Genomic DNA, 72,089 nt, shown 5'->3' on the forward strand with positions numbered 1-72,089 from the left:
TCTCCATTAAACTTCTCCCTTTCGATTTCATCCTTCGGGGCTTTGTGTAATTCTTCACCTACCGCGCTGCATTCGTGCTGCACTACCACCATTTCATTTCTTTCGTGTATACGCCCTGTCTCGGGCACGATCATAGGCTGCCATCTTGGACTGATTATGATGCCGTCTTGCATCCATATGAATATTCGAATAGTGCTACAGTGAACTCGCACGCATCAACACGCTGGGCCAGTACATTCAACGTTGTATGACCAAAATTATTGCTAATTACGACATAGAAAACCAGAAAAAATTGATTTTAAGCCTAATATGGCAGCTTCTATGCATTACTGTAACTGTTACATTTAAATTTTGTGAATTTGTCCATTATGTCATTCCATGTGCGGCCGCCGAACTTGTGCCGCTGCTCATAGTGGTACTCTCGGTCTCTGAAGCTGGATAAAGATAACTAAGAAGCCTGTTTTTTACTGGCTACATAAATGTGAAACGAAGCTATGAATCGAGATGAAAAGAAAAAGACCAATCTGTGAACATTCGGTACTGGTGCATAAATTGCGCGCCGATTGCGCCGATGAAAAACGTCGGCGCCGGCACGCCGATCAGTTCGCGTCGGCGGCGGCGGCGCGGCGAAAACTCTCGGCGGTGGCGCGCCGACCAGTCGGCGCACACCTCTAGCTGGTACCGCCCACTGCCGTGATAATGAATGGATGGATGAATAGATATGGCTGTACCCTTTAAATTGGGCGGTGGCTGGCGCCACCAAGTCGTAAAACTTAATGAACCAAAAACTAGAATTTTTTTAAAGTGAGTTCGAGGATTCGTACTTTGCAAGAAGACTTTAATTTTCACTCATGCCTTGACTTTAGCCACCAATCAGATAACCTCCTTCTAGTTAAGTCTACCTGCTTAAAGTCTATTTTGCCCTCCCGGTCCCTAAACCCTAGTGCTTTGAAAAACTCTGCGCCATCATTCTGAACTATAGGGTGAAGCCCTTTACAGAACATTATCAAGTGTTCGTCAGTTTCTTCTTCCTCTCCACACGCACTGCATACTGTGTCTACCCCTTCGTATTTGGCCCGATTTGTCTTGGTTCGCAGTACTCCCGTCCTGGCCTCAAACAGTAGAGAACTACCCCGAGTATTATCATAGATCCTTTCCTTGGCAATTTCCTGCTTAAAAGTTCCATAGATCTCTAGTGCGGACTTCTTAATCATGCCCATTCTCCACAAGTCAGTCTCCGTTTCCTTCACTTTCTTCTTAAGCGATAGTTCTTTTGGTTTGGCCACCTGCTGTTTTCTAAGGCTCGGTCGCGAGTAGAGGTGTGCGCCGAGGCGATTTCGACCAGCGTCGGCGTAGGGATCGTCCAGAGTCGGCGGCGGCGGCGTTTTCGGCGCACGCCGGTTTTTTCATCGGCGGCGGCGTGCGGCCAATTTTCGTCGTCGGCGGCGGTGTCGGCAGCGCAGAAACTGAAACTAAAAATTCGAAAGGCTCTTCTGCCACAGGTTACTGAATTCGTTAAATTCAGGAATTTTCATCCAAATAGCATAAATGACACTACACAGATGTGTCGACATCCCGATGAATGCAAAGCGTTTTGTAAAGTAGTTTTTATTTTGCCTTCATAAAAAATAACGCGTATATCAATCTATGTCCATGTTCTACCGCAAAGTGCAGCACTTTGCTTTTTTTTTAATTTAAGATGCAGCAGTTTGTTGCTGTCGTTGACTACGTCATACTTTATGAAACCTTCTTTCATTGAACAATGAGCAAGCAGTGACGCACGTCACTCATTTCGCTTTTTCCGAATCCGATCTTACTTTTACACTGTACGCTGCACAAAAAAGAAGCACCTCTGCTTCAAGTTTTCTTGTTGCGATTGCATGAAACCGCTTTTCTGAGTATCTGTCATGCTTTGAATGTAACTTTCCTTCAAACGAATCAAAATACCTTCTTTTCACAATGTGAGAATCTTTTACGCAGTGGTATTGAATGCGGAAGGAAACAAATCTGCGCATTTATTCAACTAGTTCTCAGCACGGTGTTCAATGAATAAAGTGTAGACATGGGCGTGGGCAAAGCGGGTGGTGCAACACGGACACTTGAACCCTTCAAGCTCCCACAGCACTTGCTAGCCACTCGAGCGACACCAACACGACCCGCTCCCTCAGTCGTGATGCAAGTTGAAAGAAGAGTTCGCGTCTCCCCAAGACAAAAACCTGTCGATGGTCATATGTGCAGATGAGAGCAAATGCAATATTTGCTCAGATACACAGCCCATACCGGTCACGAGCTGGGCGTCCGTTGACCACGCCTGCAGAGAACGTTGACTCCTAGACCCCTTTATGCTCGGTCAGGGGAGGGGGACACCCCTTGCAAGTGGGCCCCATTAAAATTTCTCTTAAAAACGTCACAAATAAGAATGCTTGATAAGTATGTATCAAACATTCAACTTTCCGATGCTTTTTTTTATAGCGTGTACACGTGTTCGATACCCATCAGATGTGTGAGACAATCGAAATAGCAACTGCAACTCTCGACTTGTTCCGGAAAAGACTCAATAGAAGAATGCAATTACGAGTGCTGAGAACCTAAGTTCGTTTGTATATTTCATTTCTAGGCATGATATAAATTCTTGTGTAAACGAAAATAACACCTGCAACATATTAAAAAAAGCCTGCTATTGCAAGATGTGTGTTGCAAGACGTGATTTTTCTAGACTTACATCACTGCAAGGCACATCTGGTGTCACAAACTTGCAAGTGTCGTCCGCCCTTTTCCCCACTACATTTCCCGATCCCCCCCCCCCCCCCACCTCTCAATAAAAAGGCAATGTAGGCCTCCGTAGGCCTCCGTGATTGCCTACTGGTGCGTGGCGGGCCATTCCGGTGGCTAGGACCAACAGTGCCGATTTCGACTTGCTTTATTGCAGGTGCTGAAAGATCAAGAAAAGACCGATATTTTTAAATTTCTTGAGAGTTCAGTGATAGTTTTTTTTTAATACCGTGGACTATTGAACCTCACTTTGAGTGTAATCCTCTAATGAAAAAAAAATGGTTTCATCCTGTGTCCCTGCAGAGTCAGAAGCCATCATATGTGCAGGCATCATTAATCTTATATATAACATTGCTAAGATTCACTACATTTGTACAAGTAATTCTCCTTAATTGAACATGTATAGTATAATGCTTGCTTGGGTTAGTATGTGTGAAACATAAAGTTGAGTTTTAAAAATTATCCTTGTGGGTTTCTGCAGCAAAGACACATTGATTAAAACTGATGACTTTGGAGCTACGTCAGAGGTAACATTTGTTATGTTTTTTTCGGTTACGGTAACGGTAATGCGTTACCTTTTTTATGTATTTATATAACGTGGAGCCGTGAAACGTTCCCCTTTTTCTTATTAGAGTAACGAGTGAGGCATTTAGTTACTTTTTACTGTAACGGATACATCACTAAATAGACTTACAGGAGTGATGTCGGCCCACACCGTTAGTTGTTGTTGTGGTCTTTAGGCTGGCTGTAAACATTACATTAATATATTCTTTTCACCCAGCACGTGATAGGGAAGGGTTGCTTGACCATTGAGGATCTCGACCTTTGAGGAATACACAACAGCTTCTTAATAATATGCATATCATCCAACCGAACCATGCACTTCGTTTCGCTAAAATTTACAGTCAACGTGAGTGCTGTCGTCACGCCGTATGTTTTAGGTAGAAATTTAGCCTACTCAAAATACTCAAAGACGTCGATCCACCTTGCAACGCGTGGCTATCCGCTGACGGTTCTGTATGAAAATGGCATCCACAGTGAAACATGTTGCATCTGCTGAAATTTTATCGCAACATTATTATACTGCCACGCTCGCTTGTATTTTTATGTCACTGTCTTGCGCAAAGTCACTGCCGTAGTGGTTCAGTAGCTAAGGTACTCGGCTGCTGACCCACAGGTCGCGGGATCAAGTCCCACCTGTGGCTGCTTTATTTTCGATAGAGGCGAAAATGCTGTAGGTTCAATTGCGGCGATTTGGGTGCATGTTAAAGAACCCCAGGTTGCCAAAATTTCTGGAGTCCTTCACTATACGGCATCTCTCATAATCATGTGGTGGTGTTGAAACGTTAAACACCACATATTAACCAATTGCCTTGCGCAAAAGACGCTTGGCTGTCTGTGAAAACTCTAGATTATTTTAGAATCTTCTGATAAGCTTGAGACACCTACGATATGAATGCTACGTGTATAAATGGCGACGTACCTCCACGCAGATAATATTACCAACGACCAATGCTCTGATTACCGCTATCTGTGTAAAGCACGAATTTTCAGTACTTTGCACTTTCCTATGCACATGTTCACTCAATAAAAAGTGTTGTCTTGAGCAACCCACGTACCATCTTCTTTGACGTCGCAACCACGTGGCAATACCGTAAGTGAAATGAAAACGCTGAAATGTTCGATACAAAACAGTGAGACGCGGCGTAAGTGCACGCCCAAGTTTGATTTGAGATGCGTATACCACAAGCTATTTTCTTCTATATGATGCGGATTTGTTAAAGTACTGTGAAGTTCAATGTCAAGAAAGGAAGAACATGAACTTGGAAAGAGACAGTGGAGACGAAAAGTGATAGGTATTGACGTAAAGTTTGATCGGTCATTCCACGCCAAACGTCCAAGGCGTTTTCGCGACTATCTCAGGTGTATTCGAAAAATGTCGGGCTGATTTACTCAATTGCAAGCAGTCTACTGCGAAAATGTTTTGCAGAGAAAAGTGTTTTCGGTCACCTATATGTGACCGAAATTCCGGCAATAGGCTGGGCCCTATAACGAGTCCTAAGATAAAAGAACATTTACTGAGTGAGTCTATGTGAGCTCCATTTATTTTGCTGACCTATGGTTCCGAATATTTAAAACCTCCCACGATGGCGTGCCTTGTCGTATTGACTTTCCGGCTTCTAAAGCCGAAAATTTTATTTTTCAAATTATAAAACTGTTCATATCTCCCCCCTCCCCGGAACTCGTTCTAGGGTTGGTCCTTTGATAAAAAACCAGTTTTATATCTTAAAAAAATGTTTGGATATCAACTATTCATAACTCTCATTAAAGATGTGGAAATGAAATGGCCCTCACTAAATAACTGATGAGGTGAAATATTAATATTAAAAAGCATAGTAAACGTGACTAAAAAGCTAATTCTACAAAAACAATGTAACCTGAACTAATGATGTCACCACACATCTAAAACATCATGCAATGTATATTGCATACCTGCAAGGTGCAGTTATTCGAGCGCTTTTTGCAGTGAAATTTGGTCATGGAGTTAGTCCCGTTCATGGTGGTGCTATTTTTAAATTTAATGGTTGAATATCTAACGGAGCATAAGGAAATTCTTTGCGTGAAACCCGTATTTTTTTTACGTAATTGAGGATTGTATAAATTGTGCTGGCACGAGGATTAATGCAGGTGATGTGTTTATAGAGTACACCGTTCGGTGACTGTGGTAAAATAGAAACAGCAATTTATGTTAATTCATCCTACAAAACTCACGTGACCTGCTCCCAAAGAACAGAAGAATGCATAACGAAGGGCGTTACTAACGAAAGGAAGAAATAAATAATTCTCGGTCTTTAATGTTGTTTCTGTAGTCCAATCTACAAACGTTCGTATTAAACGAGCATGACGGTACGAAGACATGGAATTGGGTTCTGCAGCATGTGTTGAAGCATAGTGCCACTTCAGGTCACCTTTATTACGTGACATAGGAATCCACACTGAGCTTGATCTATGATTATGTACCTAATCAACGGAGAATGAGTGCTAAACTCCGGTTTCATTATTATTGTGGCTTCAAAGACGAGAAAGCAGCATGATTCACAAGCAATCGAGCACCCGTTCTCTCTCTCTATTGCGTTGAACTGCTTGTGCCCTCAGAAGCCACTTTAGTTTTTTCTTGAATAAACGTGGCAATTGGGAAAGTTGTGAGCGCCAAACAAGACGTTAATAAGAACGAGAGAGACAGGACGGATGCTTGTGAAAGTCGTGTGGAACCATTAGTTTGCTCTTAAAATTTCCCGATAGCAGTGCGCCATCTGGCTGGATTTCCAGTTTTGTTAAAATGTGGCGATGGCACAGACCATGGCCTTTTGTCATGTCATTTACTACCATTTAAACAGCGGTGGCGTAATTTAGGGTACCATGAAAATTGTCACGGTCACATTTCAAGAAGGAAGGAGGCAGAAACGCACCATTCATGCCATACATGATCCTTCATCACACGCGGAAGTAAATTTACTCAAGCTGTAACATGGTTGAAGAATTCTGTTACTTTTCGGCAATCAGAGAGGCTTTTAATTCTCGAGTCTCTTTATGAAATATTGCTGCCAGCTTTTTCCAACAGGCCTGCAGTTTTGTTGTACCGACATAGCAACGCCCAAGTTTTTGAAGATTTTTTTTTTTCATTCCAATTCAAAAACGATTCCATTAATAGTCATTTTAGAACCACGTAAGAACTTCCTGTCGTTCGTCACCCGTCGTTGCGTTTGTCCAGTACACACTGCAAAAGGCTTGATGGCAAAGTCGTGTTCTATGTTGAAGTTCCTCGTACCCATCCTTTCGCGCTCTTTGTGCACTTCAAGGAATGCAGAAAGACTAAAAAACAGCGCAACGAGCTCTACACCGTGCCGTCGGGACTGGTATGCATGGCGCAAACATGTTGCGAGTGGTCTAGTGTTCTGCCATTGCACTCCGTTCGCTGTTCCCAGAGCTCAAGTTGGGTCGGCACGCGGCGTCGTTGCGGCGCCGTTGGTGTCGTGTTTCCCGTGTCTTTTCTTATACACAGTGTTCTGCGAATAAATGCCTCTGTTTAGCCGCTGGTGCCAAGGTCACGGATTACGTTTTTCCTTCTTTCTTTCCGCAGCTGTGGGTACTCAGATTTGGGTGCACGTTAAAGAACCCCAGGTGGTCGAAATTTCCGGAGCCCTCCCCTACGGCGTCTCTCATAATCATATGGTGGTTTTGGGACGTTAAACCCCACAAATCAAATCAATTCCGCAGCTGTGGTGGCAATTGGTGGCTAGATTATCAGTTATGTCTTTGTTTATTTTAGTTTTCTCGTTTAGCTAGTTTTCTGTATTCTTGCCCAAGAAAGGTGATTCAGAACATTTTTTTCTCGTGGGAATGACCATAGGTATGTGCATATTTGGTTGCAGCTCCACATTTCCAAGTCGTACGACTCGGACTGCCCTGCCGACGGCCCCTATTCTCTTTCTGCTCTAGCAGCAATGGCCGTCACGTTCTTCAAAACCTTCTCCTCCTACCTACTTCTAAACTCTTTTCTCCACTCTCCCATTTGTCTTCAAGCGACTGAGCCGTGGTCTCGCAAGGAAAAATAGTGTCTTTTTTTTTCTTTTCTTCAACCACACATTCATCCATTCAGGGGAAGCTTGCATGCAGTAACTGGTTCGGAAAGAAGGGAAGGTTCGTGAAAAGTCACCTCACCCTGAGCTGCCGAGCACAAAACAAAGCTTAGCCGAGAGTCATGAGAAGGCAAGGAGATTACACAGCAAGATGAAAAGAGAAGATACTTTGCCTAATGGATTATTGCGAAAGCCAGTAGGGAAACCCTTTTCTTTAAAACCATCCCCACTTCTAGTCGCACATTGAAGTAACGAGAAAACTCCAAACAAAACATATTTAAAAGAAGCGACGGTTTTAAGCCAATATCTCACCCCTGAGGAAGAAGCCGAACCAGCTTCGAAACATCGGGTTTTTTTCCCTTAAATATATATTGGTTCGAGTTCTCATTCCTTCAGTTTCTATCCAAAACAGGCAGACTTATATCGAATGTTCACCTTTGATTCCAGTCGTACATTATATCCTCACTGCTCCGACAAACCCCCTCACACCGAGACATTTAGAGAAGGCGTGACAGGCGCAACCGTAACCAGCTTTCTTCCTTCTTGGACGCTTATAGCTCTCGTGTGCGTGTGTGTGCGGGGGGGGGGGGGGGGGTAGAGAGAGGAGTACTAACGAAAAAATGTTGCATCTTGGTTTGTTTGTTTGTTTTTTTTTGCACCAGGTAGCTAACGACCTAGTCATTATTTTATTTTTGAGGAAGCAGCATACAATACAACACAATCATGCCCACCTAAAAAGACGCAAACACAGGCGTTGTATTGCAACTGATGAGCTATTGTCGAAAGACTCAGCTTATGTAGGATAACACATACATGTGCACTAACACCAGAGCATACAATGAAGACAAGTTTTTCTTGCAGTGTTTTGCAGGAAGACTTGATGAATGATGAACTATGAATGCACCTTACCTGATTTGAAACTTGGGACAGGTAACAGACTTTTTAAAGAACGCGACCCTGTCAAGTCATGGTTCTCAGATTTTATGCTGCAAAAATTTTATATTACACCATTCCGCACAACGACCAAATTACAAGCGTAGGCGAATGTATTGACCAGCATAGTATCACCAAATATCAAAATAGCACAGGTATTTACAGCAGCCAACTCATGTGGTACTCAATGTATATAGTGCTATCAGCGCGCATGTGCCTGTCGCGGAAATTGCATGTTAGGTTAGGTTTCTCTTTAATAATAATATGTAGAGGCACGGAAATAACTTGTTTTTGTATGTTGAAAAATTATATATATATATATATATATATATATATATATATATATATATATATATATATATATATATATATATATATATATATGTTGCTTGGCAATTGCAATTCTTTCATATGTGTTTTTTAATGGTGCTCCTTCAACGTTTATTGTATGAGCCGGACCACGTCGAACATCGCTCATTTTTAGTCCGAGTGAGTCCAAAGCAAAATATTTTTATATATTGTTATTGAGTTAGTCTGGGTGAGTTCCATTTATTTTGCCAACCTATGCCGTACATGGGATCTTTCCGTAATCCGCAAGGTGTAGTTTGAGTGTTGTTTGCGAAATTTACTATAACCTTGCTCGTTTGAATGGCGAATTTAGTTTTCATGTTAAGCAAAATCGTTTGTTCCAGGTGTTAAAAGCTTAACAATATTGCTGCTATTTTTCTGCCATACAAGCATCCAGAAATCTTGCCGAAATGCTCTGTTTGCGTCCTTTTTTGCAAAATCGCGTGATGCTGCTCTGAGCAACCCGGAAAATGACGATGTTTCAATTTTTCCACAACGAATTGCACACAAGCTGTTTGCGATAGACAAGAAATCACTCTGATGTGCGATTGGAGGTGGAAAATATATAGTTTGCTATTTGTATGAAGGCTTGAGATAAATGTAAAGGGACAACTGGAAATGAGGGTGAAAGAGTTTGCTGGCGTAACCTCTAATTTAGGTAGGTACCTCATCTTCCAGTATAACGAGGTGGCGCAGACATTTTGATATTTTGGCGTTTCGGTAGTTAGGTGTTTTGATTTTTTTACTTGGTGCAGAAGACTGAGGCGCAAAAAACCTATCGTGAAGCAGGAAGAGCCGAAGAGAAGAAAGAACAGCGCCGTTGACATTTTACACTTTCGGTATCTTGTTGAATCGGCTTGTTGATTTTTCGGTGTACTAACACTCAGCATTCCAAGAGTTCGTCATTTCGATTTTCGGCGTTTCGAGTGCCACATTATTATAGCTTTAGTCAACAAAAAATGCGAACTCTACTCAGGTACATTTAAACCACGTGCAGCGCTCCGCTTACCGGGAAGTGATACCAACCTGCGCGACAAAAGCAAATAACCCATGAAAAAAAAATATTGCATAGCAAAGTCACAGTTATGAACTAACTGAATAGTATTTGAGGGACCATATTTAATTAACCACTAATCATGCGTTGATTTATAATTGCAACTCATCCGCCGCGAGACATATCTTTTTTTTTATTTTTGCGGATTCTTTGCTCGTTGTTCTCTATCAATTTATTATTCTTCAGATGTAATTAACCAGGTGCTTTACACGTCAGTATTCCTTCACAGTGTCACAAGAGATCCACGTGGTGCACTCTAAAAGTATTCGAATTCCTCGATGACCAAAGCTAATACTCGCGCGGAAATAATTTGAATAAGTACTTAGAGAGCTCTATATACTGTCTAGATGTTTCTCGCGTCCACTCAGCTTGTACTTAATGCTAGGATTGCACTTAATGCTAGGAACCACTAAAACGAACCACATTAATATAAAGACATGCGAGGACTGAGATCAGTAGGACGCCAATTTAAAATTGTCTAGCTGACTAAAAAAAGCCTTTTTGAAAAAAAAACTTACAGTCGGTACACAGGGCAGGCTGCTAGCAAATATGCTCTGGACACATCAATGTTAAATTTAGAACCTAATGCGGCGCGTCATTGGCTCAACATCTTTCTGCAGAACACCACAGTCTAGATGCTGATGGTCTACAAGTTTTTCAATTAGCAGAAGTGGTCTCTTACAACGTGCTTTATTTTTCCAACTGCGTCATGCGTATAGTCTTCTATGGAGCCCCCTATAATAGGTTTAGTTGAAGGACTTATTGAAGAAGAGATACAAGCTAGCTAGTTTTCTTTTTGTACCAGCACCAGAAAGCACATCGGCACTACTGCCGCCTGCTCCACATAGCACCACTCAGTGAATAGACAAACGCCATGATGAAAAATAGCAATGAGCAAAGTGCATGGTTTAACCCACCAACCTCAAGACTAGAGGGTTTCATTACACCGGCCATACAGACAATAGCATAAAGGCTTTTACTTGTCATCTTCGTGTTCGCGATGGTCAAGAGTTGTAGTGTGCAACATCTGTGCACCGGGCCCCAGTGTCGAAACCAGGTTTTCAGCAAAAATATGTCGCTGCTTTTAATCAAAATATGCCGGAGGGAAAATGTCTGGTAATCGAATGCTTGGTAGTCTGTAGGAAGTCCTGTCACAGCGTTGATACGGCTTATTGTACACCATTCTATATAAGCGGTGGTGTGGCTTAACATTCATGAACCATGGAAAAGCACCGACAGAGAACAAGTACTCCCACGTGCGAGCTTAGTTTAAAAAAATGTTGGAGCGGTTTTCTTTTTCTTGGCGGATCATTCATATCATTTCTAGAAATCATGCGCGGCGAATAAATATTTGTAGTACTTTAACCCAAATATATGCGACTAACAACCGCCTCATACTTCAGCTATATAATGAAAATATACTAGGATTCGAAGACTAAGAAAAGAAGGTACGGGATACACTGTACGCCTTTTTATAGGAGATGCACATTACGTACGTCATTGTGACTCATACCAGTTCCCTCTCGGAGTGAAACTCCGAGAGGGAACTGGTAGTGGTCACACAGCACGTGCGATGCAACGCACGTGCAGTGTCTGCACGTGGTCTGCACGTGCGATGCAACGTTATTGCACTCTGCTGTGACCTACGTTGTGCTTCTCCCTCGCCATGGGACGAACTGAACGTGCACACTCTCCCTTTCCTGGGTTGAAAACAAGGCAGTCTTTGACTTTCTCTCTCTTTCTAACTCTCGTGTTTTTTTTTTTATCCTTATTCGCTGCGCCGTGCTCCCTGCGGGGCTGCAGAAATTAGGCGCCTTCTTCTAACCACTACCCCCATGTGGAGGACGGAGATGAAGACGGCAATTTCTTTGGACTGCCCTGGACTGAATGGACATGCAGTCTGTCCGTTTACAGTGATATGCAAAGCGGATTTCCTATAAGGTTTATTTTCCAACCAAAAACTCTCGTTCACAGACTGCTTTTCTCCGTCATTGTGCCTTTACCTTTTCGAATTCCAGCGAATGCATGCGAGCCCGCGAGTACAACAAAATGTCAACTCTCCAAATTCCAGCGAAGGCACGCGAGCACAACAAGATCTCAAAAAGGAGAATGGCAAAAACAAAATGAGCGAGAAAAGCAGTCTGTGAACGAGAGTTTTTGGTTGGAAAACTAACCTTCAAGAAAAGCTGCCTTGCAGATTATTGCAAACTGTCCATTGTTTTCTCCTGCAGAGAATTGTAGGAAGACCACGGCTTAAAACGCGAGCACCGAGACGCTCTGAACGAGCTCTCGGAAGCTATTGTCAAGCTTCCATGATGCTACCATCAACATACAGTATTACACTACCTTTAGTGTGTAAATAGTGTATATAAACGTTGCTCTTATAAGCACCGGCTACTCTGCTTGACTTCTACCTGAAACTTGGCTAGCTCCTTCGAAATACATCACGAGCAAGCAAAAAGGCACGGAGTCGTTATGATGAAAATGTGCAACATCACATCGCTTTTATTACGTGACCTATTCGTTCTCCGCCGCATTCGCCCGATCGTGTCCACATATAACTTTCCAGTTTTTATAGCGACGACACGCCGTTGATTGCGGTCACGTCATCGTATGTCAATTAAACAGCGGTTGCATTATTTATTTGCAAATTACTTCTTCATAAAGTATGGTGAAGTAATTTATTATTGGCCACCTAAGGAGCTTTCTAACTTGACTTACTTTTTTATCAAGACTTGAATATAATGTTAAGTTTTATTTGGTTGATTTTGAGCATTACTTTCGCAACAGAAGTACATCTGTCAGCGACAATCATTCTTAACCTCTCCCAGTGCCAGTAGGTCCGTTCAAGTTACGTGATGAAAACCAGTTTGCTGGACTATGTCATATAAGACATGTCGCCCAAATTTCGGTCTCTGCATTTTTTATGAATCCAGCCGTCTTTTGTAAAGTCTCTACTGGCAAGTTTTTTTTAAATTTTGTGTTGTTATTTTTAAAACTGGTGGCCTCAGGCAAGCTTATTACGCCGCTTCTCACCACTGGATAGCCATTGTTACGCGCGGCGCCTGGGCCGACGGGGGAGGGCCGCGTTTTTTGTTCATCAAACAAGTCACCGAAGGGCTGCCAGCCAGCTGTCCGCCGTGTATCGTCCATCTTCGCAGGGAACTGAGGTGGCATTCCGACAACATAATGCGTTCGACGAGACGATCACAATGGTTTTTTGGTGTCACCGGTGCAGTGTGGTGGCCACGCCCCAATAAGAGATCTTGACTTGAGCAAGCGTGAGCGGCACTGTCAGAAATGGTGTGTATGTCGCGTGATTCAACAGCACATTCTAAACCCATTCCCTGATTTAGTCAAAACGCACGCTTTATAGTGAGCCACCCAGCTCATTCGCAAGGGATCTCTTGCCCTGTCTGTACAGAATGTAATAAATCCGCTGTTAAGTTTGCTGTCTTACTCCTGAGGGCACATGCGTTTTCCTTTCTGTCTCTCTACACACCATTTCTTGCCCCTATTTCTCCACCCCCAGTGCTGGGCAGCAAACCGGATGCCAAGATATGGTTAATCCCCAGCCTTCCTTTCTCTCTCTTGCCATCTTACTGCCTTGGCATCTTCATCCCGGATATCCAATCTCTTAAAAGGCTGGTACAAATAGGTAAGTTAAAGAATAAAACATATTATGAATATTTTCTGCATCTTCAGACGCTGCATATAAGTGGTCATTCTCGAAAATTATCAACTTTAACACCGTGGACAGGTACTGATGTACCCTGAGTAGCTTCGAGCATGTATTTAGACTCGACGCTTTTAATCTTCATTAAACTGCTTCCTTTCGATTTCATCCTTCGGGGCTTTATGTAGCTCTTCATCTAACGCGCTGCATTTGTTGTGCACTGCTACCACTTCATTTCTTCTGTATATACGAACTGTTTCAGGCACAATTACAGGCTGCCATCTTGGACTGATAATGATGCCGTTTTGCATCCGTATGAATATTCGAATAAAGCTATGGTGAACTCGCACGCATCAAAACGCTGGGCCATTACATTCAACGTCATATGAACATAATCATAGCTAATTACGACAAAAAACATCAAAACTTGCTTTTAGGCTTAAGATGGCAGTGTCTATGCTTTACTGTAACTGTTACACTTATTTTTTGTCAATTTGTCCAATATGTCATTTCATGCAGCGGCCGCCGAACTTGTGCCGCTGTTCATAGTGGTACTCTCAGTTTCTGAAGCTGGATGAAGATAACTAAGAAGCCTGATTTTTACTGGCTACATAAAATGTGAAACGAAGCTATGAATCAAGTTGAAAAAGACGACAAATCTGTGAAAAGTCAGTGCTGGCGCATAAATGGCGCGCCGATTGCGCCGATGAAAAACGTCGGTGGTGGCGACGTGGCGAAAACTCTCGGCGGCGGCACGCCGACCAGTCGGCGCACACCTATAATCGCAAGATTCATAATAGTAGAGGTGTGCGCCGACTGGTCGGCGCGCCGCCGCCAAGAGTTTTTGCCACGCTGTCGCCGCCGACCCGAACTGATCGGCGCGCCGCCGCCGCCGCCGCCGCCGCCGCCGACGTTTTTCATCGGCGCAATCGCCGCGCCATTTATGCGCCAGTGGCGAATTTTCAGATTTGTCTTTTAGATGCGGAGCATCTTATACTCGCGCCTTGTAGTGCGCCGTCCGCGCCGTCCGCACCGCTTCTCGAACATTCGACAGCTGACGCGCGCGCATGCGCCGTCGCGCCGTCGCGCCGTCGCCCACACTTCCACCATCTGTGCATCCCTTCCTCCTCTACACACCGCGCGTGCTTCACTCCTCCACCATCTGTGCACCCTTCCTCCTCTACACACCGCGTTCGACATCTACAATTCTCCTGATTCTCCAGTAGACGCGCATGTGGCGTCGCGCTTCGAGAACATTCAACAGCTGACAGTGCATGCGCCGTCGAGCTGTATATATACTCAAGGTCGGCGCTCGCTCGCTCAGTTGCCGCTCGTCGGTTTGTTTGTACGGCGCGTCGACGTCCAAGGTCGCGGTGAAATGAATTCCAACGAATCCACAAACACAATGATCGACGTCCCTTCGACCAGCGCCGCCCTTTCGCATACGTGTGTACGTGTTCACTCATTTAACACCCCCTCCTACAACCACGTTAACCAATTTAGCCATCGACCCAAGTAAGTCGCAATTTAACACCCCATTTCAAAACCACGTTAACCAATTTAGCCATCGACCCAAGTACGTCGCACTTTAACACCCCGTTAACCAATTATATGCTCCGCATCCTCCTCAGTGTTCCCCCGAGGGAAGCTGCGGGCAATTTTTTCTTTTTCATCTTGATTTATAGCTTCATTTCACATTTATGTCGCCAGTAAAAAACAGGCTTCTTAGTTATCTTCATCCAGCTTCACAGACCGAGAGTACCACTATGAACAGCGGCACAAGTTCGGCGGCCACAGCATGAAATGACATATTGGACAAATTGACAAAAAACAAATGTAGCAGTTACAGTAATGCATAGACGCTGCCATCTTAGGCTTGAAATCAATTTTTGCTGGTTTTCTATGTCGTAATTAGCAATGATTTTGGCCATACAACGTTGAATGTACTAGCCCAGCGTGTTGATGCATGCGAGTTCACTGTAGCACTATTCGAATATTCATAAGGATGCAAAACGGCATCATAATCAGCCCAAGATGGCAGCCTATGATCGTGCCCGAAACAGGGCGTATACACGAAAGAAATGAAATGGTGGTAGTGCAGCACGAATGCAGCGCGTTAGGTGAAGAACTACACAAAGCCCCGAAGGATGAAATCGAAGGGGAGAAGTTTAATGGAGATTAGAAGCGTCGAGGCGTAATACATGCTCGAACCTGCTCAGGGTATATCATCACCTGTCCGTGGTGTTAAAGTTATAATTTTCGAGGATGACCACTCATATGCAGCGTCTCAACATGGTGCAGAAAATATTTGATGCCTTTTAATTCAGGCATCAGATATCCGGGATGAAGATGCCAAGGCAGTAAGATGGCAAGAGGGAGAAAGGAAGGCTGGGGGAATAACCAGATCTTGGCATCCGGTTTGCTGCCCAGTACTGGGGGTGGAGAAATAGGGGCAAGAAAGGGGGTGTAGAGAGACAGAAAAGAAAACGCATGTGCACTCATGAGTAGGATGGCAAACTTAACAGAGGATTTATTACATTCTGTACAGACAGGGCGAGAGAGATCTTGCGAATGAGCTGGGTGGCTTATTATAAAGTGTGCGTTTTGACTTAATCAGGGAATGGTTCCAGAATGCGCTGTTGAATCACGGGGGACACACACAATTTCTGACGGTGCCGCTCACACTAGCTCAAGTCAACGTCTTTGATTGGGGCGTGGCCACCACGCTGGACCTGTCACACCAAGTTACTACTGTGGTCGTAACGTCGAACGTCTAATGGTGTCGGAATGCCACCTCACTTCCCGGCTAAGATGGACAAAACACTGCTGGCAGCCCTTCGGTGACTTGTTTGACGAACAAAGAACGCCACTCTCCCCCGTTGGCCCAGGCGCCGCGTGTAACAACGCTATATAAGTGGTGAGCAGAGGCGTAATAAGCTTGTCTGAGGCCACCAGTTAAAAAAAAACAAATTAAAATTTAAAAAACTTGCCAGCAAAAAGTTTACAAAAGATGGATGGATTCATCAATAATGCGGAGACAGACTCTTGAGCGACATGTCACATATGACGTACTCCAGCAAACATGTTTTCATCACGTACCTTGAACGGACCTACTGGCACTGTGAAAAATGAATAATAATTGTTGCGGACAGTGGTGATGTACTTCTGTTGCGAAAGTAATGCTCAAAATTAACCAAATAAACCTTGACTTTATAATCAGGTCTTGATAAAAAATTTAGTCAAGTTAGAAAGCTCCTCAGGTGGCTAAGTAATAAATTACTCCACGATACTTTATGTTGAAGTAATTAACAAATAAATAATGCAACCTCTGTTTAATTGATATTCAATGACGGGACTGCAATCAACGGTGTGTCGTCGCTATAAAACTGGAACGTTATCTGTGGACACTAGCGGGCGAATGCAGCGGAGAACGAATATGTCACGTAATAAAAGCGATGTGATGTCGCACATATTCGCCTGTACAACTCCGTGCCCTTTTGCTTGCTCGTGATGTATTCGAAGGAGCTAGCCAAGTCTCGGGTAGAAGTCGAGCAGAGTAGCCGGGGCTGATAAGAGGAACGTTTATATACACTATTTACACAATAAGGTAGCTATAAGTTGATGGTAGCATCATGGAAGCGTGATGGGAGCTTCTCAGGGATGGTTCAGAGTGTCTTGGTGCTCACGCTTTACGCCCTGGTCTTCCTAATATTATCTGCAGGAGAAAACAGTGGAACTTTGCAATAATCTGCTTGGCAGCTTTTCTGTAAGGTTAGTTTTTCAACCAAGAACTCGCGTTCACAGGCTGCTTTTCTCGCTCATTTCGTTTTTGCCATTCCTTTTTTTTTTTTTTTTTGAGATCTTGTTGTGATCGCGTGCCTTCGCTGGAATTTGGAGACGTGACATTTTGTTGTACTCGCGTGCTCAAAATGAGAAATAAAAGCAGTCTGTGAACGAGAGTTTTTGGTTGAAAAACAAACCTTACAGGAAAGCCGCCTTGCAGATCACTGTAAACTGACAGACTGCATGTCAATTCAGTTCAGCCTCTGCCACAATACGCGGCACCCCTCCTCCTACGACGAATTGTTTAAGGGACTCTGAGTAGTTAAAGGCTTAGGACTTCCTAAAAAAGAGTAGTCAAAGGCTTAGGACTTCCTAAAAAAGCTCTTTTTTGCCCCACGCTGAACCGCCATTGCCAGGAGGCGCCGTCTGATCGGGAGGAATGCGTTAGTGAAAGGAATTATACACAGACCACTGACATCATAAAGGTGAAGGGGAAAAGGGGGAGAGAGATGAAGGGAGATAGGTGGAGGGGGGAAGTGGAAGGAAGAGTGGAAGGGGGGCACCCGACGGGAGTCCACGGTATATTAATTTTCTCTTCTTCTTCTCTTTCTTCTTCTTTTTCTTTTCTTTTTTTCCCTTTTTTTCTTTTTTTCTTTTCTGTCTTTTTTCCTCTTTCCTTGCCCTCTGATTTGAGATTGTGTAAGGCTGAGCACCCACAAAACAAACTGTATCTTTAATCCTGATGAAGGCCAAACTCTTGGCCGAAACGTCGAAATAAGCCACGTTGTGACGGCTCGGAGGATCTACTGGACTATATATATATATATATATATACTAAATACACTAACACGATAGCACTAAATACAATAAGTACCATATGAATAGGCTGCTGTAAATACCTGTGCTATCTTGAAATTATGTGATACTATGCTGGTATATACATTCGCCCACGCTTGTAATTTGGTCATTGTACGGAATGCTGTAATATAAAATTTTTGTCAGCAGAAAATCTGAGAACCATGACTTCACAGGGTCGCGTTCTTTAAAAAGTCTGTTACCTGCCCCGAGTTTCGTATCAGGTAAGGTGCATTCATGGTTCATTATTCATCAAGTCTTCCTGCAAAACACTGCAAGAAAAACTTGTCATCATTGGAAGGACCTGTGGTTAGTGCACATGTACGTGTTATCCTACATAAGCTGAGTCTTTCGACAATAACTCATCAGTTGCAATACAGCGCCTGTGTTTGCGTCTTTTTAGGTGGGCATGATTGTGTTGTATTGTATGCTGCTTCCTCAAAAGGAAAATAATGACCAGGTGCTTAGCTACCTGCTCCAACAAATAAAAAAAACAAGATGAAACTTTTTGTCTCTTTCAGTACTCCTCTTTCTGCCCCTCCCACCCCCCGCACACACACGCACACCAGAGCTATAAGCGTCCAAGAAGGAAGAGGGGCTGTTAATGGTTGCGCAACTGTCATTGCTTCTCTAAATGTTTCGGTGTGAGGGGGTTTATCAGAGCAGCGAGTATATAATGTACGACAGGAATCAAAGGTGAACATTCGACATAAACCTGTCTCTTTTGGATAGAAACTGAAGGAATGAAAACTCCAACCAAAATATATTTAAGGAAAAAAACATGATGTTTTGAAGCTGGTCCGGCTTCTTCCTCAGGGGTGAGAGATTGGCTTCAAAACGTCATTTTTTCTATATGTTTTGGTTGGACTTTTCTCATTACATCAATGCACGAATAGAAGTGGGGATGGTGGTAAAGGAAAAGATGGCCCCAGTGGCTTTCACAATACTTCATTAGGCAAAATATGTTCTATTTCATCTTGCTGTGTAATCTCCTATAGCCTCCTCATGACTCTCGGCTAAGCTTTGTTTTGTGCTCGGTAGCTCAGGGTGAGGTGAGTTTCTGCGAACCTTAATTACCTGCCTTCCAAACCAGTTACTCCATGCAAGCTTCCCCTGAATGGATGAATCTGTGGTTGGAAAACAGGAAAAAGACGCTATCTTTCCTTGCTGGAGCGGGGCTCAGTGGCTTGAAAGGAGTGGGGGGGGGGGGGGAGTGGAGAAAAGAGTTTAGAAGTAGGAAGGAGGAGAAAGTTTGGAAGAACGTGACGGCCAAGGCTGCCAGACCAGAAAGAGAATAGGGGCCGTTGGCAGGGCAGTCCGAGTCGTAGGACTTGGAAATGTGCAACTGCAACCACGTAGGCACATACCTATAGCCATTTCCACAAGAAAAAAATGTCCTAGATCACCTTTCTTGGGCAGAAAACTAGCTAAACAGAAAAATAGCTACAGAAACTAGCTAAACTACAGAAAACTACAGAAAACTAGCTAAACTAGAAAACTAGAATAAATAAACAACCGATAATCTAACCACGGATTGTCACCACAGCTGCGGAAGGAAGGAAAAACGTAATCCGTGACCTCGGCACCAGCGGCTACACAGAGGCATTTATTCGCAGAAAACTGCGAATAAGCAAAGACACGGGAAACACGACACCAATGGCACTCAAACGACGCCCCATGTCGACCCAACTTGAGCGCAGGGAACAGCGAACGAAGCACAATGGCAGAACACTGCGACACCACTCGCAACATGTTTGCCCCATAATAGTCCCAAAGGCATGGTGTAGAGCTCGTTCAATTTGTAGTCTTTCTGCATTCCTTGAAGAGCTCAAAGAGCGCGAAAGATTTGGTACGAGAAACTTGAGCGTGGAAAACGACCTTGCCATCAAGCCTTTTGCGGTGTGGGCTGGAAAAACGCAATGATAGGTGAGGGATCACAGGAAGTTCTTACGAACTTCAAAGATGACTATGAATGGAGAAGTGTTTAAATGGGAATGAAAAAAATATACAAAAACACGGGCGTTTCTATGTTGTGTCGGTTCAACAGAACTGCAGGCCTGTTGGAAAAAGATGGCAGCAATATCTCATAAAGAGACTCGAGAATTAAAAGCCTCTCTGATTGCCGAGAGGTAAAAGAATTCTTCGACCACGTTTCAGCTTGAATAAATTTATTTCCGCAAGCTATGAAGAGTCAGGTACGGCATGAACGGTGCGTTTCCGCCTCCTTCCTTCTTGAAATATGGCCGCGAGAATTTTCATGGTACCCTAAATTACGCAGCCGCTGTTTAATTGGTAGCAAATGACATGACAAAAGCCCATGGCCTGTATCATCGTACATTTTAACAAAACTTGAAATCCAGCCAGATGGCGCATTGCTATCGGGAAATTTTTAGCGCAAACTAATGCTTCCAGACGACGTTCACAAGCACCCATCCTGTCTCTCTCGTTCTTTTTAGCGTCTTGTTTAGCGCTCATAACTTTCCCAATTGTCACATTTATTCAAGAAAAAACTGAAGTGGCATCTGAGGGCTCAAGCAGTTCAACGCAATAGAGAGAGAGAACGGGTGCTAGATTTTTCACGAATCGTGCTGCTTTCTCGTCTTTGAAGCCACATTAATAATGAATATGGAGCTTAGCACTTCTTCTCCGTTGGATTAGGTACATAATCATAGATCAAGCTCAATGTAGATTCCGATGTCACGTAATAAAGGTGTCCTGGAGGGGCACATGTGTCACAACAAGCTGTAGAACCCAATTCCATCCCTTCGTACCGTCATGCTCGTTTAATACAAACATTTGTAGATTAGATTACAGAAACAACATTAAAAGACCGAAAAATATTTAATTCCTCCGTTCGTTAGTAACGCACTTCGTTATGTATTCTGTTCTCTGGGAGCAGATCACGTGATGAATTAACATAAAGTGCTGTTTCTATTTCACCAGAGTCAGCGAACGGTGCACTCTACAAGCACATCACCTAGATTAAACTTCGTGCCAACACAATGCATACAATCCTAAATTACATCGCCAAAAAAAATACGTGTTTCACGGAAAGAATTTTCTAATGCTTCGTTATATATTCAAACGTCAAATTCAAAAATAGCATCACCATGAACGGGATTGATTCTATGGCCGAATTTCACTGCAAAAAGCGCTTGAATAACTGCACCTTTCAGGTGTGCAATAGACATTGCATGAGGTTTTAGATGTGTGGTGTCATCATTAGTTCAGGTTACTTTGTTTTAGCGTAGAATTAGCTTTTTAGTCACGTTTACGATGCTTTTTAATGTTAATATTTCACCTTATCGGTCATTTAGTGATGGTCATTTCATTTCCACATCCTTAAATTAGAGTTATGAATAGTTGATATCCAAGCATTTTTTAAATATATATGACTGGTGTTTATCAAAGGACCTAGATTGAGTTCCGGGGAGGGAGAGATATGAACAGTTTTATTATTTGAAAAATAAATTTTTCGGCTTTACAAACGGGAACATCAATTCGACAACAAGGCACGCCAAAGTAGGAGGTTTTAAATATTCGGAACCATGGGTCGGCCAAATAAATGGAGCCTACATAGACTCGCTCAGTAAATGTGCTTTTATTTTAGGACTCGATATAGGGCCCAGCCTATAGCCGGTATTTTGGTCACATATAGGTGACCAAAAATATTTTTTCTCGGCAAAACATTTCCGCAATACACTGCTTTCAATAGAGTAAATTATCCCGACATTTTTCTAATACAACAAAGATAGCCGCCAAAACGCCTTGGACATTTTGTGTGGAATGACCAATCAAACTTTACGTCGATACCTATCACTTTTCGTCTCCACTGTCTCTTTCTAAGTTCGTGTTCTTCCTTTATGGACATTCAACTTCACAGTACTTTAACAAATACGCATTATATTGGTTCTATAGAAGAAAACAGCTTGTGGTATACACATCCTAAATAAAACTTGGCCGTGCACTTACGCCCCATTTCACCGTTCTCATCTTACTTACCTTATTGCCCCATGGTTGCTACGGCAAAGAATATGGTACTTGGGTTGCTCAAGATGACACTTTTTATTTCGTGAACATGTGCCTAGAAAAGTACAAATTACTATAAATTCACGCTTTACGCAGATAGCGGTAATCAGAGCATTGGTCGTCGGTTATATGATCTGCGCGAAGGTACGTCGCCATATATACCCGTGGCATCGAACATCATCCATATTGTAGGTGTCTCAAGCTTATCAGAAGATTCTAAAATAATCTAGAATTTTCGCAGACTGCCAAGCCTGCTTTGCGCAAGGCAATTGATTAATATGAGGTGTTTAACGTTTCAAAACCACCATATGAGTATGAGAGATGCCGAAGTGGAGGACTCCAGAAATTATGACAAAACCTGGGGTTATTTAACATGCGCCCAAATCTGAGCACATGGGCTTACAGCATTTTCGCCTCTATCGAAAATGCAGCTGCCACAGGCATGACTCGATCGCGCGACCTGCGGGTCAGCAGCCGAGTACCTTAGCTACTGAACCACAATGGCGGTGTTTTTGCGCAAGACATTGACGTAAAATACAAATACAAATAGCCTCCCTAATTAACGGGACCTGTGACAATTTATCTGGCGTCCGCGACAGGACCTTTTTGGTGCACAGTGTGTCCAAAGTTGTGAGAAAGAGCCTCGAGTTGTTGATAGGGCTATCGGAACAATTTTGTGTGTTGCTCAGTGTTCTCGTTAACGACTGCAAGAGAGTGTTGCGATAGACTGCTTTAGCAGATATTTTTTGCATGCGGCAAGGTTTTATTTGCGAGACACAATGAATCTCGAAATGTTAGTATCTCTTGGTGAAAAGATCGGCCTTTCTGGCGCCGAACTACGGAAGTGGGTCACCCAGAAGGAAAAAAAAGAAAAAGAGAGGGCCAAAGAAGAAAAGGCAGCTGAGCTGGAAAAAGAAAGGTTGGTGGTCGAAAGAGCCAAAGCGGAAAAAGAAGTTGAGTTGGAGAGAGAGAGGTTGGCAGCTGAGAGAGCCAAGGAAGAAAAAGCAGCTGAGTTGGAAAGAGAGAGGTTGGCAGCTGAGAGAGCCAAGGAAGAAAATCAGCTGAGTTGGAAAGAGAGAGGTTGGCAGCTGAGAGAGCGAAAAAAGAAAGAGAGCAGGAATTGAAGTTGGAGCTGGAGGGAGAAAAGTTGGCAGCCGAAAAGGCGAGAGAAGAGAGAGAGCAGCAGTTGAAGTTGGAGCTGGAGAGAGAAAGACTGGCAGCTGAGAGGGCGAAAGAAGAAAGAGAGGAAAGGGAACGGCAGCGACAGCACGAGATGGAACTCGAGCGGCTCCGTTTGCAACAGCGAAGTGAAACTTCAGTCCAAGCTAGAGTTGAAAGCAGCAAACAGGAAGATCGTGGCTTCCGCTTGAACCCAAGCAAGCTCCTCGTAACGTTTGATGAAAGGAAGGACGACCTTGACGCGTACCTTCACAGATTTGAGACGATTGCAAAAAGCCAGAATTGGCCGGAACATCAATGGGTAAGTGCTTTGAGTAATTGCTCGAGTGGTGAAGCGCTCAGTTTGTACGGTAGGCTGACGCCGACCGATGCAGCCAACTATGCAAAGGTGAAAACTGCTTTACTGAAGTGATTTAGATTTACTGTGGAAGGATTCCGGGACATATTTCGGACAGGAAAGCCAGCTTATGGTGAGACGGCTACGCAGTACGCCGCCCGACTTAGCCATTATTTCGACAGATGGATTGAACTTTCAGGGACAGTGCAGGAGTACGATGAGCTTAGAGAGCTCCTAATAAGAGAGCAATTTCTTACCAGTTGTCACCCAAGCCTGTCACTGTACTTGAAAGAGAGGAAGGCTGAGTCACTAGAAGACATGTTTGAATTAGCTGATCAATTCTTGGAAGCGCAAGGTGGCGCAAATTTAGCCAAAGTCAAGAAGGAGTGTCCCGAAGATTCTAAAAATTCGGCACCCGAACAAAAGAAGCGTGCACCGGAGAGTGTTCCGCGATGTTTTCTGTGTAACCGAGTGGGTCATCGCGCGAACAACTGTCGAATGATCTTTACGAGCCCTACGGTTGTAAAATGTTTCAAATGTGGTCAGACTGGGCACAAGGCAGACGCATGTCGTAACGGAGTGAGTCAAACTCACCAGGTATCCTGTGCGCAAGTGGCACCAAAAACCGTTGATGACGTCACCGATAGATTCGTAGAATTGAAAAATGGGGAGAAACTTCCAATTGTGGGTGCTGTAATGACAAAACAGCCAACCGGTGTTACGAAGGGAATGCCAACGCTGCCTGGAAAAGTTGTGGGCAAGAAGGTTACGGTGTTGGAAGATACCGGCAGCTCCACTGTTATCGTGCGGAGAAATTTGGTACGGGAAAGTGAGTTAACAGGCAAATCGAAACCGGTTTGTATAATTGACAGTATGGTTCGGATGCTTCCCGAAGCAGAAATTGAGGTTGAAACCCCGTACTTCAGCGGAAGGTTACTGCTCTATGCATGACGACCCCGCTGTACGACCTCGTCGTCGGAAACATCGACGGAACGCGAGGGCCATGTGATCCAGAACGTTTGGGGAAGACCCTAAGATAGAGCCCTCGCCAATCCAGCGACCGCGAGATACAGTGGAGGAGCATTCCGTGATGGACCTCACTCGAGCCCAAGGTGAAGCCGTGGTGCAAGAGACAGTGAATGAGAAGATGATCGTGTTGAATGAGTTCACGTGCTGGGCAGCTGGACTTACGTCGGCACGACCTCAACCGACCGACAATGTAAAGGTGACGGAGTTGGCCAGCCAGGCCAAGTGTCGGGACATGAACAAGCGGGTGAATGACCGGACAGGATCGGTTGAGCGTCATGACCCGCTAACATCGTCGGAAGTGACAACGATGGCTGAGACGCTGCCTCAGATACCATCGGCGGAAAGGGCTCGCCGGAACAAAACGAGGAAAACAAGAAAAGATCGAGCGAGCACCGCAAGAAAGGGCGCAAGTGCAGTTCGAAGTACTTAGGATAGGTGCTGAGGTCAAATCAGAATACGTTTGGCTGTGTTGTTATTGTTTTATCCTGTGTCACAAGTGTCGAAGTGTTTGTGCTGTGACGTGATGTATAGTATTGTACAATTGTAATGAGAGAACTTTGTACATTTTTATTGTTTGGAATATGTGGTGGAGTGTTGTACTCTTGTACCTGTGGCTATATTTCATGTGTTGTGAGATTGAATTACAATGTACAATTGTATTGAGTGATCTATTGTAAATGTAACGTGTCATGAGCGACGGACTATGCTGCAGTCTCTGAGGGTGTGGGGACTATTCGCGCTCGTTTGTGTGGTTTTGAATATTATGAGATAATATTCTTAAAGTGGGGGCAGTGTCACAAACCGAGCGCTCAAAAAAGGGCGCGCCGCCAAATTCTCGCGACGAAGCGCCGAGAGGTCAACGATAAAAAAAGAAAAGAAGCATCCAAAAACTCCCCGGGCGCGCGTCCTTCTCCCCTCGGAAGCGTCCGTTCGCCGACGAACGTCCTCTCATCGGCGCCCGAGCAAGCCCTGGAATGTTCTAGACGGAAAGGGGCGGGGTGATGCCGGGTTGCGTCATCCGTCGCGGATGGCCTTCGAACCGTCTCGCCCTCTCCCCAGCCTTCGCTGCGTATCGCGCTGACGAAATGATGAGAACTTTCTGGAATCTCGCGCGGAAGGTATTTAACCGAGCAGCGGAGATGGGAGATTAGCCGAAGAAGGAAGTTAACGCCAGAGTGCGTAGGGTGTACCGCCTTGTGGGCGAAGCCTTTTGTCTTCTGTAACAAAGGAGGAGAAATAAGTGGAGAAGAAGAGGATTTCCACCTGAGGGGTGAAGACTCGAGCTACCGGCAAGAGTGTGTGTCTACTGCTATCGAGCGAAGACGCGTGGCAACAGCTGAGTGTGGGAAGCCGACGTGTTTCCGGCGAAGAAGTTTGAAGCTTGGAGAGTGGCCAATTGAAGACGCGAGGTTTCCTGGAAGAGAAACTTTCTGGACTTTGAGTGAGTGATTCTCGGAAGAGTATCATTCCGACTTTTGTTCCAAGAACTTTGGACTGAATAAGTTTTCTAAATCTTTAGTCTTTAAGTGTCTTGGTTGTTCAATTCATGCGACTGCATTGTAGTGCGTACTGTTGTCTGTGTCCGTTGTTTCACGTGTGGCTGACTGTACTGTGTAGAACATTGATTGGTGACACATTGTATTCAACTATTGTCGAGTGTGCATACTTGTGTATCGTTTTGATCTGCCATAACTGAGAATATAATTTTGTTTTGTTTATCAACTCTCGGCTCTGACTTGTTCTTTGGGCCACAGCCGGCGTCCGCTCGCGCGCCAAATAGGACCACTTCTAAATTGTCCACGCTTTCGTGGTGCGGTTCGGGGGGCCGATACTTCGGCCCTTGGAATTAGCCTGGCGATCGCCTCCCTAATTAACGGGACCTGTGACAGCTGGTTATTTCTTCATCCACTTTTCTTTCTTATTTACATTCTATTGGTTCTAATAACTTCCCCTATACATTCCTTGGCATTACTGTCTGTTAGATCTCATTAATATTGTGTCAAAACACAATATTATGTCAAACACAATATTGTGTCAAAACACGGAAAAACGAGGCCTTAGGTATACACTTCTTTCCCTTATATATATATATATATATATATATATATATATATATATATATATATATATATATATATATATATATATATATATATATATATATATATAGTCTAGTAGATCCTCCGTGAGCGGTCACAACGTGGTTTATTTCGACGTTTCGGCCTAGAGTCTGGCCTTCATCAGGAATAAAGATACAGTTTGTCGGTGCTCAGCTTTATACAATCTCAAATCAGAGGGCAAGGTAAGAGGGAAAAAAAGAAAAGGAAAGAAAAAAAACAAAAAAGATAAAAATAATATACGGTGAACGCCCCTCGGGTGCCCCCCTTCCACTTTTCCCTCCACTCCCCCCCATCTCTCTCCCCCCTCTCCCCTTCACCTTTCTGATGTCAGCGGTCTGTGTATGTTTCCGTTCACTAGCGCATTACTCCCGATCAGACGGTCCCTCCTGGCACTGGCGGTTCGGTGTGGGGCAAAAAAGAGCTTTTCAGGAAGTCCTAAGCCTTTAACTGCTCGGGGTCCCGTAAACAATTCGTCGTAGAAGGACGGGGGCCGCGTATTGTGGCAGAGGCTGGTCAGCGGGCATTTTAGGAAGTTCTAAGCCTTTAACTACTCCGCGCCCTGTCAACATTTCGTCGTAAAAATAGGGGTGCCCCGTATTGCGGTAGGCTGTGCAAGCGCGTGCAATGCGAATTCCTGGCCCGCTTCTAAATTACGCGTGTCGTGGGGGCCTCCCGGCTGTGCACATGGTTGCTGTTGGGCATGTCGTGCATGGCACAATTGATTGGGTAGTAAAATAAAACAGAAATAAAACAGAAAACAGACGACAGCTGCACTTAGGAAGAGTAGTTACACTTGGAATTGTTTTAGGTTGTCCAGTGCCCTTCGCAGCTGCAGTGCCGTGAACTCAGTTACTATTTTCATCGTTGCCGTTATTGTTTTCTAATGCTTTAATTGCTGCAAGTGTACCAGGATTCTCATTTATTCCTCTATCGAGGGTGTTAAATCGGTGGATAAGGTATGACTCTCGTTGTTCACGTTCTCGATTTGATTTAAATCCCGTCTCTAAGAGCGTTACTGATAGTTTGTCGAATGCATGGTCGGGAAGATTGAGATGTTTTGATAGAGGTAGACTTGGGGCTGATTTCGCATGGGCTCTGTGATTATTGAAGCGAATCCTAAATGGTGTTTCTGTTTGTCCGATGTACTGCATACCACACACGTTGCATTCGAGTAGGTACACCACATTAGAAGAATCGCATGTTAGGTTTCCTCGTATGTTAATCGAAAACTTGGATTGCGTGCTGGTTGCTTTGTCTGTTTCTCGCATCGCCTTACATACAAGACATCGTGGCTTTAAGCAAGGGCGGCATGAATTATTGGGGGGTGATGTGTTAATTTGGGAGTGGACCAGGGTGTCTTTGAGGTTACGTGGTCGTCGGTAAACGACGCCTGGAGCGGATGGGAATGCGCGTTTCAGACGTTCACTTTGTTCCAGAATGTTGTAATGTCGTTTAAGGATTTTGTTTACATTGGGGAAGTTTGTGCTGTAAGTCAAGCAGAGGTTTGTTCGTTGTGGGTCTTCTCGTGGTGGTCGCTTCATAAGTAAGTCTTCACGCTTTAGTTTTCTCGCTTTTTGAACAGCGTCATTAATTACATGTGGGGGGTATTTTTGTTGCTCGAGCATAAGTTTTAGCCTCTGTGAGCTCGTGTCAAAGTCAGCGTCTCTAGAGCAGATTCGCTTAAACCGGTGAGCCTGGCTGTATGGAATACTGTTTTTACAGTGGCGTGGGTGATCGCTTTGGTAATGAAGGTATTGTTGTCGATCCGTTGGTTTGCGATATAGGGTTGTAGAGAGCTTCTCTTCTTCTATCGTTATGGTAACATCAAGAAAATTTACGGTAACTTGCGAGTATGTGTGTGTGAAGTGTATGTTCGGGTGTACAGCATTGTAAGTGTCTATAAAGCTGAGAAGTTCGTCCTCGCTGTGGGTCCAAATAAGAAAGATGTCGTCTATGTATCTTCTGTATAACATTGGTTTCAAGGAACTTTGTGCAAGAAATTCAGATTCTAGCTTTCCCATAAATATGTTGGCATAATTAGGTGCCATTTTGGTGCCCATAGCGGTCCCGCTGATTTGTCGAAAATACTCTTGGTTAAACTCGAATGAATTTAATTCGAGGACCATCCTCGTCAATGTTGCAATGGCAGAGAAATCTGGGGTGTTAGATTGTCTATGGTTTGTGTCCGCTGACCAGCCTCTGCTGGGGTGTTAGATTGTCTATGGTTTGTGTCCACTGACCAGCCTCTGCCACAATACGCGGCCCCCGTCCTTCTACGACGAATTGTTTACGGGACCCCGAGCAGTTAAAGGCTTAGGACTTCCTGAAAAGCTCTTTTTTGCCCCACACCGAACCGCCAGTGCCAGGAGGGACCGTCTGATCGGGAGTAATGCGCTAGTGAACGGAAACATACACAGACCGCTGACATCAGAAAGGTGAAGGGGAGAGGGGGGAGAGAGATGGGGGGGAGTGGAGGGAAAAGTGGAAGGGGGGCATCCGAGGGGCGTTCACCGTATATTATTTTTATCTTTTTTTGTTTTTTTTTCTTTCCTTTTCTTTTTTTTTTCCCCTCTTACCTTGCCCTCTGATTTGAGATTGTATAAAGCTGAGCACCGACAAACTGTATCTATTCCTGATGAAGGCCAGACTCTAGGCCGAAACGTCGAAATAAACCACGTTGTGACCGCTCACGGAGGATCTACTAGACTATATGCAACGCTACGGCCACTCAACCACCATATATATATATATATATATATATATATATATATATATATATATATATATATATATATATATATATATATATATATATATATATATATATATATATATATATATACATTTATATAGAACTTGAAGGGAAAGCACAACAGTCAGGTCCGGGTATTTTCTATATTGAAATAACTTGCAGATAGCACTAAGAAAACGATAGTGTTTACTAACGTTTCGGCCGTGGCACGGCCTTCTTCAGAGTCATATATATATATATATATATATATATATATATATATATATATATATATATATATATATATATATATATATATATATATAGTAACAAGCGTACTGACCGCTACCGGAGTTCCTTTCTGTGTGAGCGCTGCAGTGGTCGAACGAGTTACGCGCCTTTGTCGCACTGGCACCGATGAAGCGCGCTGTCAACTTTCCGTGTCTTGACAGCTACATCGGTGTCACACTACTGGCATCTACGATCGAGATCAGCCCCGTCCGGGTTTAAGAAGATCCAGCATCTCCGCCAATCTCAGCCAGAATGAGTTTGGACTGCGACGTAGCGAACGTTCGTGATCGTGATGAAAAAAAAAATCTGGATCTGTTCTCTACGCGATTAAAAGTGCTCGTGTGACACTGGTATCAGAAATTACGAAACCGATTGCGCTGTCAGTGCTATCCTATATTGTAAGGGTTGCACTGGTTAGAATTGTGTACACAAGCTTTTGTGCTGTGCAGCTACATATATTTTGCATATTTACTTACACATCTCATGAAAGTGTGCAGTCCCCACTGGAGAGGACATTGTAGCATGGGCATCGGCACGGGGGCGCAAAAGAGGCACGCGGTCATCCCTCCTCTCCTCCCCAGAAGTGACACTAGTACTTGCCCCTCACCCAAGCTACACCAGTGCGCATTGCCCCATACCCCACCGCCATGCAACAAGAGTTTGCAGCCTCCACCACAAAATCCCGCCAAAGCTCATGCATTGTAGCAGGCATTTTGTGGAACAATCGCAAACACCGGATGTGAACACCATTCATCTTACGAGCCACTGATTTTTTCGGTGGCGACCAAGAAAAGGACGCACAACACAGATGGGGCACAGATCTATGATGGTCAGTGGAGCACTGTCTTCAGTACATGTTTCTTAAGTATCTTGCCAAGACTGATGGTTCGACCCTCCATGTTCTGCGTAGACTTGCTTCATGGGCGTACGATTGCTTCGTCATTTGCAGCCTATTTCGTTCGACTCTAGGACAAAGGTATTGCACAGTGATCTCCACTTTAATCCGTCATGTGTGAGTTGATTTCATTGTAATACTGCGAATTCCTTACTTTTTGTCACCCAATCCACTACGCTGCAATCCTCAATCACGTTTCCTGTTTCTTGATCACCATTTCGTTGCTCTAATCGACTGCACCAGTTGTCTCTCCTAAGCATTCATTGCTTGGTCCGTCTCCACTTCTTTTGCTTAAATACTGCATTTCGGATGGAGGCGGAAATGTTGTAGGCCCATGTGCTCAAATTTAGATGCACGTTGAAGAACCCCTGGTGGTCGAAATTTTCGGAGCCCTCCACTACGATGTCTCTCAATCATATGGTGGTTTTGGGACGTTAAGCCCCACATATCAATTTTTTGCTTGAATATCACCCGAAATATTCAGTGACCCCATTTTCCTGACCTGTTTTGCGCCTAATCTCTTAATGTCACTCCTGCCATTTTTCGTTCTGCTGCACGCTGTGTGTTTTTAGCCTTTCTCTAGTTTCTCTCAGTGGCAACATGTAGTGTTTGTACACCTTTCGTTTGAAGGTGCACTGACACAAAAGTTTTGCTCCTTGTTTTTTTTTTGTTGCAATAGGTAGGCTTATGACCCACTGATCACACCTGGAAACCTCGAGTGTGCAACGATTATATTTATTTAGAGTTGTTCTTAGAGCGCCCGGTCGCAGTTTCGGTTTCAAAGAGCACTGGGCTGGACAGGAGCACTTCCCGTAGCAAAGTAAATGTGACCATGCAAAACTGACATGAACGCCGCGTGTAGGAAAGTGCCGCATTGACAATGACTACTGTCTGCAGGTGCAAAGCCACAGACACAGAAAAGGAAGAAGCCCATAGTGCAAGCGTAGGGCATTCGCCATGCAAACAACCAACACAAACTAGTGACGTAGGTTCGTTTGCACTCCCCCCACGTTGATGTTGGCATCGCGAGGGGCTCTGCATCTTGCTCAGTCGGATGGCATGTACTTAAAGATTGCTTTTATATATGTTCTGCGCTATGCTTGCCCCTGATATTTTATAGATGTTCTTTACATCTCTAGATAAATCTATCTCACTCATTATCTTAACATTGAAATATTATGTCGAGGCTCCTTTAAGGACAGCAGCATTGATCCGGAGTGCTTACCATATGCACTCCTGCCCATGCTTATTCTTTAAAGAAATCCTTTTTCATGAGTGGGATCGCCTGTTAGTAATTGACCTAGGTATACATCTTCCACCGGCTGGTTACCAATCGCGAGCTGTTTCTAATTTGCCAGTTATCTTTGTCTTCATAATATTCTTCTGCAATTTGTCACCATCATTTATAAAGAGCACCATGTCATCTGCCATTTGTAGGTTGCTGAGATAATCTCCATTATTTTTTACGCCTGTTTCAGATACAACTTTGGAACTCTGCAGCCTCCTCTAAGGCGAATGAACACAAGCCTGCACAAAGGGGAATGCAGTCATTACTGATTCAGGAGCCGGATGGCTGGTGACTTTGCCTTGGGAAAACATTAGTGCGTTCATAAGTGAGACTGTTTTTTTAGTCGTGGACCCGATCAGCTGCTGTGCTTCAGTTGTCGGGGCAGAGCCCCTCCGGAATTCTTAAGTTATATATTACTATAGTTCAGCTTAGATATTTTCACGCATTCAGGGAACAACATTCGGAAGATTGCATCACCTTTCTGTGTTGTAATTTGACAGCTTTCTTCAGAGGGGAGCAGGGGGAGGGGGGGTTTCAAGCTAACTGTGACGTCTTCGTAGATGTCAACTAAGGTATTCATATACACTTCAAGTACTCCTTGAAGACATGTGAAATTTGTTGACATGGCGTGTCGCTGGAGCCGTTTCCAGAAGAAGACTTGTCTTCTTCAAGGATGCTGTGTCGCTGTAGCTGACATTTCGACAAGCACACTTGTCTTTTTCAAGGCTCAGCCTTGATGAAGACAAGTTTTTTTGTGGGAATGTCACTTTACATTTAAGTGACAAGTCTTTCTGTGGAAAAGTTTATTTAGCGGCACACCGTGTTCACAAATTTTGCATCCCTTCACGCTTCCATCTTTCCCTAAACCTCTGCTTGGTACTCCTTTGTGACTCTGCTTTCAAGACTGCCGGTATTGCCACTGAGTCGAAGGACTTTTCATAGTGTATAGACGCTAATCTAAATAAAGGTGTTGCTGTTGACGAAATGGGAACGCATGAAATATTGTACTTTGACATTAAATTTTCATTGCCTAGCATGTGCAGGTAAGCCCCACTTCAATGGACACTATCATGATGAGTCAGCATAGTTCACTGGGCTTGTGAGCTCTGCATCTTGCATGTTCCCGAAATCATCAGAATCGATCCCGAAGTTGCTGGACAAAAATTCGCTCATAAGTGCTTACGTGGAACTGACGGTAGAGGCCAGAGTCACTTCTAGTACGTCATGACCTGCTTTCTTTTCCCGCGGGATTTATACCTTCATCAGACAATGTTGGCACGTCACCATGACACCAGCCTCTCAATGTCAAAATCGAAAGTTGTTTTTTAAGCTGGTTGCACCAAATATATATTCAGAGCATTCTGAGGTTCTGTGATACTTCTACCGCTATACTCAGAAATGCTCCTTGACTTGAACTTTGTGTTTGCCCCGCCGCGGTGGTCTAGTGGCTAAGGTACTGGGCTGCTGACCCGCAGGTTGCGGGATCAAATCCCAGCTGCGGCGGCTGCATTTTCGATAGAGGCTTAAGTGTTGTAGGCCCTTCTGCTCAGACTTTGGCGCACGTTAAAGAACCCCAGGTGGTCTAAATTTCCAAAGCCCTCCACTACGGCGCCCCTCATAATCATATGGTGGTTTTGGGACGTTAAACCCCACATATCAATCAATCATGACTTGAACTTTGCTTGCCACTGCCTTCAATGCGGCGCGCTTGAAATGTGTTTGCGCATTTGTACTGCATTGGCACAGCCTAAAGAAGCGCGATCGAAATGAGTTTGTGCTGCATTGACAGGGTTTGGAGTGGTCCTTGAAACCCTTGAAAAGCCTTGAATTTTCAAATGGCATTTTCAAGGCCTTGAAAAACCTTAAGTTTCTTTGAGGTCCTTAAAAATCCTTGAATTTCGTCAATCAAAGTCTCATAAGCCTTAATTTAGGGGATTTTTTGCTTGCCTGGCAACAATGTCTTTTCAAGGCAACACACCATCCAGTCCAATCTTTCTCTAGCCATAGTGCAGTGTTCTAATACAGTGTACTGTTCTAGTACACTGTAGTTATGGTAGTGCCTGCGTGGTTACAGCCGCAACGGAGCTAAGCCTGGCTTTTTTGTGGAGACTGTGCCAGTGTGCGTGGATATCCTTAGCCGCGTTGCTTATGATGGAACTATGCCGGACAAGTGCAAATGTCAGCCGTCTTGGTCATGCATTGCTGCTTATAGGGAGTGGATTGCACCAGATACGTTAGGGCAAAGTCTTGCCATGTAGGAACAGCTGCGACGTGTCATCACTAGGAGAGTCTGCCCTTAAAAGTCACATGAAGAGTACGAAACACATTGAGAACACAGAAGCGAATACATTTCATGGTAACTTAAGTGTGTTCGGGGTGCCAATCATACAATTAAAATAAAGTATGAAATTTTATGCTGTAAAAAGTCGTGTTGTCATTTTTTGTGGTTTCAAGCTTTATTTTAGGTCCTTCAAATGCATTTGGTAGGTCCTTAAAAGTCCTTGAAAACCCTTGAATTTTGATTTACTTAAGTGCTATGAATTCTGATTGAAAATCTTGGAAAGTCAAGTTCAAGTCATGGAGCGTTTCTCAATACGGGGGTTAGATTCTCAGAACAAGTGTTTTCATTTAGAGCAACAGTATGAATATATCTGGAAGTATAAATGCAGTGCTGTTCTTTTGCATACTTTTTATTGCAAGTGAATTGATTCCCGCTGCACACCAGGCAAAAAAGTATACTAAATAAATTTTAACATGTCGATGTTGCTGCTCAGTTCTCATGTCTTACTATTTTTGTGTTGTGAGAACCACCAAAAGTTCAATACTTTTTCACATAGCAGGTGGTGTTGGGGTTCGCTTCCGTGCACAGTAATTATTCAGTAATTATTTTATTGTCACGGAGGTAAGTGCGATGCCATGGAAACACCCATAAGGGTAAAACACGTTTGAAGTGCATATACATTTTCTGACTTGAAGATGGCATAATGTCATCCCTGTCTTAGTGCTCAAGAAACACCCAAGAAGCAGGGCTGTGCTACTGTGTAGCCAGAAATTTTAGCCTAGGATAAAATGGTCAGCTTGCACCCTTTGCTTCTCCTTCCCCGTACCCGTGTCTGCGTAGGAATGATTGCAAGGTAGATATGCCAAAAAAAATTGATTACAATGCATTTTTAAATATCAAATTACATAATCTTGATGTAAAACAGCTTGATGTATGTAATCACGGCCCAGCTCTTTGCTTTGGTTTGGTTAGGCGGAAAGAGTATTCTACGAGAGCAGCCAGACCGGTGCAAGATTCCATGGAAGAGGCTGTACTACCAAATATTCACCATGTTGACCGAGCAACCCAAGATCAAGGAAAGCCTGTTTCTCCAGGCTTCTGTGGCACTCTTCAAAGTGATGCAGTATCTGCAAAGGAGGAGCTACCTCTCTGGACCATCAGTCATGATCACCTTGAACCTTTAGCAGGACTCGGTGAAACAATACGACAGGCTGAAGTGGTAAGCGCGTGCTTTTGTGATGTCAAATTTGTTTTTGCATTTATCTGTGATTTCACTCATACATAAAGCATTGTGACGTGTACATTACAGCCTGTTTTAATTGTCCATACCCCTACAGGCATGCCAAACAGAGCCAGAGCTCTTAGGAAATCTAGTCATCCTTCTGTCAACAACAGATGGGTCCGAGGCATCGACTCAAGTTTCTCACATCGTACAATGTGACAAGGTACAGTGATTGTAACACGCTTGCTGTGTTTGTTCCGTGCTTCCAGTGGTCTTGGTTTTCGTCATAATGGTTGTAGCAGTAATTTGCGGTCTGGCCTTGCCTGAGCACATTAAAGCATGCATTCCTAGTGATTGATTGATAATTGATTGATTGATTTGTGGGGTTTAACGTCCCAAAATCACCATATGATTATGAGAGACGCCGTAGTGGAGGGCTCTGGAAATTTTGACCACATGGGGTTCTTTAACGTGCACCCAAATCTGAGCACACGGGCCTCGACATTTCCGCCTCCATCGGAAATGCAGCCGCCGCTGCCGGGATTTGAACCCGCGACCTGCGGGTCAGCAGCCGAGTACCTTAGCCACTAGACCACCGCGGCGGGGCGCATTCCTAGTGATTGAAATATCCAAATCACCGTCATAATGTTTTATGGCCCGACTGCTGTAGCCATCCGTTTAAATCGAGGTGCACGTAAAGCATCACTAGTGGTCAGAAGTCTAGAATTGTCCACTATTGCAAGCCTCACGATTATAATAAAGAGGCTAGGCAATGCTTTTTCTGGTAACCATCAAATGCTTTCACTACCAGAGTTTATGGTTTCGTGGATCGATTGTCGCGAAATGTTTTAGAAATTTGTCTGCTATGAACAGAGTTACCGGGACTTGTTGCATGCTGCAATTGCTTTCACACTTCTCTGGTCCCTACGAGCACGGTAGAAGCTAAGCAGGGACGAGTGGCACAGAGTGAAGATGTTATGACCTGCTAGATGGCACGTTAAAGAACCGCAAGATGCACGACCTGCTCAGTTTAACTATAGGCGAAGTTGGAACCTTTGAACCACTCGCACCATTCCCCACAGTAGGGTCCGGTAGTTCTTTTTTTTATAAATCAAACAGAAACAGACAAGTAGCATTTATTACATCTCTTTATGCATGGAAGATTCTTTTTTTATCGCAGCTACTTTAATTAGTAGTAATTAATTTTAGTGGGATCTTGTCACATCATCAGGATTATTTTCAAAATATCCCACTCATGCGGCGCGCGTGCGGTACATTTAGTTTAATTTTTCGGTAAGTATGGCACTGTTGATGATATTGCTGTTTTAGACATCATACATTGAGCTTTCACACTTTAAGTACTTTCTTTTCTCGTCCTAAGTGCACTGGAGGGTATGCGGGGAGGCAAGGCATGCAAGAAAGACATTATATGAGGGTGCGCCATGACCTTGAGCACGCGTGATGAAATGAGAACTCTTTTTTCTGCTGAAATTCTTACGTGTTAGTGTGGCTTCTTGGGTAACGTTTGCAGACTGTGGAGCATAGCGCCGGCACGTGGCAGCACTGGGTGGCAAGAAGTGCATCTGTTGCAAACGCCACTTTTGATTTATGTCGTGTATTGGCCAATACATGCTGCGTATTGGCCAATACGCAGCATGTTCGACGTCAAAGAGCAGGCGCTGGCCACTTTAAACAGAGTAAAAACGGCCCTTTGTATGAATAAAAGTGTAGAGTTTCCGACAACATTTACTAGGGAGAACTCTGGCGCTGTGGTCGTTCAGTCGCTGTGGGAATGGTGGGTAGTACACAAGTGTGCCCAGTCTTCATGCTTGTGCGCTTTGAATGCACTCGTGGCGTCATTTAGTGCTGTGTTTTGGTTGTTTCGAACTGGAAACAGAACTTCCTAAGTTTTGTAAGCTCATTTGAACCTGTGAGCCTAAAAAGGTCAAGGCAGTAAAGTGATACAACTGAACATTTGCTAAACTTGGTCTTGTGGCAAAGCAGCTCCAGGCCTTGCGGAGGCAAACGGAGCCGAAGGAATGAAGCTTAGACAAATCTTTGTGCTGCCCATCATTTCCTTGCTGGCAGAAGCACCATGTGTTCTAGCTCCCATAGACACTAGGGCTGGGGTTCCTTCCCTCTAGTGTATTTCTGGGAAATTAGACTTGAAAAATGGGGGGGGGGGGGCTAGAATAAATGGCTACCTCGCGCACCGATTCCGAACTCCATCTGCCTTACAAGACTGCAAGATTTGGCTAAGATGGTCGTACGAGTGGTCTGCTATCTTCAGGATGTTTTTTCTGACCAACCCGGTGGAGTGATCCATGACACCTTTAACCGTAAAAGCACTAAATACCTCACCTCAATTTTGATTGTCGTGGTTGGCAGGACAACTAGTTTCCCAGGTGCACAGCTACATGGTGGCCTTGCTGCTTTCATCTTTCTTTCATATTCATTGTAAAGAGAGTGCTTTGAAGTGGCTCCATTTTGATCTGCTGGTATTTGGGTTATCAGACCACTGAGAAAAATCTTTGATCTCATACGTGCAGAGGACCCAGGAGGCAGAGAGTGGCTGCAGCACATCCCAGGATGCAAAGCCCAGCTCAAGTCATGTTGTGAGTGATTCTTTATTGATCATAAAAAACAGGGATGTTGAAGAAAAAGAAAGAAACCCTTTTTACCAATACACTTGCGAGGAATGAGAATGAAACAGAAAGAGGGAAGGGAAAATAGTGCAATACAAAAAGAAGAAAAGAGAAAAAAGACTGATTCTGACTCTTGAAGAGTAGAAGTGCTGGATCATTGTGGCAAGTGGCTTAAAACAGCCGGGCAATCAGGTTTGAATCTTCAAGGAAGGCGAGTTTGGCCGAAAGCGCAATGTAGTGGCAATCCTTGTAGCCATTAAGATGGAGGAAGTCCTGGAGGGTCGCACAGGGGGCGTTCGATATCACGGTATGCCATGACGAGCCACTCCGTGTGTTAAGTAGGAAAGGGCACTGGTAGACTAGATGTAAAACTGTTGAAACTGTGCCGTTGTCAACGCAGTTCAGTGCAGCCATGCTGTGTAGACTATGTTTGTGTTCTGTGGGCCACACAGAACCGGTCCTCAGAGCGAGAAGGAGCACACAATCATGACGGGAGAATCTATAACTAGAAACGGGAGAGAGGGGTGTCCAGCGATGACTTGCACGTTAGGATGATCGCATGCTAGCTGATGACGAAAATTGATGCGTGCAGAGTCACACAACATGGCATAATCCGTCAGCGGGCTCGCAGTAGAGCTCGTCTGCTGCCTTGTTGTGTTCAATGCCAAAATGGGGTGGGAGCTACTGGAATACGTCATAACAACTCTCTCAAAGCGCCAGGAATTTCCGGACGAGCGGTGGGCTGTAGCAGTTTCTCGAGAGCTGGCGCAGAGCTGGTTCAGAGTTGCAGGAAATAGCTGTGCTCGTGACAGTCAGTGAGTCTTGAAGGAGATCAGCAGCCAGCTCCAGACCTACCAGTCCAGTCGCTTAGCTCAGCACACTCACTCATGAGTACACTCACTCACACTCACGTGGGGAGTATGAAGGTGAGTGAGCACCCATGAGTGGACATGTGTGTGAACGTGAGTGAGTACTAATGAGTGTGAATGGGTGTGAGTGTAAACGTGAGTGAGTGCCCATGATATTCAGTAAGCGTGAGTGTGAACGTGAGTAATTATGAGTGAGAATAGTCGTAAGTATGAACGTAAGTGAGCACCTATGTGTGTGAGTAGGCGTCAGTATGAACGTGAGTAAGGGCTTATGCTGTATGACGTGAGTGAGTACTCACGAGTGTGAGAAGTCGTGAGTATAAACGTGAGTGAAGGCCGGTCAGTGTGAGTAGGCGTGAGTATGAACGTGAGTGAGTACCCGTGAGTGTGAGTAGCGTGAGTATGAACGTGAGGGAGGAGCTATGAGTGTGCGTAGACGTGAGTATGAATATGAGTGAGTGCGAAGGCTGAAAAATTTGTGGTGAGTGTGTATTACTTACCGTATTTGTTTTTCAAAGTGCCAACCTATGTTCAGCTTGTGGGGATCTGAGGCGCACCCGCGACCATTTCGCGGGAATTTTGTCGAACGGCCACACCCTTTTGCTTTTTCTGCTCTGGTAACGGCCCGTGGCGATAGATGGCGCCACGTGCGGGCGCGGCACTAGTTACGTGCGCTCCGAGGGAGTTACGTGCGCTCCGTGCGCTCCGAGTCGACGCCTCGGACCCATCTGTTGTTGACAGAAGGATGACTAGACTTCCTAAGGGCTCTGGCTCTGTTTGGCTTGAGCACTAAGACAGGGATGACATTAGGTCCGTTCGATTCGCCTGCACCACGTGAACCAGTTCACGAGGTGCTGCACCTTGCCATTCGTTTCAGCGGTGCAGCAATGACGACCGCTGAACCCTGCCATTCGTTTCGAAAGGCGCAGGATAGGTGCAGCACCGGTTCATGATTTTCCTGCACCTCCTTCGCTGACGGTGCCGGCTTGGTGCAGGCGCGCGTGCAGCTGAGCAGACGACGCAGCACTTAGACGTAGGTGGCTTAGGCGCCGTACCCGCCTCTACAAATGCGGTGTGTTTTGCCAAGATGTTTGCGCCTCATAAACTGTCCGCATGTTCGATTTGCCATCGGTCAGTGTTTGCTGAACGGTGTAAATTAAGCGAAAAGAAATAAGGCCTGCACCTTGTCGGCACATCGTCATTCGTTTCGGGTGTCGTGCTGTGCCTGCACCGCTGAACTCACGCTGCACAATTTCTGAACTTCGCGTGCACAGCCGTGAATTGGTTCCGATTGGTGCAGGTGAATCGAACGGACCTATTATGCCATCTTCAAGTAAGAAAATGTATCTGCACTTCAAACGTGTTTTACCCTTACGGGTGTTTCCCTGGCATCGCCCTTACCTCCGTGATAATAAAATAATTACTGAATAATTACTGTGCACGGAAGCGAACCCCAACACCACTTGCTATGTGAAAAAGTCTTGAACTTTTGGTGGTTCTAACAACACAAAAATATTAACACATGAGAACTGAGCAGCAACATCGACATGTGAAAATTTATTTAGTAAATTTTTTTTGCCTGGTGTGCAGCGGGAATCATTTCACTTGCAATAAAAAGTATGCAAAAGAACAGCACTGCATTTATACTTCCAGATATGTTCATACTGTTGCTCTAAATGAAAACACTTGTTCTGAGAATCTAACCCCCATATTGAGATACGCTCCATGACTTGAACTTAACTTTCCAAGATCTTCAATCAGAATTCATAGCACTTAAGTGAAACGAAATTCAAGGGTTTTCAAGGACTTTTAAGGACCTACCAAATGCATTTGAAGGACCTAAAATAAAGCTTGAAACCACAAAAAATGACAACACGACTTTTTACAGCATAAAATTTCATACTTTATTTTAATTGTATGATTGGCACCCCGAACACACTTAAGTTACCACAAAATGTATTCGCTTCTGTGTTCTCAATGTGTTTCGTACTCTTCATGTGACTTTTAAGGGCAGACTCTCCTAGTGATGACACGTCGCAGCTGTTCCTACATGGCAAGACTTTGCCCTAACGTATCTGGTGCAATCCACTCCCTATAAGCAGCAATGCATGACCAAGACGGCTGACATTTGCACTTGTCCGGCATAGTTCCATCATAAGCAACGCGGCCAAGGATATCCACGCACACTGGCACAGTCTCCACAAAAAAGCCAGGCTTAGCTCCGTTGCGGCTGTAACCACGCAGGCACTACCATAACTACAGTGTACTAGAACAGTACACTGTATTAGAACACTGCACTATGGCTAGAGAAAGATTGGACTGGATGGTTTGCTGCCTTGAAAAGACATTGTTGCCAGGCAAGCAAAAAAATCCCCTAAATTAAGGCTAATGAGACTTTGATTGACGAAATTCAAGGACTTTTAAGGACCTCAAACAAACTTAAGGTTTTTCAAGGCCTTGAAAATGCCATTTGAAAATTCAAGGCTTTTCAAGGGTTTCAAGGACCACTCCAAACCCTGTCAATGCAGCACAAACTCATTTCGATCGCGCTTCTTTAGGCTGTGCCAATGCAGTACAAATGCGCAAACACATTTCAAGCGCGCCGCATTGAAGGCAGTGGCAAGCAAAGTTCAAGTCATGATTGATTGATATGTGGGGTTTAACGTCCCAAAACCACCATATGATTATGAGAGGCACCGTAGTGGATGGCTCCAGAAATTTAGACCACCTGGGGTTCCTTAACGTGCGTTAAAGTCTGAGCAGAAGGGCCTACAACATTTCCGCCTCCATCGGAAATGCAGCCACCGCAGCTGGGATTTGATCCCGCGACCTGCGGCTCAGCAGCCGAGTACCTTAGCTACTAGACCACCACGGCGGGGCAAACACAAAGTTCAAGTCAAGGAGCATTTCTGAGTATGGGGGTAGAAGTATCACAGAACCTCAGAATGCTCTGAATAAATATTTAGTGCAACCAGCTTAAAAAACAACTTTCGATTTTGACATTGAGAGGTTGGTGTCATAGTGACGTGCCAACATTGTCTGATGAAGGTATAAATCCCGCGGGAAAAGAAAGCAGGTCATGACGTACTAGAAGTGACTCTGGCCTCTACCGTCAGTTCCACGTAAGCACTTATGAGCGAATTTTTGTCCAGCAACTTCGGGATCGATTCTGATGATTTCGGGAACATGCAAGATGCAGAGCTCACAAGCCCCGTGAACTATGCTGACTCATCATGATAGTGTCCATTGAAGTGGGGCTTACCTGCACATGCTAGGCAATGAAAATTTAATGTCAAAGTACAATATTTCATGCGTTCCCATTTCGTCAACAGCAACACCTTTATTTAGATTAGCGTCTATACACTATGAAAAGTCCTTCGACTCACTGGCAATACCAGCAGCCTTGAAAGCAGAGTCACAAAGGAGTACCAAGCAGAGGTTTAGGGAAAGATGGATGCGTGAAGGGATGCAGAATTTGTGAACACGGTGTGCCGCTAAATAAACATTTCCACAGAAAGACTTGTCACTTGAGTATAAAGTGACATACCCACAAAAAGACTTGTCTTCTTCAAGGCTGAGCCTTGAAGAAAACAAGTGTGCTTGTCGAAATGTCAGCTACAGCGATACAGCATCCTTGAAGAAGACAAGTCTTCTTCTGGAAACGGCTCCAGCGACACGCCATGTTAACAAATTTCGCATGTCTTCAAGGAGTACTTGAAGTATATATAAATACCTTAGTTGACATCTACGAAGACGGCACAGCTACCTTGAAGCCCCCCCTGCTCCCCTCTAAAAAAAGCTGTCAAATTACAACACAGAAAGGTGATGCAATCTTCCGAATGTTGTTCCCTGAATGCGTGAAAATATCTAAGCTTAACTATAGTAATATACAACTTATGAATTCCGGAGGGGCTCTGCCCCGACAAATGAAGCACAGCAGCTGATCGGGTCTACGACTAAAAAAACAGTCTCACCTATGAAAGCACTAATGTTTTCCGAAGGCAAAATCACCAGCCATCCGGCTCCTGAATCAGTAATGACTGCACTCCCCTTTGTGCAGGCCTGTGTTCATTCGCCTTAGAGGAGGCTGCAGAATTCCAAAGTTGTATCTGAAACAGGCGTAAAAAATTAATGGAAATTATCTCAGCAACATACAAATGGCAGATGACATGGTGCTCTTTATAAATGATGGTAACAAATTGGAAAAGAATATTATGAAGACAAAGATAAGTGGCGAAAGAGAAACAGCTCGCGATTGGTAACCAGCCGGTGGAAGATGTATACCTAGGTCAATTACTAACAGGCGATCCCACTCATGAAAAAGGATTCATTTAAAGAATAAGCATGGGCAGGAGTGCATATGGTAAGCACTCCGGATCAATGCTGCTGTCCTTAAAGGAGCCTCGACATAATATTTCAATGTTAAGATAATGAGTGAGATAGATTTATCTAGAGATGTAAAGAACATCTATAAAATATCAGGGGCAAGCATAGCGCAGAACATATATAAAAGCAATCTTTAAGTACATGCCATCCGACTGAGCAAGATGCAGAGCCCCTCGCGATGCCAACATCAACGTGGGGGGAGTGCAAACGAACCTACGTCACTAGTTTGTGTTGGTTGTTTGCATGGCGAATGCCCTACGCTTGCACTATGTGCTTCTTCCTTTTCTGGGTCTGTGGCTTTGCACCTGCAGACTGCAGTCATTCTCAATGCGCCACTTTCTTACGCGCGGCGCTCATGTCAGTTTTGCATGGTCACATGACCAGTTGTCTTTACTTTGCTACCGGAAGTGCTCCTGTCCAGCCCACTGCTCATTGAAACCAAAACTTTGACCGGGCGCTCTAGGAACAACTCTAAAAAAATATAATTTTGCGCACTCCAGGTTTCCAGGTGTGATCAGTGGGTCATAAGACCACCTATTGCAAAAAGAAAAACAAGGAGCAAAACTTTTGTGTCAGTGCACCTTCAAACGAAAGGTGTACAATCACTACATGTTGCCACTGACAAAAACTAGAGAAAAGGCTAGAAACACATAGCGTGCAACAGAACAAAAAATGGCAGGAGTGACATTAAGAGATTAGGCTGCGAAATAGGTCAGGAAAATGGGGTCATTGAATATTTCAGGTGATATTCAAGCAAAAGATTGAAATGTAGGGCTTAACGTCCCAAAACCACCATATGATTGAGAGACATCGTAGTGGAGGGCTCCGAAAATTTCGACCACCAGGGGTTCTTCAACGTGCATCTAAATTTGAGCACATGGGCCTACAACATTTCCGCCTCCATCCGAAATGCAGTATTTAAGCAAAAGAAGTGGAGACGGACCAAGCAATGAATGCTTAGGAGAGACAACTGGTGCAGTCGATTAGAGCAACGAAATGGTAATCAAGGGACAGGAAACGTGATTGAGGATTGCAGCGTAGTGGATTCGGTGACAAAAAATAAGGAATTCGCAGTATTACAATGAAATCAACTCACACATGCCGGATTAAAGTGGAGATCACTGTGCAAGGCCTTTGTCCTAGAGTCGAACAAAATAGGCTGCAAATGACGAAACAATCGTACGCACATGAAACACGTCTACGCAGAGCATGGAGGGTAGAACTATCAGTCTTGGCAAGAATCTTAAGAAACATATACTGAACACAGTGCTCCACTGATCATCGTAGCTCTGTGCCCCTTCTGTGTTGTGTGTGCCTTTTTTGGTCGCCACCAAAAAATCAGTGGCTTGTAAGATGAATGGTGTTCACTACAGCTGTTTGCGACTGTTCCACAAAATGCCTGCTACAATGCATGAGCGTTGGCAGGATTTTGTGGTTGAGGCTGCAAACCCTTGTTGCATGGCGGTGGGGTATGGGGCGATGCGCACTGGTGTAGCTTGGGTGAGGGGCAAGTACTAGTGTCACTTCTGGGGAGGAGAGGAGGGATGACCGCGTGCCTCTTTTGCGCCCCCGTGCCGATGCCCATGCTACAATGTCCTCTCCAGTGGTGACTGCACACTTTCATGAGATGTGTAAGTAAATATGCAAAATATATGTAGCTGCACAGCACAAAAGCTTGTGTACACAATTCTAACCAGTGCAACCCTTACAATATAGGATAGCACTGACAGCGCAATCGGTTTCGTAATTTCTGATACCAGTGTCACACGAGCACTTTTAATCGCGTAGAGAACAAATCTACTTTTTTTTTCATCACGATCACGAACGTTCGCTACGTCGCAGTCCAAACTCATTCTGGCTGAGATTGGCGGAGATGCTGGATCGTCTTGAACCCGGACGGGGCTGATCTCGATCGTAGATGCCAGTAGTGTGACACCGATGTAGCTGTCAAGACACGGAAAGTTGACAGCGCGCTTCATCGGTGCCAGTGCGACAAAGGCGCGTAACTCGTTCGACCACTGCAGCGCTGACACAGAAAGGAACTCCGGTAGCGGTCAGTACACTTGTCACATATGACACTTTTTGGCATTCAAAGGAATATATATATATATATATATATATATATATATATATATATATATATATATATATATATATATATATATATATATATATATATATATATATATATATATATATATATATATATATATATATATATATATATATATATATATATATATATATATATATATGGGAAAGAAAGACGTGTATACCTAAACGCTCGTTTTTTCGTGTTTTCACACAATATTAATGAGATCTAACGGACATTAATGGCAAGGAATGTACAGGGGAAGTTATTAGAATCAATGGAACGTAAATATATATATATATATATGTATGTATATATATATATATATATATATATATATATATATATATATATATATATATATATATATATATATATATATATATATATATATATATATATATATATATATATATATATATATATTGTAGTGGAGCATACGCACCAACGTGTATGCGCCTTCGGAAGACAACGAAAAGCCCGTGCTCTGATTGCGCGAGAACCTGTGCCGCCTTTGCCAGACTTGCTGTTCGCCCATTTTCCGTCGCGACCTCGTTGCGACTCCTCTGTTCTAATAAACATCATCGCATTTGGTGGAGGCTGCTGAGATCCCTAAGCAGACCTGGAGCTCCGCTCTCGCAAGTTGGCCGACAGACTACCGTACAACATGACTGACGCAGTCGCCAACCAGCCCATCCCCGCACAGCCAGCACCATCGGCTGTCCGTCGACCTGCACCGGCGCTACCCGTCAGCGGGACCCACCAATCTTCAGCGGCAGTGGTGAGCAAGACGTCGAAGACTGGCTCTCCTTGTACGAACGCGTGAGTGCCAGCAACAAATGGGACAACGACTTTAAGCTTGCCTATGTCATCTTTTACTTGGCTGACATCGCCAAGCTATGGTTCACCAACCGTGAAACCGCCATCGCCAGCTGGTCCACCTTCAAGACCCTCGTGACCGAAGCGTTCGGCCGACCAGAGGTCCGCAAGCTCCGCGCTGACCAGCGTCTGCGCCACCGAGCCCAGCAACCTGGTGAGACCTTTACTAGCTATATTGAGGATGTGCTCGACCTCTGCAGGCGTGTTAACTCATCCATGCCTGAAGAAGAGAAAATTCGACATATTCTCAAAGGCATCGAGGATGGCGTATTCCAGATGTTGCTGGCGAAGAGCCCGACCACGGTGGCAGTCCTCGTAAGCCTGTGCCAGAGCTTCGATGAATTGCGTCGTCAGCGTTCCATCGCCCGACAGAGTGTTCCATCACCAGATTCGATCTCGGCCGTCGCACTCGCCAATGGCAACATTCACCAAGGAACTCTGTCGAACCAGATTAAAGACTTCATCAGGGAGGAAGTCGCCCGACAGCTTTCTCTGCTGCCGCATAGTGACGCGCCCACGACAAGCCTCCCTTCGAATATGCAGCAGACCATACGCACTGAAATTTGCAATGCACTCCCTTCAGTTCCGGCCTCTTACCCGTGCACTTCGGTGCCGTCTGATCTCTCAACTGCTGGCTACGCACCAACTGCGCCGCCTTCACCTCTCAGCTACGCAGCTGTGGTCGCGCGGCCCCCACCGCATCCAGTCGCCTTATCGGCTCCACCTCCTCCGGCCTCGCCTCCAGTCTACAGGCCCCCACCTCGCTTTTTCCATCCATCTAATGAGTGGCACACCCGAGACAATCGTCCCATCCGCTTCGCGTGTGGCATCGCTGGCCACATTGCACGCTTCTGCCGCCGCCGTCCCACGCCTGCGCACGCATACTTCGGAGCTCCTACCCACGCACCGCAGCAGACCACCACGTCTGCATATGAACAGAGGCACTCCGACTCGGATCGCCACCCATCGACTGCTCGTTTCCCATCACCTCGTCGCCGATCGCCATCGCCTATGCGTCGTCGACCACCTCTTGAGGAGGGAAACTAATCAGTGCAGTTCCGGAGGCAAGAACTGCAACTTGTGCGCAGTTCCCAAGGCCTCCATTTTCGCCGCAAAATGTTGTTGATGTCGATGTTGAGGGAGTCGCCACATTAGCGTTAATTGATACCGGGGCCGCCGTTTCTGTGATGAACGCAAACTTTTGTAGGAAACTGAAGAAAGTGACCACATCTCTCAGTGGCTTGGTGCTGTCCACGGCTAACGCGCAACGCATTCATCCCTCGGCTGTGTGTACGGCGCGCGTCGTCATCCGAGACGTTTTGTACGTCGTACAGTTTTTTGTTCTACCATATTGCTCTCATGACCTTATCCTGGGTTGGGATTTCTTATCACGTCATGAAGCTATCATCAATTGTTCCCGTGCCGAAGTGTCCCTTGTGCCAACATGTGAATTTCCACCACCCGACCGCTCTCCTCTGCTCTGCAAAGTCATCGCTGATGACGACATCACCTTGCCTCCTGAAGCTTCGGTCCCTATAAGCCTTTCATGTCTGGCGCAACCTGACGGCACGGTGGTTTTTACGCCATTTCCGGTTTTTACTGAACGCAAGGGCATCGTTCTCCCATTTGCTGTTCTTACAAGTGCGTCTGGTTTAACCATAATGCTGGTCACCAACCACTACAACTACCCCATTGGCTTACTTCGTGGTGAAACGTTAGGATATGTGCAACCTGTCGACCATATCGATGATATTATTCTTCCCGACGAAACGCCATGTCACATTGCTGCAATCACTCATGCGTCTGAGCCATCAAGTATGTCAGCCTTCGACAATGCTATTGACGCAGACCTTCCCCTCTCGCATCGCCGCCAACTTGTTGCTCTCCTTAACAAGTTTCGTTCTTTTTTCGACTTTCAAGAACCTGCTTTGGGCCGCACCACGACTATCGCTCATACTATTGACACCGGCTCACATTCGCTTCTGCGACAGCCTCCTTACCGCGTTTCCGCCGAAGAGCGCCGCGTCATTACGGAGCAAGTAGATGACATGCTTAAACGTGGAGTCATACAGCCTTCTCAAAGCGCTTGGTCATCACCTGTAGTTCTGGTCAAGAAAAAAGATGGCACCGTACGATTTTGCGTGGACTATCGCCGCTTAAACAATATTACAAAAAAAGATGTCTACCCGCTACCACGAATAGACGATGCTCTTGACTGTTTACAAGGCGCCGAGTACTTTACATCATTGGATCTGCGTTGTGGGTATTGGCAGGTGCCAATGGCTGAATGTGATCGCCCTAAAACAGACTTTGTAATGCCGGATGGCCTATATGAGTTCAAAGTCATGCCATTTGGGCTCTGCAACGCGCCTGCCACATTTGAGCGCATGATCGACACCATCTTGCGTGCCCACAAGTGGAAAACCTGCTTATGTTACCTGTCCGACATTGTAGTCTTTTCAGCTGATTTCCCGACACATCTTGCTCGCCTCCACGAGATTCTGACGTGTCTAACTTCTGCAGGCCTACAACTTAACTCCAAGAAGTGCCACTTCGCAGCACGAAAACTAACCATCTTGGGACATGTCATCACCAGAGACGGTGTTCTTCCGGATCCCGATAAGCTTCGAGCTGTCGCTGACTTTCCGTTGCCCACATCACTGAAAGCCCTAAGAAGTTTGTCGGTCTCTGCTCCTACTTTCGTCGCTTCGTGCGCAACTTCGCGTCCATCGTCGCACCTCTCACGAGGCTGCTTTCCAACAGCAAAGGCATAGCGGCATGGTCACCTGCATGTGACGACGCATTTCGCCAGCTCCGCCGCCTGCTGACCTCACCACCTATTCTTCGTCACTTCGACCCTGCTGCGGCCACAGAAATTCACACCGATGCAAGTGGCATCAGTCTTGGTGCAGTTTTGGCACAACGGAAAGGCACCCAAGCTGAATACGTAGTCGCCTATGCAAGTCGCGCTCTCAAGAAGGCTGAATTGAATTACTCCGCGACAGAGAAGGAGTGTTTGGCCATAATCTGGGCGTTGACAAAGTTTCGCCCGTACCTTTACGGCCGTCCTTTCGACGTGGTCACAGACCACCACGTTCTATGTTGGCTGTCCACCTTGAAAGACCCGTCCGGACGCCTGGGGCGTTGGGCACTTCAATTGCAAGAATACGACATCCGTGTCGTATATCGTTCCGGTCGCAAGCATGCGGATGCCGATGCACTTTCGCGATCGCCATTAACACCAGATGTGGCTTCTCTGTCTCCCCCTTTTACCACCTTGTCACCGCTCGACACGACTGACATGCTTTCGGAGCAGCGTAAAGACCCACACCTTGCCTTGTTAGTCGACTACCTTACCGATCCGTCTGCTGTCCCTTCCACGAGAGCGCTACGCCGGCAAGCAGCCCACTTTTCCTTACGAGACAACATTCTGTACCGCCGTAACTACATGCCTGGTGGTCGGAAGTGGCTCCTTGCTGTCCCAACTCATATGCGCTCTGACATCTGCATGAATTTCCATGTAGATCCCCAAAGTGCTCACGCAGGTGTCCTGAAAACCTACGAAAGGCTGCGCCAACGCTATTACTGGCGAGGAATGTATTGCTTTGTGCAGAAATACGTCCAGTCTTGCACCACTTGCCAACAGAACAAGACACCTCCGCGGCACCTTACTGGCATGTTACAGCCGCTCCCGTGCCCGGCTCGCCCATTCGACCGCGTGGGTATAGACCTCTATGGCCCCCTCCCATATAGTATTTCTGGAAACCGGTGGATTATTGTCGGAGTCGATCATCTGACACGCTACGCTGAGACTGCAGCTCTACCGGCAGCGACCGCCCACGAAGTTGCACTCTTCATTCTCCGCAGCTTCATTCTACGTCATGGTGCTCCGCGGGAATTACTCAGTGATAGGGGTCGAGTGTTCCTGTCGGAGGTCATCCAAGCTATCCTCGCTGAGTGCAACATTGTCCACCGGAAATCTACCGCATACCATCCACAGACAAATGGTCTTACTGAGTGGTTCAACCGCACACTTGGCGACATGCTGAGGATGTACACCTCCTCCGACCACACTAACTGGGACGCTGTATTGCCCTTTGTTACCTTCGCTTATAACACCGCGACGCAAGCGACTACCGGTTTTTCCCCGTTCTTTCTAGTGTACGGCCGCGAACCTTCCCACCCACTCGACACTATACTACCGTATCGCCCTGATGCATCTGAGTGCTCCCCGCTTTCGGAAGTCGCCAGATACGCTGAAGACTGCCGTCAGTTGGCTCGGTCTCTGACAAGTGAGGCTCAAGGCCTACAAAAGACTCGACACGACGATGCTCACCGCATAGTTCCTACATTTCGTGCTGGCTCCCTTGTGTGGCTTCGGGTGCCCCCTTACGTTCCTGGCCTGTCTTCTAAACTTCTGGCCCGTTACCATGGTCCCTACCGTGTCATTGACGCGACCTCCCCGGTGAATTACGTCATCGAGCCATTAACACAATCACCAGATTTGCGCCATCGAGGACGCGAGACCGTACACGTCGACCGTCTCAAGCCCTACTACGACCCCCTCATTGCGCCTACTCCCTGAGTCGCCAGGATGGCTACCCTTCACCCCGGGGGTATTGTAGTGGAGCATACGCACCAACGCGTATGCGCCTTCGGAAGACAACGAAAAGCCCGTGCTCTGATTGCGAGAGAACCTGTGCCGCCTTTGCCAGACCCATTTTCCGTCGCGACCTCGTTGCGACTCCTCTGTTCTAATAAGCATCATCGCAATATATATATATATATATATATATATATATTGCTACATTGCAACATCTGCGGATAAAGAACATATCGGCCAAACAGACACGCCATTTCGGCTGCGGACCACGCCACTTCACTGCCGAAGCTACCTTTATCTAGACATATGCGCCTGCCAAACCACAGTTTTTAAAATATCAGCGTAACTCTTTTGCAGTCCGGTTTCTCAAACAGACGCGAGCGCGAACAGCGTGAGGCATATTTTATTTTCAAATTTCGAACATCAGTAGCCGGCATCAACGAGGACCCCGGAAAACGCTCCTGCCTCCGAGAAGTAAGCCAGGAGGAAATTGGTGACAAAGATTGATAACTGGAGACCATGCTTGTTTTTTCTGACTTCCTCGTACGTGTACGCTGTCCTTTCTTGTTTTTTGTTTTTCTTTTTTTTCCTTTTTTTTCACATGCACATACAAAGTGTTTATGTTCGCCTACCACTTGATGACCATTGGAGGGAAACGGACGAAGATTAAAGGTAAAGAGCCGACCGACCAATTCAGGGGAAACCCTTTCTTTACGCACGCCGTCATGGACCCCTCCCGCCAACGCGGCGACAATCTTGGGTGGCCAGACACATGTCGAGAACTGAACAGCACGTGATAAAAACCGGATGTGGACGTACACGGACAGTTGGTTTCGTTATCAGTGTTGACAGTGGTTCTTCCTCTTTTTTACTTTCTTTCTTTTTTTTCTTTTTTTCTTTTCGTCTTTTTTCTTCCCTTTTTTCTTTTTTCTCTTTTTTTCTCTTTCTTTTCTTGTTTTAGTTCCCTCTCACTCTCGCAAACATCTTTCAAGGTGAGAGGGACGCGGCAGCAACGAAGTTTGGAAGTTCATGTCAGTATAACTCGTCCCCTGATGAAGAGAGGACCCCTCCCGAAACTGTTGGGAAATAAATATATTTATCCTTGTTGACAACGCTCCCGTTGTGCCATATCCCATATATATATATATATATATATATATATATATATACTAAGTATACTTACTAGTTCGGCGCACTACGGAAATCCACGACTCGTCCTCCTTTTTTACAGCATCTCGTAGGCGGTCTGCGCAACTTCACAACTTACATCAACTGCCGTGTCTTTTGAAGTAGTTTTGAAGTAACCGCCGTGTCTTTTGAAGTAGAGTTTTTGAAGTAGTTAACATAACGATATCAGTCTAGAGTTCGACTAAATGCGTTACAGCAAACGATAGAAGCGCTACAGATTTGATCAACGGGATGGCGACGGCGATCTGGTTGTTCCTTCTGAAACGGGTGTCTAGTGCCTAATGCACTTACGCGAAATTAGGCCAGTGTGTAGGTGTTTTTTCACAGTCTTTCTTGAACGCAGAAATTCCGGCCATTCTGTCTGTATGTCTGTCCAACGCCTCCTATAAACAATGCCTGGGGAATTGCTCGTGCTCCCAGCGGAGTTGGCCTGCTTTCAGTTTTCAGCAAACGCCGCGCGGAGGCGCTCGTGATCGAGGCTATTATGGTTCCTGGGCTGACGTTCGGCAATGCGGTCTTGTGCATGAGATCAGATGTTCAAGCAAGATTAGAAATTAAGCGACGTGGAATAGGTAGGCTTGCTTTAGGAGCTCACGGGAATACACCAAATCAGGGGGTACAAGGTGATATGGGATGGACATCATTTGAGGGCAGGGACGCTAGCAGAAAGATAAAATTTGAGAAGCGATTGAGAGAAATGGGGGAAGAGCGTTGGGCTAGGAAGGTTTTCAGCTACTTGTACATGAAGAATGTCGGTACCAAATGGAGGAAGCGAACCAGGAAGTTGACTGGTAAATACTTAGAAAACAGCAGGTGGCCAACCCAAAAAGAACTATCGGTTAAGAAGAAAGTGAAGGAAACGGAGACTGACATATGGAGAATGGGCATGATTAAGAAGTCCGCACTAAAGGTCTATCGAACTTTTAAGCAGGAAATTGCCAAGGAAAGAATCTATGATAATACTCGGGGTAGTTCATTACTGTTTGAGGCCAGGACGGGAGTACTGCGAACCAAGACATATCGGGCCAAATACGAAGGGGTAGACACAGTATGCAGTGCGTGTGGAGAGGAAGAAGAAACTACCGAACACTTGATAATGTTCTGTAAAGGGCTTCACCCTATAGTTCAGGATGATGGCGCAGAGTTTTTCAAAGCACTGGGGTTTAGGGACCGGGAGGACAAAATAGACTTTAAGCGGGTAGACTTAACTAGAAGGAGGTTATGTGATTGGTGGCTAAAGTGAAGGCACGAGTGAAAATTAAACTCTCCACTGCAAAGTACGAATCTTCAAACTCACTTTTTAAGGGAAAAAATATAGTTTTTGGTTCATTAGGTATTACGGCTTGCTGGCGCTAGCCACCGCCCGATCTAAAGGGAACAGCCATATCCATCCATCCATCCATCCATTATCACGGAAGCGGGTGGTACCAGCTACAGGTGTGCGCCGACTGATTAGCGCGCCGCCGCCGCCGACATTTTATATCGGCGCAATATTGGTGCGCCATTTATGCACCAGTACCAAATTTTCACAGCTTGTCTTTTTGGCGCTGTTTTTTATGTGAATCTTGTCTTTTTCTTTTTGATCTTGATTTAGAGCTTCGGTTCACATTTATGTAGCCAGTCAAAAACAGGCTTCTTAGTTATCTTCATCCAGCTTCAGGGACCGAGAGTACCACACTATGAACAGCGGCACAAGTTCGGCGGCCACAGCATGAAATGACATATTGGACAAATTGACAAAAAACAAATGTAGCAGTTACAGTAATGCATAGACGCTGCCATCTTAGGCTTAAAATCAATTTTTTCTGGTTTTCTATGTCGTAATTAGCAATGATTTTGGTCATACAACGTTGAATGTACTGGCCCAGCGTGTTGATGCGTGCGAGTTCACTGTAGCACCATTCGAATATTGATATGGATGCAAAACGGCATCATAATCAGTCCAAGATGGCAGCCTATGATCGTGCCCGAAACAGGGCGTATACACGAAAGAAATGAAATGGTGGTAGTGCAGCACGAATGCAGCGCGTTAGGTGAAGACCTACACAAAGCCCCGAAGGATGAAATCGAAAGGGAGAACTTAAATGGAGATTAGAAGCGTCGAGGCGTAATACATGCTCGAACCTGCTCAGGGTGTATCATCACCTGTCCGTGGTGTTAAAGTTGATAATTTTCGAGGATGACCACTCATATGCAGCGTCTCAACATGCTGCAGAAAATATTTGATGCCTTTTGATCCAGGCATCAGATATCCGGGATGAAGATGCCAAGCCAGTAAGATGGCAAGAGAGAGAAAGGAAGGCTGGGGGAATAACCAGATCTAGGCATCCGGTTTGCTGCCCAGTACTGGGGGTGGAGAAATAGGGGCAAGAAAGGGGGTGTAGAGAGACAGAAAAGAAAACGCATGTGCACTCAGGAGTAGGATGGCAGACTTAACAGAGGATTTATTACATTCTGTACAGACAGGGCGAGAGATCTCTTGCGCATTAGCTGGGTGGTTCATTATAAAGTGTGGGTTTTGACTAAATCAGGGAATGGGTCCAGAATGCGCTGTTGAATCATGGGGGACACACACCATTTCTGACGGTGCCGCTCACACTCGCTCAAGTCAACGTCTTTGATTGGAGCGTGGCCGCCACACTGCACCTGTGACACCAAGAAACCACTGTGCACATGGTCGTCACGTCGAACGTCTTATGGTGTCGGAATTCCACCTCACTTCCCGGCTAAGATGGACAAAACACGGCGGACAGCAGGCTGGTAAACCTTCGGTGACTCGTTTCACGAACAAAGAACGCCGCTCTCCCCCGTTGGCCCAGGCGCCGCTTGTAACTACGCTATATAAGTGGTGAGCAGAAGCGTAATAAGCTTGTCTGAGACCACCAGTTTTAAAAAGAACAAAATAAAATTTTAAAAAAACTTGCCAGCAAAAAGTTTACAAAAGACGGCTGGATTCGTCAATAAAGCGGAGACAGACACTTGAGCGACATGTCATATATGACGTAGTCCAGCAAATATGTTTTCATCACGTAACTTGAACGGACCTACTGGCACTGTAAAATATGAATAATAATTGTTGTGGACAATGATGATGTACTTCTGTTGCGAAGGTAATGTTCCAAACTAAGCAAATAAACCTTGACTTTATAATCAGGTCTTGATAGAAAAGTTAGTCAAGTTAGAAAGCTCCTGAGGTGGCTAAGTAATAAATTACTCCACGATACTTTATGTTGAAGTAATTTGCAAATAAATAATGCAACCTCTGTTTATTTGATATTCAATGACGTGACTGCAATCAACGGTGTGTCGTCGCTATAAAACTGGAACGTTATCTGCGGACACTAGCGGGCGAATGCAGCGGAGAATGAATATGTCACGTAATAAAAGCGATGTGATGTCGCACATATTCGCCTGTACAACTCCGTGCCCTTTTGCTTGCTCGTGATGTATTCGAAGGAGCTAGCCAAGTCTCGAGTAGAAGTCGAGCAGAGTAGCCGGGGCTGACAAGAGGAACGGTCATATACACTATTTACACACTAAAGGTAGCTACATGTTGATGGTAGCATCATGGAAGCCTGATGGGAGCTTCTCAGGGATGGTTCAGAGCGTCTCGGTGCTCACGCTTTACGCCCTGGTCTTCCTAAAATTATCTGCAGGAGGAAAGAGTGGACAGTTTGCAATAATCTGCTAGGCAGCTTTTCTGTAAGGTTAGTTTTTCAACCAAGAACTCACGTTCACAGGCTGCTTTTGTCGCTCATTTCGTTTTTTCCATTCCCTTTTTTTTTTGAGATCTTGTTGTGCTCGCGTGCCTTCACTGGAATTTGGAGAGGTGACCTTTTCTTGTACTCACGTGCTAAAATGAGAAATAAAAGCAGTCTGTGAACGAGAGTTTTTGGTTGAAAAACAAACCTTACAAGAAACCCGTTTTGCAGATCACTGTAAACTCACAGAGTGCATGTCAATTCAGTTCAGGGAAGTCCGAACCAATTGTCGTCTTCATCTCCATCCGCCAAATGGGGGTGAGGGGGGTAGTGGTTATAAGAAGGTGCCTAATTTCTGCAGCCCAGCAGGGAGCGCAAGGAGCAGCGAATAAGGATTTAAAAAAACGAGAGAGGCAGAAAGAGACAGAAAGTCAAACACTGCCTTCTTTTCAACCAAGGAAAGAGAGAAGGTGCACGTTCAGTTTGTCACACGGCGAGAGAGAAACATAACGTAGGTCACAGTGCAATAATACGCACAACACATCACAGTTGCAATAACATTGCATCGCATGTGCAGAATAGGGTCTGCAGCGCTAGGCAGGCTAGGCTCGTGAGAATGGAAGACTTGCAAGCACCACAGAGTGTGGGAAACATATCTGACGAGGGATCCCAAGCTTTCGGCTAATTTTTCAGTGCGTCTCTTGGCACGTCGAACAAATCAAGCAGCCTCGATTTCAAACAGCTCCTCCTAGGCCGTCAGTCAGTCAGGCGTGTCCAAAGAGCTTTTGACGAGGGGAGCCAACAGCCCTAAAGAGTTAGAAGTATGACTTTCTTGTTGTCGTCGCTTCTGGCGCACCTCGAGAGCGTTGATCTGGAACAAATCAGGGTAGGCTTAGCTGCAATCGTCCCCCGCGTCCATGCGGCGCCCAGCCAGAGGCCGTTCTTAACATCTTCTACAGACACACGCACATAGGCACGCACAGTTTCACTCCGAGAGGGAATTGGTAGTGGTTGCAATGACGTACGTAACGTGCATCTACTATAAAAAGGCGTGCAGTGTATGCGATAGCTTTTTTTTGGTCTTCTAATTCTAGTATATTTTCATTAGATAGCCGAGGTATGAGGCGGTTGTTACTCGCATATATTCGAGTTAAAGTACTACAAATATTTATTCGCCGCGCATGACTTCTAGAAATGATACTCCAAAAAAAGTAAATCGGTCCAATATGTTTTAAACTAAGTTCGCACGTGGGAGTACTTGTTCTCTGTCTGCGCTTTTCCATGGTTCATGAGTGTTAAGCCCCACTGCTGCTGCTATAGAATGATGTACGATAAGCCATATCAACACAGTGACAGGATTTCCTACAGACTATAGCATTCGATCACCAGGAATTTACCCTCCGGCATATTTTGATTGAAAGAAGCGACACATTTTTGCTGAAAACCTGGTTTATGCACGGGGGCCCGGTGCACAGATGTTCCAAATTGCAACTCTTGATCATCGCGAGCGCGAAGACGGCAAGTGAAAGCCTCTATGCTGATGTCTGTACGGTCAGTGTAACGAAACCTCCCAGTCTTGAGGGTGTTGGGTTAAACCATGCACTTTGCCCATTGCTATTTTTCATCATGGCGTTTATCTATTAACTGACTTGGGCTACGTGGAGCACGCGGCAGTAGTGCCGATGTGCTATTTGGTGCTGGTACAAAAAGAGAACTAGTTTGGATCGCTTCTTCAATGAGTCCTTCAATTAAACCTATGCTATGGGGCTGCATAGAAGACTATACGCCTGACACACTTGGAAAAGTAAAGCACATTGTAAGAGACCACTTCTGCTAATTGAAGGACTTGTAGACCATCACCATCCAGACTTTGGTGTTCTGCAGAAAACCCGGTTTATGCACTGGGGCCCGGTGCACAGATGTTCCAAATTTAAGCTCTTGATCATCGCGAGCGCGAATACGGCAAGTGAAAGCTTCTATGCTGATGTCTGTACGGTCGGTGTAACAAAACCATATATAAGAATATTTTGCTTCGGACTCACTCGGACTGAGACTAACAAAATTTCTCTAAACTCCCTCAGACTCTGACTCACCGATGTTTTTGTCAGCTGGATCCACTAATACTTTCCTCAAATATACCCACTCATACTCAGACTGATCAAAACGTTTCTCCAGTGGACTCACTCGGATTAATAGACTCGCGAAATGTTTCTAAAACAGATGCACTTGGACTGAAAATGAGCGATATTCGACTTGGTCCGGCTCATACAATAAACGACGAAGGAGTACCATTGAAAAACACGTGAAAGAATTGCAATTGCCACGCAACGTATATATATATATATATATATATATATATATATATATATATATATATATATATATATATATATATACATATATATATATATATATATATATATATATATATATATATATATATATATATATATATATACATACATATATATATATATATATATATATATATATATATATATATATATATATATATATTGTAGGGAACTATGCGAACGACGACGAAGCAGCATGAAACGGCAAGCCACAGCGTTGGTGCACGCGCGACCCGAGCTTGCGTGTTTTGTATTTTCGGCCTGTTGGCGTTCCTCGCTCTTCTGGTGTTCCTCGGCCTTCCAGTAGGTCTGTACGTGAATAAACTGCGTGACATCTGGTGGAGGTGTGTGGACTCCCGTACAAACCTGGAACTTCTCTCCCGTAAGCTTCCCCCTCTACGTGACACGAACATGGCCACCGAGACGCCTCTCCAGGTGGGACCTTCGACCGTCCATGTCACTTGCGGTGCCGTGTATCCTCAACGAGACCCTCCTATCTTCACGGGCTCCACTGAGTCGGACGTCGAAAATTGGTTGGCGAGGTACGACAAAGTCGGCGCAAGTAACAAATGGGACGACCCAAGTAAGCTGGGCTACGTCACATTCTACCTTGCGGACACCGCGCAACTGTGGTTTAATAACCACGCAGCTGACATTACTACGTGGTCTGCATTCCAGACGGCTATTACGGATGTCTTTGGACGACCTGCGGCACGCAAGCTTCAAGCCGAGCACCGTTTACGTCACCGTGCGCCGCAACCAGGCGAGACCTACATGGGCTACAGTGAAGATGTGTTGCATCTATGCAACCGCATCAACTCTACCATGCCTGAAGAAGAAAAAATCAGGCACATATTGAAAGGCATTTACGACGGCGCCTTTCAGATGTTGCTCGCGAGAAATCCCCCCACCATTGCTGTCCTCGTTTCCCTCTGTCAAAGCTTCGATGAATTGCGTAGGCAGCGCGCAATTGCTCGTCAAGCCCTCACGACGCCAGACACGCTCGCAAGCTTGCACCTAGCTGCCCATCCTACCGACCAGCAGCCGCTGCTTTCGACAATCAAGGACTTCGTCCGCGAAGAGGTAGCGCGCCAGCTGTCACTGCTGCCACTGACACATGAGCCCACGCAAGCTTTGGCACCGGACCTCCAACACGTCATTCGGACCCAAGTCGCTGAAGCCCTTCCGCCGGTGCATCAGCAACCACCAGTCACAACGCCTCTCACGTACGCCGCCGTCGCTGCTCGGCCTACGCAACAGCGTATGCCGTATGCTCAACCTGCCACGCCACCCTATGTCGTGCCTACAACCCCAATTGCGGCGCCGTATCCCTACGCGAGATCTTCAGCTCCATTTTACCGTCGCTCAGACGCTTGGAGGACGCCGGATAATAGGCCCATCTGTTTCGCCTGTGGTATCGCTGGAAAGTCGCCCGCCACTGTCGCCGAGATCCCCCTCCAGTCGACGCCGTGGGCAGGCCAATGGCGTCGTCGTCTAGGACGCCATCAAGGTACACCACTGACGGTCCTCGACCCTACGCACACCATCGGTCACCATTGTCACGACGACGCTCCCTGTCACCTATGCGTCGCCGACCTGCTATGGAAGAGGGAAACTGATCGCTGCAGCTCCGGAGGCAACAGCTGCATACAATTCGAACTGCTTAAGGCCTCCATCTTTCGCGCCGCAAAACGTTATTGACGTCAATGTTGAGGGGACCGCCGCACAAGCGCTTATCGACACAGGGGCCGCCGTTTCCATAATCTGTGAGACCTTATGCCGCAAGTTGAAAAAGGTTACGACACCTCTTTCGGGCCTGATGCTCCACACGGCCAACTCGCAGTGCATAGAACCTACAGCTGTGTGCACTGCACGTGTCATTATTCAAGGTGAACTTTATGCCATTGAATTTTTTGTGCTGGCATCCTGCTCCCACGAAGTCATTCTTGGATGGGACTTTCTTTCGCGTCATCGGCCATCATAGATTGCTCACGTGCAGAAGTTGCCCTTACACCGCTGCCAACCTCTTGTTTGGTGGATTCTTTTTCTGAAGCTTAGAAACTTGTCGTTGTTGCAGACACGGAAATAGCACCGAGAACATCCGCCCTTGTAGCCCTGACCTGTACGGCCGCTCCTGCCGGAACTGTTTTGTTCACTCCGTCTGTCGTATTTACCCGCCGCCGTAGCCTACACTTGCCCTTTGCCGTACTCACCGTGGAATCCGGTGCTACCGCCATGCTCGTCGCGAACTCGCTATCGTCGCCAGTTACCTTACTTCGCGGAGAATGTTTGGGTAACATACAAGACGTTGACCTTTTGCGCCCTCTAGAGTTCGCCGAACACGCACCTCACCTCCAGCTCAATGCTATGACGCCACCTGTGGCCACACTGCCCGCGCCAGACTCATTCCAGCCCTCTGTTGCCGCTGAGCTATCGCCGACACAAAGAAGCGAACTCTTGTCCCTTCTTCGAGAGTTCCGTTCTGTCTTCGATTGCGCTCAACCATCTTTGGGTCGCACAGCGAACATCACGCACCACATTGACACCGGTACTCATGCTCCCTTACGCCAACGACCATATCAAGTTTCAGCGGAAGAGCGCCGTATTATCAACGAACAAGACGACGATATGCTCAAGCGTGGTGTCATCCAGCCATCGCAGAGCCCTTGGTCGTCCCCTGTTGTACTTGTGCGCAAAAAGGATGGGTCTATACGATTCTGTGTCGACTACCGCCGGCTCAATAAGATAACTCGGAAGGATGTGTACCCGTTGCCACGAATCGACGACGCTCTCGATTGCTTGCAAGGGGCAGAATATTTCTCCTCCTTAGATTTACGCTCAGGATATTGGCAAGTTCCAATGGCTGATCCTGACCGATCGAAGACTGCATTTGTAACACCTGATGGGCTGTATGAGTTTAACGTCATGCCGTTTGGATTCTGCAACGTCCCAGCTACCTTCGAACGGATGATGGACACCATCCTTCGCGGCTACAAGTGGAACACGTCCCTTTGCTACCTAGACGATATCGTCGTTTTTTCTCGCGACTTTTCCACTCACTTTGTTCGTCTTCGTGCTATTCTCACGTGCCTCACCTCTGATGGCCTTCAACTTAACATCAAGAAGTGCCATTTTGCCGCACGTCAGCTCACTATACTGGGTCACATCGTCTGCAAAGAGGGTGTTCTCCCGGATCCGGCGAAACTCCGCGCCGTGGCCGACTATCCGAAGCCCAATTCCATCAAGACGCTTCGAAGTTTTATCGGCCTGTGCTCATACTTTCGTCGATTTGTGCGCAACTTCTCTTCCATCATCGCGCCTCTTACCAACCTGTTGACAACTTCCAAAGGCATTTCTGCTTGGTCAAAAGAGTGCGACGAATCCTTCACCGCGCTTCGGCGGTTATTATTATCACCTCCAATACTACGTCATTTGGACCCTTATGCGCCTACGGAGGTTCACACCGACGCCAGTGGTGTCGGTCTTGGTGCTGTATTGGCTCAACGAAAACCAGGGTACCAAGAATACGTGGTCGCTTACGCGAGTCGAACCCTCAAGAAAGCCGAGTGTAATTATTCCGTCACGGAGAAAGAGTGCCTCGCAATTGTCTGGGCTTTGACGAAGTTCCGCCCATACCTTTATGGCCGCCCTTTCGAAGTCGTCACGGACCACCACGCTCTATGTTGGCTATCATCGCTCAAAGACCCGTCGGAGCGCCTTGGTCGTTGGGCGCTTCGCCTACAGGAATACGACATTCGTGTTGTATACCGATCCGGCCGCAAGCACTCCGACGCTGATGCGCTATCCCGCTCGCCGCTACCGGCTGACCCAGCCTCCTCGTCACCTTCTTCAGCTGTCATAACACCAATCGACTTCACAGACATGGCATCGGAACAACGCAAAGATGTGTGGATTTCCCAACTCCTCGCCTTTTTGACTGATCCGTTAGCTAATTTAGTGTCAAGAACTATCCGCCGTCAAGCCACACATTTCGCTATTCGAGACGACCTACTCTATCGGCGGAATTAAACGTCTGAAGGTAGAAAGTGGCTGTTAGTGATACCCAACCACATGCGCTCGGAAATCTGTACTGCTTTCCACAACGACCCGCAAAGCGCTCACGCTGGCGCTCTCAAAACGTACAACCGTCTACGTCAGCGGTACTACTGGCGCGGCATGTACACATTTGTCCGCAAGTACGTACGTGCTTGTACTGCATGCCAGCGACGTAAAGTCCCACCTCAACGCCCTGCCGGTACACTTCAGCCTCTGCCTTGTCCAGCGCGTCCGTTTGACCGCGTCGGTATCGACTTATACGGACCACTTCCCACGTCGTCTTCTGGAAATAGGTGGATAATTGTCGGCGTGGACCACCTCACCCGTTACGCGGAGACGGCAGCACTACCCGCAGCAACCGCGAGGGAAGTTGCGTTTTTCATCCTGCGCAACTTTGTTCTTCGCCATGGTGCTCCCCGCGAACTTTTGAGCGACCGGGGGCGTGTTTTCTTGTCTGACGCCATTCAAGCGTTGCTCGCTCAGTGCAACATGGTTCATCGCCTGACGACAGCATATCACCCGCAGACGAATGGCCTCACAGAACGATTTAATCGCACTCTCGGTGATATGTTGACGATGTACACAACTTCAGACCAGACTAATTGGGACACTGTCCTTCCATTCGTCACGTATGCGTATAACACCGCTACGCACGCGACAACAGGGTTCTCCTCTTTCTTTCTGTTGTACGGACGCGAACCATCGTGCACGCTGGACACTATCCTCCCATACACGCCTGACTCCTCTGAGTACACTGCAATTTCTGATGTTGCCAGGTACGCAGAAGATTGCAGACGATTGGCCCGTTCTCTGACAACCGAGGACCAAGGCCACCAGAAGCTACGGCTTGACACCGACCGACATCTCTCTACTTTCACGACTGGTGCTCTCGTTTGGCTCTGGGTTCCACCGAGCACTCCTGGCCTTTCGTCGAAATTACTGGCACGATACCACGGGCCCTACCGCATTCTCGCCCGTACGTCACCCGTCAATTATGAGATTGAGCCATTGACACAGTCTCATGACTTACGCCGTCGTGGCCGAGAAATTGTGCATGTGAGTCGCCTGAAGCCGTATTACGACCCCGCTATAGTGACTACGCCTTAAGTCGCCAGGTTGGCTACGCTATTCACCGGGGGCCAATGTAGAGAACTATGCGAACGACGACGAAGCAGCATGAAACGGCAAGCCACAGCGTTGGTGCACGCGCGACCCGAGCTTGCGTTTGTTTTGTATTTTCGGCCTGTTGGCGTTCCTCGCTCTTCTGGCGTTCCTCGGCCTTCCAGTAGGTCTGTACGTGAATAAACTGCGTGACAATATATATTATATATATAAATATATATATATATATATATATATATATATATATATATATATATATATATATATATATATATATATATATATATATATATATATATATATATGTGTATATATATATATAATAGCTTTCAACATACAAAAACAAGTTACTTCTACTGCATCTGAATATTAATAAACAGAAACTTAACAATACATGCAATTTCCGCGACCGGCACATGCGCGATGATAACACTAAATACAATGTAAAGTGTGGTCATGTATATACTGACGTTGGAGTAGTAAGGTGTGCGTGTAAGTAGTTTATGACTGTGCGAACTGCGTGAAGAAAACTGTGTATTGGCGAGATACTTGAACTGGTTTCAGTGTGCTAATGTGTTTCTTTTTTATTTTTTTCTTTTTTTTCCGTATGTTTAATTTTTGGGTACCGTTCTGTATTATTATTTCATTTAAAGCTGCAGAACTTTGTGATATGGAGTAGCCGAGGCAATAGGCACCTCAACCTCTCCACAGCAAAACAGTTAAAACAGAACAGAAATACAATAATTACCATATGAATTGGCTGCTGTAAATAGATGTGCAATTTTGAAATTTGGTGATACTATGCTGCTATATATATTCGCCCACGCTTGTAATTAGGTCATTGTGCGGAATGCTGTAATATAAAATTTTTGTCAGCAGAAAATCTGAGAACCATGACTTGACAGGGTGGCGTTCTTTAAAAAGTCTGTTACCTGTCCCGAGTTTCGTATCAGGTAAGGTGCATTCATGGTTCATTATTCATCAAGTCTTTCTGCAAAACACTGCAAGAAAAACTTGTCTTCATTGGAAGGACCTGTGGTTAGTGCACATGTACGTGTTATCCTACATAAGCTGAGCCTTTCGACAATAACTCATCAGTTGCAATACAGTGCCTGTGTTTGCGTCTTTTTAGGTGGGCATGATTGTGCTGTATTGTATGCTGCTTCCTCAAAAGGAAAATGATGACTAGGTCGTTAGATACCTGCTGCAACAAATGAAAAAAACAAGATGCAACATTTTTTTTCTTTCAGTACTCCTCTTTCTGCCCCCGCACCCCCCGCACACACACGCACACCAGAGCTATAAGCGTCCAAGAAGGAAGAGGGGCTGTTAATGGTTGCGCAACTGTCATTGCTTCTCTAAATGTTTCGGTCTGAGGGGGTTTATCGGAGCAGCGAGTCTATAATGTACGACCGGAATCAAAGGTGAACATTCGACATAAGCCTGTCTCTTTTGGATAGAAACTGAAGGAATGAGAACTCCAACCAAAATATATTTAAGCAAAAAAACATGATGTTTTGAAGTTGGTCCGGCTTCTTCCTCAGGGGTGAGAGATTGGCTTCAAAACGTCATTTTTTCTATATGTTTTGGTTGGACTTTTCTCATTACATCAATGTACGAATAGAAGTAGGGATGGTGGTAAAGGAAAGGATGGCCCCGGTGGCTTTCACAATACTTCATTAGGCAAAATATGTTCTCTTGTCATCTTGCTGTGTAATCTCCTATAGCCTTCTCATGACTCTCGGCTAAGCTTTGTTTTGTGCTCGCTAGCTCAGGGTGAGGTGAGTTTCCGCGAACCTTACCTGCCTTCCAAACCAGTTACTGCATGCAAGCTTCCCCTGAATGAATGAATCTGTGGTTGGAAAACAGGAAAAAGACGCTATCTTTCCTTGCGAGAGCGGGGCTCAGTGGCTTGAAGGGGGGGGGGGGGGGGGAGTGGAGAGAAGTGTTTAGAAGTAGGAAGGAGGAGAAGGTTTGGAAGAACGTGATGGCCAAGGCTGCCAGAGCAGAAAGAGAATAGGGGCCGTTGGCAGGGCAGTCCGAGTCGTAGGACTTGGAAATGTGCAACTGCAACCACGTACGCACATACCTATGGCCATTCCCACAAGAAAAAAAGTCCTAGATCACCTTTCTTGGCAAGAATACAAAAAACTAGCTAAACGAGAAAACTAAAATAAATAAACAACCGATAATCCAACCACCGATTGTCACCACAGCTGCGGAAGGTAGGAAAAACGTAATCCGTGACCTCGGCACCAGCGGCTACACAGAGGCATTTATTCGCAGAACGCTGTGTATCAGAAAAGACACGGGAAACACGACACCAATGGCACTGCAACGACGCCGCATATCGACCCAAATTGAGCGCAGGGAACAGTGAACGGAGCACAATGGCAGAACACTGCGACACTACTCGCAACATGTTTGCCCCATACCAGTCCCGAAGGCACGGTGTAGAGCTCGTTGCGATTTGTAGTCTTTCTGCATTCATTGAAGAACACAAAGAGAGCGAAAGATTGGGTACGAGAAACTTGAGCGTGGAAAACGACCTTGCCATCAAGCCTTTTGCAGTGTGGACTGGAAAAACGCAATGATGGGTGAGGGGCAACAGGAAGTTCTTACGCGCTTCAAAGATGACTATGAATGGAAAAGTGTTTAAATGGGAATGAAAAAAAAATCTACAAAAACACGGGCGTTTCTATGTTGTGTCGGTTCAACAGAACTGCAGGCCTGTTGGAAAAAGATGGCAGCAATATCTCATAAAGAGACTCGAGAATTAAAAGCCTCTCTGATTGCCGAGAGGTAAAAGAATTCTTCGACCACGTTTCAGCTTGAATAAATTTATTTCAGCAAGTGATGAAGGATCACGTATGGCATGAACGGTGCGGTTCTGCCTCCTTCCTTCTTGAAATATGGCCGCGAGAATTTTCATGGTACCCTAAATTACGCAGCCACTGTTTAATTTGTAGCAAATGACATAAAAGAAGCCCATGGTCTGTGTCACCGTACATTTTAACAAAACTTGAAATCCAGCCAGAGGCCTCATTGCTATCGGGAAATTTTGAGCGCAAACTAATGCTTTCTCACGACGTTCACAAGCACCCATCCTGTCTCTCTCGTTCTTCTTAACGTCTTGTTTAGCGCTCACAACTATCGCAATTGCCACATTTATTCAAGAAAAAAACTGAAGTTGCATCTGAGGGCACAAGCAGTTCAACGCAATAGAGAGAGAGAGAACGGGTGCTCGATTGCTCACGAATCGTGCTGCTTTCTCGTCTTTGAAGCCACATTAATAATGAATCTGGAGCTTAGCACTTCTTCTCCGTTGATTAGGTACATAATTATAGATCAAGCTCAGTGTAGATTCCAATGTCACGTAATAAAGATGTCCTGGAGGGGCACATGTGTCACAACAAGCTGTAGAACCCAATTCCATCCCTTCGTACCGTCATGCTCGTTTAATACAAACGTTTGTAGATTAGATTACAGAAACAACATTAAAAGACCGAAAAATATTCAATTCCTCCATTCGTTAGTAACGCACTTCGTTATGTATTCTGTTTTCTGGGAGCAGATCACGTGATGAATTAACATAAAGTGCTGTTTCTATTTCACAAGAGTCAACGAACGGTGCACTCTACAAGCACATCACCTACATAAAACTTCGTGCCAACACAATGCATACAATCCTAAATTACATCGCCAAAAAAACTACGGGTTTCACGGAAAGAATTTTCTATTGCTTCGTTATATATTCAAACGTCAAATTTAAAGAGAGCACCACCATGAACGGCATTAACTCCATGGCCGAATTTCACTGCAAAAAGTGCTTGAATAACTGCACCTTTCAGGTGTGCAATAGACATTGCATGAGGTTTTAGATGTGTGGGGACATCATTAGTTCAGGTTACATTGTTTAAGCGTAGAATTATCTGTTTAGTCACGTTTACTATGCTTTTTAATGTTAATATTTCACCTCATCGGTCATTTAGTCACGGTCATTTCATTTCCACATCCTTAAATAAGAGTTATGAATAGTTGATATCCAAGTATTTTTTAAATATATATGACTGGTGTTTATTAAAGGACCTAGATTGAGTTCCGGGGAGGGAGAGATATGAACAGTTTTATTATTTGAAAAATAAATTTTTCGGCTTTACAAACGGGAACATCAATTCTACAACAAGGGACGCCATAGTAGGAGGTTTTAAATATTCGGAACCATGGGTCGGCCAAATAAATGGAGCCTACATAGACTAGCTCAGTAAATGTGCTTTTATCTTAGGACTCGATATTGGGCCCAGACTATAGCCGGTATTTTGGTCACATATAGGTAACCAAAAATAGTTTTCTCTGCAAAACATTTTTGCAATAGACTGCTTTCAATGGAGTAAATCATCCCGACATTTTTTGAATACACCTGAGGTAGCCGCCAAAACACCTTGGACGTTTGGCGTAGAATGAGCGATCAAACTTTACGTCGATGCATATCACTTTTCGTCTCCACTGTCTCTTTCTAGGTTCGCGTTCTTCCTTTCTTGACATTCAATTTCACAGTAATTTGAAAAATCCACATTACGTTGGTTCTATAGAAGAAAATAGCTTGTGGTATACGCATCTTCAATAAAACTTGGCCGTGCACTTACGCCCCATTTCACCGTTCTCATCTTACTTACCTTATTGCCCCATGGTTGCTACGGCAAAGAATATGGTACTTGGGTTGCTCAAGACGACACTTTTTATTTCGTGAACATGTGCCTAAAAAAGTACAAAGGGCTACAAATTCACGCTTTACGCAGATAGCGGTGATCAGAGCATTGGTCGTTGGTAATATGGTTTGCGCGAAGGTACGTCGCCATATACACCCGTGGCATCGAACATCATCAATATTGTAGGTGTCTCAAGCTTATCAGAAGATTCTAAAATAATCTAGAATTTTCGCAGACTGCCAAGCGTGCTTTGCGCAAGGCATTTGATTAATAAGAGGTGTTTAACGTTTCAAAACCACCATGTGATTATGAGAGATGCCGAAGTGGAGGACTTCAGATATTATGACAACCTGGGGTTCTTTAACATGCACCCAAATCTGAACACATGGTCCTACAGCATTTTCGCCTCTACCGAAAATGCAGCCGCCACAGGCGTGATTCGATCGCCCGACCTGCGGGTCAGCAGCCGACTACCTATACTAAACCACAATGGCGGTGTCTTTGCGCAAGACAGTGACATAAAAATACAAGCGGAGTGGCAGTATAATAATGTTGCGATAAAATTTCAGCCGATGCGACAGGCTCCACTGTGGATGCTATTTTCATACAGAATTGTCAGCGGATAGCCACGCGTTGCTAGGAGGATCGACGTCTTTGGGTATTTCGAGTAGGCTAAGTTTCTACCTAAAACATACGGCGCGACGACAGCACTCACGTTGACTGTAAATTTTAGCGAAACAAAGTGCATGCTTCGGTTGGATGATATGCATATTATTAAGAAGCTGTTGTGTATTCCTCAAAGGTCGAGAACATCAATGGTCGAGCGAACCTTCACTATCACGTGCTGGATCAAAGGAATATATCTATGTAATGTTTACAGCCAGCCTATAGCCGGCAACTGGCGGTGTGGGCCGACATCACTCCTGTAAGTCTCTATATTCAGGGTTGTATCCGTTACAGTAAAAAGTAACTGAATACGTTACTTGTTACTCTAATAAAAAAGGGAACGTTTCACGGCTCCACGTTCTATATATACATAAAAAAGGTAGCGCATTACCATTACCGTAACCGAAAAAAAAAACATAACGAATGGTACCTCTGCCGTAGCTCCGAAATCATCAGTTTTAATCAATGTGTCTTTGCTGCAGAAACCTACAATGAGAATTTTTAAAATTTCAAATTTATGTTTCACACATACTAACCCAAGCAAGAATTATACTCAATGTTCAATTAACGAGAGTTATTTGTGCAAATGTGCTGAACCTTAGCAATGTTATATAGAGGCTTAATGACGCCTGCCCGTGTGATGGCTTCTGACTCTGCAGTGAGCCAGGGTGAAACCATTTTTTTTTTTCATTGGAGCATTATACACGAAGTGAGGTTCGATAATCTACGGTATTCACAAAGAAGCTATCATTGAGCTCTCAAGAAATTTACTACAATCGGCCTTTTCTTGATCCTTCAGCACCTTCAATAAAGCATGTCGAAGTCGGTACTGTGGGTCCTAGCGACCGAAATGGCCCGCCGCGCGCCAGTAGGCAGTCATGGAGGCCTACGGAGGCCTACATTGGTGCCTTTTTATTGGGGAGGGGGGGGGGGTATTGGGAGATGTCGTGGGGAGGAGGGGGACACTTGCAAGTTTGTGACACCAGATGTGGCTTGCAGACGGGTAAGTCTAGAAAAATCACGAAGGGGCACACACATCTTGCAATAACAGCCAGTTTGTTTTAATATTCTGCAGGTTTTATTTTTGTTTATATAAACTTAAAATCATGCCTAGAAATCAAATTGACAAACGAACATAGGTTCCCAAGCACTCGTTATTGCATTCTTCTATTGAGTCTTTTCCGGAACCAGTCGAGAGTGGCAGTTGCGTTTTTAATTGTCTCACACATCTGATAGGTATTGAGCACGTGTACACGCTACAAAAAAAAAAGCATTGAAAAGTTGAATGTTTTATACTTATTTATACTTATATGCTTATACTTATTTGTGACGTTTAGTAAGAGAAATTTTAAGGGAGCGCACTTGCATGGGGTGTCTTCCTCTCCTGACCAAGCACAAAGAGGTCGGGGCGTCAACGTTCTCTGCAGGCGTGGTTAACGGGCGTCCAGCTAGTGACCAGTATGAACTGTGCATCTGAGAAAATATTGCATTTGCTCTCATCTTCACATATGGCCATCGACAGGTTATTGTCTCGGGGGTGAGGAAACCCTTCTTTCAACTTGCATCATGGCTGAGGGAGGGGGTCGTGTTGCTGTCGCTAGAGTGGATAGCAAGTGCTGGTGCGGCTTGAAGGGGTCAAGTGCCCCTTTTGCACCACGCTTATGTCTACACTTCATTCATTGAACACAACAGTGAGGTCTAGTTGACTAAAAGCGCAGATTTGTTTTCTTCCGCATCTTATACCGCTACATAAAACATTTTCATATTGTGAAAAGTAGGTATTTCGATTCGTTTGAAGGAAAGTAACATTCAATGCATGACAGATACTTAAAATAGCGGTTTCCTGCAATCAAAATAAGAAAACTCGTTGCAGAGGTGCTTCTTTTTTCGTGCAACGTGCAATGTAAAAGTGAGATCCAATTCGGAAAAAGCGAACTGAGTGACGTGCGTCGGTGCTTGCTCAATTAAAGAAGGTATCATGAAGTATGACGTAGCCAACAACAGAAACAAACTGCTGCATCTTAAATTTTAAAAATAAACAAACAAAGTGCTGCACATTCGTAGTAGAACATGGACATAGATTGAAATACGTGTTTTTTATTATGAAAGCGAAATAAAAAACTACTTTACAAAACGCTTTGCATTCATCGTGATGTCGACACATCTGTGTAGTGTCATTAGTGCTATTTGAAGGAAAATTCCTGAATTTCAACTAATTCAGTAACCTCTGGCAGAAGAACCTTTTCAATTTTTAGTTTCGGTTTTCGCGCCGCCGCCGCCGCCGCCGCCGGTCGAAATCACCTCGGCGCACACCTCTAGTACCAGCCGTGGCCTCGGCGATCGGCTACCGGCGGCGCGCCGTTGCTCCGGCCGTCCCAATCGCCCGGAGTGAGCGTAAAGTGAAAAGGGGGTGTGGCCGCGTTTTTCGCCACACCGCGGCGCGCGCGTAGCCTAAAGCAGGTATCCAAGCCTGCAGAGGTAAAACGGGGGCTTAGGCAGGGGTGCCCCCTGTCACCCTTATTATTCATGATGTACCTACAAGGATTAGAGGCGAAATTAGAGGGAAGTGGACTGGGCTTCAACCTCTCTTTAGTCAAACAAGGAAACCTTATTGATCAGGCACTGCCAGCATTAATGTATGCAGATGATATAGTGCTAATGGCCAACAACAAGGAAGATTTGCAGAGATTGATGGACATCTGTGGTAATGAGGGAGATAGGTTAGATTTTAGATTCAGTAAGGAAAAATCAGCAGTCATGATTTTCAATGACAACGAAGGTAGTGAGCTTAGAATACAGGAGGTCACGCTAGAGATAACAGATAAATACAAATGTCTGGGCGTATGGATAAGCAATGAGACCGAGTATCTGAGGGAACACGAAATATACGTGACGACTAAAGGTAACAGGAATGCAGCAGTCATGAAAAATAGGGCACTGTGGAATTACAATAGGTATGATGTTGTGAGAGGAATATGGAAAGGGGTCATGGTTCCTGGGCTGACGTTCGGCAATGCGGTCTTGTGCATGAGATCAGAAGTTCTAGCAAGATTAGAAATTAAGCAACGTGGAATAGGTAGGCTTGCTTTAGGAGCTCACGGGAATACACCAAATCAGAGAGTACAAGGTGATATGGGATGGACATCATTTGAGGGCAGGGAAGCTAGCAGCAAGATAAAATTTGAGAAGCGATTGAGAGAAATGGGGGAAGAGCGTTGGGCTAGGAAGGTTTTCAGCTACATGTACATGAAGAATGTCGATACAAAATGGAGGAAGCGAACCAGGAAGTTGACTGGTAAATACTTAGAAAACAGCAGGTGGCCAAACCAAAAAGAACTATCGGTTAAGAAGAAAGT

Source organism: Rhipicephalus microplus, unplaced genomic scaffold (assembly GCF_043290135.1).
Source record: "Rhipicephalus microplus isolate Deutch F79 unplaced genomic scaffold, USDA_Rmic scaffold_22, whole genome shotgun sequence".
Classification (NCBI taxonomy): Eukaryota; Metazoa; Arthropoda; class Arachnida; order Ixodida; family Ixodidae; genus Rhipicephalus; species Rhipicephalus microplus.